This window comes from Ovis canadensis, chromosome 11 (genome assembly GCF_042477335.2).
Source record: "Ovis canadensis isolate MfBH-ARS-UI-01 breed Bighorn chromosome 11, ARS-UI_OviCan_v2, whole genome shotgun sequence".
Taxonomy (NCBI): Eukaryota; Metazoa; Chordata; class Mammalia; order Artiodactyla; family Bovidae; genus Ovis; species Ovis canadensis.
The window spans coordinates 24144152-24215643 of record NC_091255.1 but is presented as its reverse complement, the minus strand read 5'-3'; the positions used below and the strand labels follow the sequence as shown (position 1 = coordinate 24215643).

Here is a 71492-nt window from a genome sequence, read left to right as displayed (position 1 = left end):
TCTGCGTGATTGCAGGACCTTGGAGATTGAAATGGGAAAAGCAATCAATTAAAGACCAGAAAGCTAAAACTGAACACTTGGGAGCTGTAAATTGTAATAACAATTTCTTACCGGAGGTCCCTAGTGTGGGCACGCAGCCTGGGCTGCTGATGTAGGCTAGTGGGCAGGCGCCTGCGCAGAAGGCTCCGACTCCACTGCAGTGCGTTGCTAAGCACCCGTGCTGGCTGATGTCTGGATGCCTTGAGAGAGGTGTTCTACATTTTTCATTCCGTTCCTGTGGTAGAGTAATGTTTATGATACCACCCTAAAGTTTCTACAACTGACTGAAAGTTATACATTCTTATCTTTAAAAATGTAGAAAAAAGTTATTTTTTGACATTAAAAAAAAAAGTGAGCTCCAGAATGTTATGGAGCATAATACATATGATTGAATCAGGTAGACAGCTCTCAATTTTTTAAAGACTTTTAATTTTGTATTGGAGTACAGCCAGTTAACAATGTCATAGTCTCAGGTGGACATCAAGGGGACTCAACCATACATAGACATCTATCTATTCTCCTCCAAACTCCCCTCCCATCCGGGTCAATTTTTTAAAAACACAAATAGAGGGACTTCCATGTTGGTGCAGTGGTTAAGTCTCCCACTGCCAATGCAGAGGACCTGGGTTTGTTCCCTGGTCGGGACCTAAATTTCCACATGCCCTGGGGTTCCGCCAAAAGCTAAAACAAACAAACCAAAAACAAACAAAAAAAACAAACCACAGAGAAATACAAGAGTGGCTGTCTGGTACATGACACAGAACACGCAAAAGCACAGAGTCCTTCGCAGGGCTTACCAGCTATTCACCCAGAGGCTCTTAGCCTTCATAAGCCTAATTGTGCTCTTTATAAATAATAAAATCCAAATATCCCTCGAAGGACCAATTAACACTTGCATTCATTAAGGGCTTTATGATAATTTCCCACTTCACTGAGTTGAAGTGAATAACTTGATATGGCAATCATTAGTGTAGTTCCCTGACATTTAGATAAAAGTCAGTTGGGGAACAGGGGAGCAAAAAAAGTAAAACGTATTTGATTTAGAGTGCTAAATGTGAAACTGCTTAGACTCACCGCTTTGCCTCAAGTTAAAATTTAAAAAAAAAATTTAAAGAGTGGACTGTTTTGAGACTTCCTTGGTAGTCCAGTGGCTAAGTCTCTGAGCTTCCACTGCAGGGGACACAGGTTCAATCCCTGGTTTGGGAAACTAAGATCCTTCATGAAACATGGCTCAGCCAAAATAAACAAATAAAGGATGGACTGTTTTTAATGGGAATTATTAAAAATGGTTAAACCTAGGAATATCACATAGCAGTCATTTCTTTACAACAGCTAATAGTTACTAAACTGATGTGGGTAACAGGAAACGTGATGGACTAGAGATAACCATTCATATTTCTAGTGTTTGAGCTTCTACCAATTGTAGGATTATTCTCCCATTCCATCTTGAAGATAGGCAACCAGTATGACCCCTTTTGTGTCACTCCAGGGAGAAGCCTTTACGAGTTAGTTTAAGAATCTCCATGTCCCGAGGGTGGTCCTAAGATGGCGGAGGAATAGGATAGGGAGACCACTTTCTCCCCAACAAATTCACCAAAAGAACATTTAAACGCTGAGTAAATTCCACAAAACAACTTCTGAATGCTGGCAGAGGACATCAGGCACCCAGAAAAGCAGCCCATTGTCTTCAAAAAGAGGTAGGAAAAAATATAAAAGATGAAAAAAGAGACAAAAGAGATAGGGACGGAGCTCCGTCCCGGGAAGGGAGTCTTAAAAAGAGAGAAGTTTCCAAACACCAGGAAACACTCTCACGGCTGAGTCTGTGGTGAGCCTTGGAAGCACAGAGGGCAACATAACAGGGAGGAAAAAGAAATAAATAATTAAAACCCACAGATTACAAGCCCAACGGTAACTCCCCCAGCAGAGACGCAGCACAGACGCCTGCATCTGCCACTAGCAAGAAGGGGCTGGGCAGGGAGGTGCGCGCTGCATTGCTTTGAGTAAGGATCAGGCAGAATGCCTTGAGGATAATCAGAGCAAACTAACTTGGGCTAGCAAACCAGACTGTGGGATAGCTACCACGTGAAAAGCTCTAACCTAAGACACCACCAGGACCGCACACAGAACAAAGAACGGAACAGAATTAGGTGGCTGCAGACCATCCCCCTCTGGTGACAGGGAGCCAGAGCCAGAAGGGCCAGAAGGGGGCAATCGCAGCCCCAGAGAGACATTATCTACCAGACTTCAAGCAGGCTTCTTTGGTAACTAAGACTTCTTGGGGTTCTGGATAGTCAACATCCGCCTGAGAAGGTGTGCCAGTTGTACACCCAAAAAACTGAGCCGCAGGGACGGGAGAGGCGATAAGTCACAGAGACCATGCTCGCCAAACATCTGAGCTACTCGGACCTGGGAAGGGAACAAAATGCAGGCCCAGCCGAGTCTGCACCTCTGAGGAACCTGAGTGCCTGAACCTGAGCAGCTTAGACCTGGGAGGTGTGGATGGTTCCCAGCAGAGCAACCTAGAGCCTGAGCTGTGTGCACCGAGAGTGGGGGCAGGCCCAGTGTGGCTGAGACACTGCCAGCACACGCCAGTGTTATTTGTTTGCAGCGTCCCTCCCTCCCCCCAGTGCGACTGAACAAGTTAGCCTAAAAAAAAGTGTCCACCGCTGCCCCTCTTGTGTCAGGGCGGAAATCAAACACTGAAGAGACCAGCAAACAGAAGAAGCTAAAACAGAGGGAACCACCTTGGAAGTGACAGGTGCAATAGATTAAAACCCTGTAGTTACTACCAACCACATAGGAAGGGGCCTATAGACCTTGAGAAATATAAGCCGGACCAAGGAACTATCCAAAAATGAACTGACCCCACACTGCCCACCACAGCACCAGAGAAAGTCCTGGATATATCTTTACTATTTTTACAATCATTCTTTTTTTTTCTTCTTTTTTTTAAACTTTTTTTATGTTTAAGTCCTCTATTACTCCTTAATTTTCATTTTTATAACCTACTATTACTTAAAAAAAGACCCTATTTTAAAAGCAAACTTCATATATATATTTTTTTAATAATTTTTGTGACTTTGTTTTTTTCTTCTTCTTCTATTCTTTAATATTATATTTTTGAAAATCCAACCTCTACTCTAGATTTTTAATCTTTGCTTTTTCATATTTGTTATCAATTTTGTGCCTTTAAAAACCCAATCTTCAGTACCCATTTTTACTTGGGAGCGAGATTACTGGCTTGACTGCTCTCTCCTCCTTTGGACTCTCCTTTTTCTCCACCAGGTCGCCTCTGTCTCCTCCTTCCCCCTTCTCTTCTCAACCCAGCTCTCTGAATCCCTGTGTGTTCCAGATGGTGGACAACACTTAGGGAACTGATTACTGGCTGGATCTGTCTCTCTCCTTTTCATTCCCCGCTTTTATCCTCCTGGCCACCTCTGTCTCCTTCCTCCCTCTTCTCTTCTCTGTATAACTCCATGAACATCTCTGAGTGGTCCAGACTGTGGAGCGCACATAAGGAAGTGATTATTGGCTAGCTTGCTCTCTCCTCTTGATTCCACCTCATCTCATTTGGGTCACCCCTAACTCCCTCCTCCCTCTTCTCTTCTCCATGTAACTCTGTGAACCTCACTGGGTGTCCCTCACTGTGGAGAAACTTTTCATCTTTAACCTATATATTTTGTCAACGGTGCTGTATAGAGGAGAAGTCTTGACACTACTGTAAAAATAAGACTGAAAACCAGAAGCAGGAGGCTTAAGTCCAAATCCTGAGAACATCAGAGAACTCCTGACTCCAGGGAACATTAATCGATAGGTGCACATCAAACGCCTCCATATCTACACTGAAACCAAGCACCACCCAAAGGCCAACAAGTTCCAGAGCAAGACATACCACGCAAACTCTCCAGCAATTTGCATTCTCCTGTGTTGCTAGGAACACAGCCCTGAACTTCCATATATGGGCTGCCCAAAGATACTCCAAAACCATTGACATCTCATAACTCATTACTGGACACTTCATTGCACTCCAGAGAGAAGAAATCCAGCTCCAGCCACCAGAATTCCGACACAAGCTTCCCTAACCAAGAAAACTTGATAAGCCTCTGATACAACCCCACCCACAGTGAGGAAATTCCACAATAAAGAGAACTCCACAAACTGCCAGAATACAGAAAGGCCACCCCAAATGTGACAATATAACCAAGATGAAGGGACAGAGGAATACACAGCAGGTAAAGGAATGGGATAAATGCCCACAAAACCAAACAAAAGAGGAAGAGATAGGGAATCTACCTGATAAAGAATTCTGAATAATGATAGTGAAAATGATCCAAAATCTTGAAATCAAAATGGAATCACAGATAAATAGCCTGGAGACAAGGATTGAGAAGATACAAGAAAGGTTTAACAAGGACCTAGAAGAAATAAAAAAGAGTCAATATATAATGAATAATGCAATAAATGAGATCAAAAACACTCTGGAGGCAATAAATAGTAGCATAACGGAGGCAGAAGATAGGATTAGTGAAGTAGAAGTTAGAATGGTAGAAATAAATGAATCAGAGAGGAAAAAAGAAAAATGAATGAAAAGATATGAGGACAATCTCAGAGACCTCCAGGACAATATTAAATGCTCCAACATTTGAATCGTAGGAGTCCCAGAAGAAGAAGACAAAAAGAAAGACCATGAGAAAATACTTGAGGAGATAATAGTTGAAAACTTCCCTAAAATGGGGAAGGAAAGAATCACCCAAGTCCAAGAAACCCAGAGGGTCCCAAACAGATAACCCCAAGGCAAAACACCCCAAGACACATATTAATCAAGTTAACAAAGATCAAACACAAAGAACAAATATTAAAAGTGGCAAGGGAAAAACAACAAATAACACACAAGGGGACTCCCATAAGGATAACAGCTGATCTTTCAATAGAAACTCTTCAAGCCAGGAGGGAATGGCAAGACATACTTAAAGTGATGAAAGAAAATAACCTACAGCCCAGATTACTGTACCCAGCAAGGATCTCATTCAAATATGAAGGAGAAATCAAAAGCTTTACAGACAAGCAAAAGCTGAGAGAATTCAGCACCACCAAACCAGCTCTCCAACAAATGCTAAAGGATATTCTCTAGACAGGAAACACAAAAAGGGTGTATAAACCCAAACCCAAAACAATAAAGAAAATGGCAGTGGGATCATACTTATCAATAATTACCTTAAACGTAAATGGGTAGAATGCCCCAACCAAAAGACAAAGACTGGCTGAATGGATACAAAAACAAGACCCTTATATATGTTGTCTACAAGAGACCCACCTCAAAACAAGGGACATATACAGACTGAAAGTGAAGGGCTGGAAAAAGATACTCCATGCAAATAGAGACCAAAAGAAAGCAGGAGTAGCAATACTCATATCAGATAAAATAGACTTTAAAACAAAGGCTGTGAAAAGAGACAAAGGAGGACACTACATAATGATCAAAGGATCAATGCAAGAGGAAGATATAACAATTATAAATATATATGCACCCAATATAGGAGCACCGAAATATGTAAGACAAATGCTAACAAGCATGAAAGGGGAAATTAACAATATCACAATAATAGTGGGAGACTTTAATACCCCACTCACACCTATGGACAGATCAACTAAACAGAAAATTAACAAGGAAACACAAACTTTAAATGATACAATAGACCAGTTAGACCTAATTGATATCTATAGGACATTTCACCCCAAAACAATGAATTTCACCTTTTTTCTCAAGTGCACATGGAACCTTCTCCAGGATAGACCACATCCTCGGCCATAAATCTAGCCTTGGTAAATTCAGAAAAATTGAAATCATTCCAAGCATCTTTTCTCACCATAATGCAGTAAGATTAGATCTCAATTATAGGAGAAAAACTATTAAAAATCCCAACATATGGAGGCTGAACAACACACTGCTGAATAACCAACAAATCACAGAAGAAATCAAAAAAGAAATCAAAATATGCATAGAAATGAATGAAAATGAAAACACAACAACCCAAAACCTGTGGGACACTGTAAAAGCAGTGCTAAGGGGAAAGTTCATAGCAATACAGGCATACCTCAAGAAACAAGAAAAAAGTCAAATAAATAACCTAACTCTACACCTAAAGCAACTAGAAAAGAAAGAAATGGAGAACCCCAGGGTTAGTAGAAGGAAAGAAATCTTAAAAATTAGGGCAGAAATAAATGCAAAAGAAACAAAAGACCATAGCAAAAATCAACAAAGCCAAAAGCTGGTTCTTTGAAAGGATAAATAAAATTGACAAACCATTAGCCAGACTCATCAAGAAACAAAGGGAGAGAAATCAAATCAATAAAATTAGAAAAGAAAATGGAGAGATCACAACAGACAACACAGAAATACAAAGGATCATAAGAGACTACTATCAGCAATTATATGCCAATAAAATGGACAACTTGGAAGAAATGGACAAATTCTTAGAAAAGAACAACTTCCCAAAACTGAACCAGGAAGAAATAGAAAATCTTAACAGACTCATCACAAGCATGGAAAATGAAACTGTAATCAGAAATCTTCCAGCAAACAAAAGCCCAGGTCCAGATGGCTTCACAGCTGAATTCTACCAAAAATTTAGAGAAGAGCTAATACTTATCCTACTCAAACTCTTCCAGAAAATTGCAGAGCAAGGTAAACTTCCAAACTCATTCTATGAGGCCACCATCACCCTAATAGCAAAACCTGACAAAGATGTCACAAAGAAAGAAAACTACAGGCCAATATCACTGATGAACATAGATGCAAAAATCCTCAACAAAATTCTAGCAATCAGAATCCAACAACACATTAAAAAGATCATACACCATGACCAAGTGGGCTTTTTCCCAGGGATGCAAGGATTCTTCAATATCCGCAAATCAATCAGTGTAATTCACCACATAAACAAATTGAAAAATAAAAGGCATATGATTATCTCAATAGATGCAGAGAAAGCCTCTGACAAAATTCAACATCCATTTATGATAAACACTCTCCAGAAAGCAGAATAGAAGGAACATACCTCAACATAATAAAAGCTATATATGACAAACCCACAGCAAACATTATCCTCAATGGTGAAAAACTGAAAGCATTTCCCCTAAAGTCAGGAACAAGACAAGGGCGCCCACTTTCACCGCTACTATTCAACATAGTTTTGGAAGTTTTGGCCATAGCAATCAGAGCAGAAAAATAAATAAATAAATAAAAGGAATCCAAATTGGAAAAGAAGAAGTGAAACTCTTACTGTTTGCAGATGACATGATCCTCTACATAGAAAACCCTAAAGACTCTACCAGAAAATTACTAGAGCTAATCAATGAATATAGTAAAGTTGCAGGATGTAAAATCAACACACAGAAATCCCTTGCATTCCTATACACTAATAATGAGAAAATAGAAAGAGAAATTAAGGAAACAATTCCATTCACCATTGCAACAAAAATAATAAAATACTTAGGAATATATCTACCTAAAGAAACTAAAGACCTATATATAGAAAACTATAAAACACTGATTAAAGAAATCAAAGAGGACACTAATAGATGGAGAAATATACCATGTTCATGGATTGGAAGAATCAACATAGTGAAAATGAGTATACTACCCAAAGCAATTTATAAATTCAATGCAATCCCTATCAAGCTATCAACGGTATTTTTCACAGAACTAGAACAAATAATTTCACAATTTATATGGAAATATTAAAAAACCTCAAATAGCCAAAGCAATCTTGAGAAAGAAGAACGGAACTGGAGGAATCAACCTGCCTGACTTCAGGCTCTACTACAAAGCCACAGTCATCAAGACAATATGGTACTTGCACAAAGACAGAAATATAGATCAATGGAACAAAATAGAAAGCCCAGAGATAAATCCACACACATATGAACACCTCGTCTTTGGCAATGGAGGCAAGAATATGCAATGGAGGAAAGACAATCTCTTTAACAAGTGGTGCTGGGAAAACTGGTCAACCACTTGTAAAAGAATAAAACTAGAATACTTTCTAACACCATACACAAAAATAAACTCAAAATGGATTAAAGATCTAAACGTAAGATCAGAAAGAGGAGAACATAGGCAAAACACTGTCCGACATAAATCACAGCAGGATCCTCTATGATCCACCTCCCAGAATAGTGGAAACAAAAGCAAAAATAAACAAATGGGATCTAATTAAAATTAAAAGCTTCTGCACAACAAAGGAAACTATAAGCAAGGTGAAAAGACAGCCTTCAGAATGGGAGAAAATAACAGCAAACAAAGCAACTGACAAACAACGAATCTCAAAAATATACAAGCAACGCCTGCAGCTCAATTCCAGAAAAATAACTGACCCAATCAAAAAATGGGCCAAAGAACTAAATAGACATTTCTCCAAAGAAGACATACAGATAGCTAACAAACACATGAAAAGATGCTCAACATCACTCATTATCAGAGAAATGCAAATCAAAACACAATGAGGTACCATTTCACACCAGTCAGAATGGCTGCTATCCAAAAGTCTACAAGCAATAAATGCTGGAGAGGGTGTGGAGAAAAGGGAACCCTCTTACACTGTTGGTGGGAATGCAAACTAGTACAGCCACTGTGGAGAACAGTGTGGCGATTCCTTAAAAAACTGGAAATTGAACTGCCTTATGACCCAGCAATCTCACTGCTGGGCATACACACCGAGGAAACCTGAATTGAAAGAGACAAGTGTACCCCAATATTCATCACAGCACTGTTTATAATAGCCAGGACATGGAAGCAACCTAGATGTCCATCAGCAGACAAATGGATAAGAAAGCCATGGTACATATACACAATGAAGTGTTACTAGGCCATTAAAAGAATATGTTTGAATCCATTCTAATGAGGTGGCTGAAACTGGAGCCTATTATACAGAGTGAAGTAAGCCAGAAAGAAAAACATCAATACAGTATACTAACGCACATATATGGAATTTAGAAAGATGGTAATGATAACCCTGTATGCGAGACAGCAAAAGAGACACAGATGTATGGAACAGTCTTTTGGACTCTGTGGGAGAGGGAGAGGGTAGGATGATTTGGGAGAATGGCATTGAAACTTGTATAATATCATATATGAAACGAATCGCCAGTCCAGGTTCAATGCATGATAGTGGATGCTTGGGGCTGGTGCACTGAGATAACCCAGAGGGATGGTATGGGGAGGGAGGCGGGAGAGGGGTTCAGGATGGGGAACACGTGTATACCTGTGGTGGATTCATGTTGCTGTATGGCAAAACCAATACAATATTGTAAAGTAATTAACCTCCAATTAAAATAAATAAATTCATATAAAAAAAAAAAGAATCTCCATGTCCCTTTGATTTGCCGTGGTGACCAGGGATGTTTCTGATTGATAAAGATCCCAACATGCCACGTGAAGAAAGACTACCACAGAAACAGCACCCTCCACTCAGTTATTAGTGAGGAAAGTATTCAAAGCAGGATGAGAGGCCACCTATCAAGTAACCCTCTTTGAAATCATTTACATTCCAACCGGGCCCGCAATTGCTGTGCCATGCTGTATCTCACTGTTCCATGCATTACACTTGAAATCAGGGCCCTGGGAAGAGGCTGACCTATATAGCCTGAGACCTGGGTGCTTTATTTTGTACACATAGGACATATATCTGCTTTGCCCTGTGCCTTGGCTGCTCCATCAATAAAGCTGAAATAATGTGTGCACTTCAAAAATACAGGAATCCAACAAAGTCCATTTCACCTCTCATTCTTAAAGTTGTGTCTTTCAGACCACAGACCACATTGCCTTGGCCACCAGAGGGGACAGACTAGGATAAGGCAGTACCTAGAATCCATACTGTACTACCAAACCAGCCAGGAGCTTAGGGTCGGGGTAACTTCTATCCCCATCCCAGTGGTAGCCCCAGAGCGCCAGGAGCAACTGAACAGCTTGTTGCCATCAAAATTCCAATAGATTCCATGGAGTTATTATAAAGGACAAGAACATACATTGTAGATAGCCTCAAAAGGTCTTTGTTATTATCACTTCTTAAGCATTGAGTGGGGAATGGTGATATAAGGGCTTGGGGAGTTAAACTACATATTCCCAAGTTGAAATAGAAGCTATTCATGTTCCTCTTGTTAAGACCTATAAGGTAATCCTCTCTGAGATCGTTTACACTCCAACTGGGCCCACACATGCTTATCTTTGTACATGAATTTACAGACACAGGACATTGGGGTTTCTGTTAGAACAAAGAACTTGCCTGTACCAGGGACTAAAGAAGCAGGCCCAGTGTGTAACTGGGCATAGCAATGGCATCTCTGAGTTTCGGTTTTGGATTTTGCTAAATTGTCAGAGTGACTCTGAGTAAATCAGCTTACCATTCTGTGCCTCAGTGTATATATCTGTAAATGAAGCATTTACACCAGGTTCAGTTCAGTTCAGTTCAGTCACTCAGTTGTATCCGATTCTTTGTGACCCCATGAACAGCAGCTCGCGAGGCCTCCCTGTCCATCACCAACTACCAGAGTTCACTCAGACTCTCATCCATTGAGTCAGTGATGCCATCCAACCATCTCATCTTCTGTCATCCCCTTCTCCTGCCCTCAATCTTTCCCAGCACAAGGGTCTTTTCAAATAAGTCAACTCTTCGCATCAGATGGCCAAAGTATTGGAGTTTGAGCTTCAACATCAGTCCTTCCAATGAACATTCAGGACTGATCTCCTTTAGGATGGACTGGTTGGATCTCCTTGCAGTCCAAGTGACTCTCAAGAGTCTTCTCCAACACGATAGACAAAAGTATCAATTCTTCTGCACTTAGATTTCTTTATAGTCCAACTCTCCCATCCATACATGACCACTGGAAAAACCATAACCTTGACTAGATGGAACTTTGTTGACAAAGTAATGTCTCTGCTTTTTAATATGCTATTTAGGTTGGTCATAACTTTCCTTCCAAGGAATAAGTGTCTTTTAATTTCATAGCTGCACTCACCATCTGCAGTGATTTTGGAGCCCCCAAAAATAAAGTCAGCCACTGTTTCCCCACCCATTTGCCATGAAGTGATGGGACCAGATGCCATGATCTTTGTTTTCTGAATGTTGAGCTTTAAGCAAACCTTTTCACTCTCCTCTTTCACTTTCATCAAGAGGCTCTTTAGTTCCTCTTCACTTTCTGCCATGAGGGTAGTGTTATCTGCATATCTGAGGTTATTGATATTTCTCCCGGCAATCTTGATTCCAGCTTGTGTTTCTCATGATGTACTCTGCATAGAAGTTAAATAAGCAGGGTGACAATATACAGCCTTGATGTACTCCTTAACCTATTTGGAACCAGTCTGTTGTTCCATGTCCAGTTCTAACTGTTGCTTCCTGACCTGCATACAGATTTCTCAAGAGGCAGATCAGGTGGTCTGGTATTCCCAACTCTCTCAGAATTTTCCACAGTGTATTGTGATCCACACAGCCAAAGGCTTTGGTATAGTCAATAAAGCTGAAATAGATGTTTTCCTGGAACTCTCTTGCTTTTTGATGATCCAGTAGATGTTGGCAATTTGATCTCTGGTTCCTCTGCCTTTTCTAAATCCAGTTTGAACATCTGGAAGTTCATGGTTCATGTATTGCTGAAACCTGGCTTGGAGAATTTTGAGCATTACTTTACTCGCATGTGAGATGAGTGCAATTGTGCGGTAGTTTGGGCATTCTTTGACATTGTCTTTCTTTGGGATTGGAATGAAAACTGACCTTTTTCAGTCCTGTGGCCACTGCTGAGTTTTCCAAATTTGCTGGCATACTGAGTGCAGCACTTTCACAGCATCATCTTTTAGGATTTGAAAGAGCTCCACTGAAATTCCATCACCTCCACTAGCTTTGTTCTTAGTGATGCTTTCTAAGGCCCACTTGACTTTGTCTGGCCCCAAGTGAGTGATCACATCACTGTGATTATCTGGGTCATGAAGATCTTTTTTGTACAGTTCTTCTGTATATTCTTGCCACCTCTTCTTAATATCGTCTGCTTCTGTTAGATCCATACCATTTCTGCCCTTTCTTGTGCCCATGAATATTTGCATGAAATGTTCCCTTGGTATCTCTAATTTTCTTGAAGAGATTTCTAGCCTTTTCCATTCTATTGTTTTCCTCTATTTCTTTGTATTGATCACTGAGGAAGGCCTTCTTATCTCTCCTTGCTATCCTTTGGAACTCTGCATTCAGATGGGCATATCTTTCCTTTTCTCCCTTGCTTTTTGAATCTCTTCTTTTCACAGCTATTTGTAAGGCCTCCCCAGACAGCCACTTTGCTTTTTTGCATTTCTTTTTCTTGGGAATGATCTTGATCCTCGATGGCTCCCAAACTGGTCATGGTTAAAAGCCACCTGGAACACTTCAAAGAGAATTTGAGGCATTATCTCCAAAGATTCTGAGTGAGTATGTTAGAGTGGGTTAAGGCAGCCTTTCCATATTATAAGTCACTGCCCAGGGCATTCTGATGTGATAGGCAGATCTGGGGACCAGTGCACTGGATGGTCTTTGGGGTTCCTGGGCACCTCTCTGTATTTTCCTGCCTGGTTCTTGTCTTCTAACTCAAAATTGCATAATGGTTTTCATTCTGACATGCTCATTTACCAGCTCTGGCTTGTCACAGGGCAGTTGTACAACTTTATGACAAATCATTTCACCTTTATAATTCATCCTCTCAAAGGAAAAGGACTGAATAAATTAAATGCACTTTTTTCTAACTCATTCTATAATTTTGTGACCATCGAAGACACTTGGGACAGAGCTGGAAAATGAAAGCAGAAACTTTTTTTCCTGAGATCCTCTCCCATTTAGTCACATTCCTTAAAAACCATGTTTCCACATATTACAAACAATACAATCCTGTGATCCAACTTCTGGGCACATATTCAGAGAAAATCACTATTTGAAATGATACATGCACCTTAATGTTCATTGCAGAACTATTTACAATGGCCAGGACAGGGAAGCAACCTAAATGTCCATCAATAGAGGAATCGATAAAAAAAGATGTGGTCCATATGTACAGGGCTTCGCTGGTGGCTCAGATGGTAAAGAATCTGCCTACAATGCAGAACATCCAGCTTTGATCCCTGGGTCTGGAAAATCCTCCTGAGAAGGGAAGGGCAACCCTCTCCAGTATTCTTGTCCAGAGAAGTCCATGGATGGGGGAGCCTGTCAGGCTACAGGCCATGGGGCCACAAAAGAGTTCACACACATATATATGATGGAATGTTACTCAGCCATGAAAAAGAATGAAATAATATCATTTGTAACCACATGGATAGACCTAGAGATTGTTATACTGAGTGAAGTAAGTCAAACAGAGAAAGACAAATATAATATGAGAGTGCTAATATGCGGAATCTAAAAAAAGTACTACAAATGAACTCATTGCAAAACAGAAATAGAATCACAGCTGTCGAAAACAGACTGTTACCAGAGGAGGAAGCAATGGGGGAGGGATAAATTGGGAGCTTAAGGTCGACATATACAAACTACTACATATAACTAATAACGATCTACTGTATAGCACAGAGAACTCTTCAATACTTGATAACTATCTATATGGGAAAAGAATCTTAAAAAGAGTGGGTATATATATATATATATATATTTATATATATATATATGTATGTATAACTTATTCACTTTGCTGGATAGCAGAAACTAATACTACATTGTGAATCATCTATACGCTAATAAAAGTTCTTTAAAAATGAGGAAAGCAGTAAAAAACAAATAAAACAAAGCAAAATAATTACCACAAAAATAAAACAAAATATGTAAGAACCCTGCTATTTCCACAGCAGGGCACCCATTTCTGGCCCTGTATTAACAGGGGTTGTTTCTGATCCCCAGTGCCCCTTCACAGCCACTGAGCCCTAAGTGAGCTGTCAAAACTGCTTAAGGAAGATGCTCATTGGGAGGATGCTGAGGAGAAAAGAGAGAAGGCAGGATGACCGCTTCCTTAAACAACAGCATAATCACGCTACTGGAAAGAACAGCTGCTGAACTTGCATGGCCTAAAGTTTCGTTTTAACTTTTTATGTTGGGCTTTCTTGAATTCAGTTTGAGGACAAAACAATAGAGGGAAATTGCATAATCAAAGTGATTTACCACTTGAGGTCTCTGAGCTCCTTGAAGAATTAAGACCTCGGTGCTTCTTGGTGCATCAGCCCTGGAGTCTGAACTTCATCCCCACTGTGGGTCCCACAACATTCCATGCATCTGATTCATGTCAGGATCCCAGGACCACACTTCCCCTTCTCTGGCAGTCTCTCTTTTTTCCCCTTCATTTACAATCCAGACATTCCTGGTGGTCTATTTCTACCACATATCTTAGTTGGAAGCAATTTTAGGGAGAACTAATGCAAGAGACCAGGGGCCACACTGTGGGTCCCTTTCTAGCATGCTTTAGACACCATACCTTTTTTACTTGACTATTAAAAACAGCTAACTTATTGATCATTCATCATATGTTACTGAGGGCTTCTCCATTGGCTCAGCAGTGAAAAATCCGCCTGCAGTACTGGAGACGTGAGTTTGATCCTTGGATCAGGGAGATCCCCTGGGAGAGGAAATGGCAAACCACTCCAGTATTCTTGCTAGGAAAAATCCCATGGACAGAGGAATCTGGCAGGCTACAGTCCGTGGCAACGCAAAGAGTTGAACATGACTGAGCCGCTGAGAATGCATGCATGCATATGTTACTCACTCTGCAAAGCAAGTTTTGGATATCAGATCACTTAATATTGGGCTTCCCTGGTGGCTCAGATGGTAAAGTGTCTGCCTGAAACACCGAAGACCTGGGTTCAATCCCTGAATCAGGAAGACCCCCTGGAAAAGGAAATGGCAACCCACTCCAGTATCCTTGCCTGGAGAATCCTATGGACAGAGGAGCCTGGTGGGCCACAGTCCATGAGGTCACAAAGAGTTGGACATGACTGAGCAACTTCACTTTACTTTTCTTTTATTTTTCACTTAATATTGGCAATAAACCCCATTTCCACATAAGTAAAGAATAGGCGAGTAAAGACTATCTGACACAGATATTAACTAGTATTCCTTGTATCCAGATCCAGACTTTTAACCACCATGCTATTCGTCTTCTCCTAGGGCTGACAGCTAAGCACATTTCTCTGCCAGTTCTCTTGGCATGCTAGCTTCTTAGTCTCTTAGTGGATACTTCCCAAACATAGATGAATTAAGTTACAGAAGAGCTTAAATATGATTTAATCCAGGAACAACATCTGTGTTACCCAGGTCATACCACTTTCTATTCCTGCATCCTTGGCAGACATCACTAATCAATCACAGCAGTGCATTCAATAACCCAAAGTAAGGCCCCACTGGAGCTTTTGTTTGGTTCTTTTTTTTCCAACAAACCTTTCTGTTTATCTGCCATCAATCTATTAAGTTAACAAATTATTGAAAACTATTTGTCATCCCTGAACTTGTCAAACCCTTCTCTTCTATAGATAAGAACAATGAGTTTAAGAATCAAGATTTTTCCATGGCCACACTGGGCAGGTCATTGGCTCATTATTGGCGCCATCAGGATTAGAATTGAGTTACTTGACCCTTAATTCCCTTCATTTGACTAATGCTTGTTGATTCTCAACAATATCATTTTTGCTACCATTTGTGTCATCTGCTTACGGATGAACTTTCCATATGATGGCAGCTCAGAGGAGAAATTAACAGGGCCTTGAAAGTATTCTGTGAGACAGTGACTTTATTTCTGAACCAAAAAAATGTATGCAAATGACCTCTTAGACACCACACTCCCACAGAGATCAGGGCTACAAGGTACATCTGGCAAGTGAACTGTCTGGAAGAACTCAAGTTACCTTCTGGTCAGAAGAAATTCTGATGATAGTGATTTATCCCATGTTCTGCAAATTCTCTCCTCTTACAAGTTCACACAGTATAATAAAAGGAAAATGCATGAGATGAATGTTCTAAAGTCTCTTCAGAATCAGTAAGAACAATAAAAGGCCATATGTTATAGAAATACGAATGAGTTAATCACAAGAAAAAAATCATGAACACTCTCGCTAAAAACAACAAATACATTAGAATTAAGCAAAATAGCGCTGTGCATTTTATTTACTTTATGTGGAAGTTTAACTTATGTACAATAAAGTGCAGACATTCTAAGTGTATAATTTCATGAATTTTAAATAGACAACTGCTTAAGCACCCCTCTGAGTAAGATAAAGAACATGTCTGCCTCTAAAAAGGCTCTAGCATGATGTCAACACCGCAAAGGAAACCACGATTCCATTGCTTAGTTTTACCCTTTAACAAGATAAATATCTTTTTCTTAGCAATTGTCAAATATTTTTAAGAGCAATAAACTCACATTTTAATGAAGATGGAACTCTTCCAACAATGTAATAATGCTGTAATTTGATTAAGAGCCTTAATAATAGCCATATAACTTGATTTATTAATCCTCTAGCTATAGAATTGGAAACAATAATGATTATGTTACATCAGTTTTCTCATAATTGTTGTTTATGATTGTGAAAAAGTGGAAATGGTATAATTTCCAACTGTAGAGAAAGGCTTCACTTAATTATGGTGACTTTATATATGGACCCTTATGGAATATTTAACATTCAAGATTATTGGGGAATATTGAATGATCCGTGAAAAGTCTAGAAATGCTCATTGAAAAGGCAATATGCAAACTTGGATTTGATGAAGAGATTTTAGCTAGAATACCATCTATGAAAGAAAAAGTTGATAAATTGAACTTTATTAAAATTTAAAACTTTTGCTCTGTGAAAACTGTTGTTAAGAAAATAAGCTACAGCCTGTGGAGAAAATATTTGCAATGCACATAGCTGGTAAAGGATTTGAATGCAAAATGTAAAAAGAGCTTTTCAAAGTCAATTGTAAGGCAACAAACAACCTAATTTTTTAAGTGGGCAAAACACTGGACACCAAAAGTAAAAGGCATTTTTCAAACAGACCTGTTCTATCTGAATCTGCATGAAAGACTGGACTTCTTTGTGTCATTTCACTTGGAAAGAAACTTTAGTGTCTGATAAAATATTTGGAAATCACCACTCGGCAAGACTGTAGGCTTCCCTGGTGGCTCAGTGGTAAAGAATCTCCAATGCAGGAGATGCAGGCTCGATTTCTGGGTCTGGAAGATCCCTTGGAGAAGGGAATGTCAGCCCACTCCAGTATTCTTGCCTGGGAAATTCTCTGCTAAGAGTCAGACGGGACTTAGCAACTAAAACAACTGCAACCCTATAAGATCAGTATGTGTTGTCCAGTTCTTAGGCTTCACAACAGAATGTTCCAGAGCCTGAAGACTTGAAGATGCCTGGATTTACCATTCTGCCAAGATTCTATCAAGCTATCTGTGTGAGATTCTAAAAGAGCGTAGCTGGTTTAGGGTGGCAGAGACCAGAGACAGACAAAGAGCCCAGGCAAAGATTTAGGGCCCTTTCCCCGACCTCCTGGACCCTGAGGAGGCCCCAGGCCATTGATTCTTTCCACCCTACTAGGCACTCAGCTTCCACTCTTCCTTTCCAACAGATCATGTTCCGTTTCAAAGAAATCAGAGCTCTTAATAGTCTGATGACATCACTTTGTACATTTTGCTGGCATGGCCGCACATCCTTCCACCTCTGCTCCACAGCCCAAACAGATGATGGAAAGTGCACAACTTCCTTTTCTCGGTGCTCGGAAATCACCACCAGGATCTGGTGTTTACTCAGCACATTCGCTGGCTTCTTCGGTCCTTCCTTAAACATGACCCTACCCATGCACTCTGCTCCCTATAAAAGGCAGGCAGATCAGCCAGAGGAGCCAGATTTCCAGAGACTGAGAGCAGCTCAGCAACCGCCAGCTCTGAAGCTGAAGCTGAAGCCGCTGAGCTCACCCTCCAACATGAAGGTCTCCACTGGGATTCTGTGCCTGCTGCTCGTGGCAGCCACCTTCGGCACCCAGGTGCTTGCTCAGCCAGGTAAGGCTCCTCTCTTCTTAAGCCTTAACGTTTTCACTACCCCAGCTACTAACCCCGGGCATAAGTCACCCCATGCTTGCTGCGTAGCCTCCATTGCAAAGATGGAGAAGGTGAAAGCAAGAGAGGACTTAGGAAGAGCTGGCACCTCACATCTGGTCAGAGGCAGGACCAGAGCTAGAAGCTCAGGCCCCTGGGGCCAGGCTCCACTATCTTGCCCGATACCACCCTCAGGACACTAAATGCACTCTCAACAATCCTCGTCTTGTGTTTGGATGGGGCACGGAAGGAAGGACCATTTCTCATTGTGGATGGAAAAGACATTTCAGGCAATAGTAGAGAGGAGGAAATTCTTGCTGGAGGCTTCCACTGTTGGATTATGGTCCAGCGTAACTTCCAGAATGGTGTCTGTGAAGGATAAAGACCCATAGGCATCTATCTCAGCATGTGACATAGATTGGCTCTAAGCCGCTGGGGACAGAGCTGGGAAGCAAGTTCTTAGAACATATCTTCCCAGGTTCAGAGGTTTGGGATCAATAGACTCTCTGAATCATACTACAAGGATTAATCTTGTTACTCAAGATTTCCCCATTTGCAGTCAACAATGAGACCCCACAGTTCAGTAGAAGAAACTGACTCACAGGTACCATTTTACCTGCGGGATCTGGACTAAGGCTCTGTGGGAGTGGTGGGTCCTAGCTAGAATTCCAGCACTAGCTTTATCTCCTATCTTCTTCATTTTCTCTGACACGTGCGTACTTACAATTCATCATAACACTCTGGTTCTTTGCAAAATGTTTTTCAGATTCAGTTTCTATCCCAATCACCTGCTGCTTTAGTGTGACCAATGGGAAGATCCCCTTCAAGAAGCTGGACAGCTACACAAGAATCACCAACAGCCAGTGTCCCCAGGAAGCTGTGATGTAAGTGGACCATGCCCTGGCACCCACAGCCAAAAGTTCTATCTGACTTCTATGTGTCCAAATGAGTCAGATAAATGAAACACCTAAGCCAAAGGACCCTTTACTCCATAGACAAACAGCCCACAAGAAGGAAAATATACACATTCCGGGCTCCTCTTCTAGGAGCTTGGTCAGATCATCCGAGTTCCTTTAGCCAAGGATCTGGAGGGCTTCCCCTGTGGCAGTAACAGCGTAACCTCTTTTCTGGAAAAGAACTTTCTTCCTCCTATTTCCCCTTCTTCCTGTCCCCATTCAGACTCCTCAACCAGGGAGCAAGGGCTAATCAACTTTAGGGGCCAGTGGATCAAACTCCGGGGAAAAATCCTCAAGACACTCCATTTAACTCTGCCCTCTTTCCCCCACAGCTTCAAGACCAAAGCGGACAAGGAGGTCTGTGCTGACCCCAAGCAGAAGTGGGTCCAGAATTCCATAAAGCTCCTGGACCAAAAGTCCCGAAAACCAAAGCCTTGAACCTTCATCCCTGAACCAAGAGACAGAGTCTTGGAAAATCTTATTTATTTATTTCCAACCTTCCCCAGGTGTATTATTGTATTACAATGGCCAAAAAGAGTTTATTTGTTTTTTAATAATTTAAACACAGTTTCTTAAACAATATTTAATTATGTTTAAGTTATTGTAGTTTTAACTTTATCTGCCATAAATCCTAATGAATATAAGATACAACATCTGGTGATGAGTTTCCTGTGAGCTTGGTTAAGTTCATAGCAAGATGGTGCTGTTCCCCAACCTACTGCCTGTAGGATGGTGAGGTCCTTCCACTGATTATCAGAGTGAAACACCTCTGGAATCTTAGGAAATGAGTGCTCCTGTAAGTGGATGTGTGCTATGTAGTATTGTGATGGAAAGTAATGTTATTACATGACTATGGAATTTTCAAAGAAAAAAATACATATAATTTCAAGCTAGTTGGTCTTATTTTTCATGGGATAACATTTGGTGGGGAGGGAGAAAATGGTAGCAAGAAATGAAAATTTGGAGTGTAAAAGTCATCCTCTAAGACATCTTTTGGACTCAATTTAGGATTAGGGAGAACCGAGAATGATCAAGCTGTTCCAGTCTTCTGGCCCCAGTCTCTAAGTCACTCGCCCGTAATAGCATCTAGATTCCCATTTCTTTTGTCTCTGCACTGACCTTTGCCTGGTCTCTCTCCTGATCTCTTGCACCAGTCTTTACCCGTTTTCCCACAACCCCAGGTTTTCATTTGTTCTCAAACCTAGAATAACATCCCAGGAATGAAATTGAATCCAAGAGGAAACTAGATGCCTATAGCCCAGAGATCCAGTTAAGACTATTCCTTGGATATGAGTCTTCAACCAGACAGTTCATGAGAGATTTGAATGTGATGGAAAAGGAAAGGATTCTTCAAAGCTGAGAGAGGAAGGAGATGAGGGGAGTGGGCCAGAAGAAGGAATCCCACCTGGCTGGGCTCTAGGAAAACAGAGGGATTGAGGTTTTAGAAATACAGTCTGGAGCCAGATTGTAGTGGCTCTTGAATTTCAGATTGGAACTTCAGCAGATAATAGAGAGGCACTGAGAGTTCTGAAATAGGAGAGAAGGAAAATCTCACATGCAGAGGTGAGCATCAGGAAGAATGACTTCGTGTCTGCATACAAGATGGAGCAGGAGAGGGAAGGTCTGAGAGCAGACTGCTGCCAAGGAGCAGAGAAAGGATGGGACTATGAATGGTGCACGGAGGGAGTGGGATGAGGTGGGGAAGAATGGGCCAGATAGAGTGATATGTTAAATGCTACAGAAGAAAAGAGTAATTGACCAAGACATAGACCCTTCTTTAATGATCTTGCAAATCAACTATCTACAGGGTTGTTACCCTTGAGACACAGAATGAATTCATCTCCATCACTATAGCCTCAATCCCAGTCCCAAGAACTTGCAAAATCCTTTTGAAGGCATGGAATCTCCTTTCCTTAATAGCCTCTTAAGGTCAAGACTCTCTTGTACTTCATGAGCATGAGTGAGTGAGTGAAAGTCACTCAGTCATGTGCAACTCTTTGCGACGCCATGGACTGTAGCCTGCCAGGCTCCTCTCTGTCCATGGAATTCTCTAGGCAAGGATACCATAGTGGTTAGCTGTTCCCTTCTCCAGGGAATCTTCCCAACCCAGGGATCAAACCCAGGTCTCCCGCACTGCAGGTGGATTTTTTTTACCATCTGAGCCACCATAGTTGGCTCCTTTTTCAGGCATGAGGCCCACTGTACTGAGGCACAAAGACCAAGACCCCTCCTGAAGGAAGACAGCTATTGTCCTGCTTACCCAGGTCCGTGGAGCCTGTCACAGGTTGGAGAGATGCCCTGATTCAAGTACAAATATGGAAGCATGGCAACGTAAGAGACCCGGGTTCTGATCCCAGAACTGGTTCTGACTCTCTGAGTCACTTACAGGAAGTCAGTTTCTCTCTCTGGCACTAAGAAGCCCCGTATAAAAGTCAAAGTAGTTCTGTATCACAGGCAGGAAGTAAGAGCATCTAGGAGATGACCTCACAAGCTCCTTCCTACCCTAGGAGCCGTGTCTCTTGGGAAGCTGGTCATGCCTGTTGGCTAGGGAAGGGTCAGGAAGAGTGCCAAGAATTAAAACCACCGAGCCAACCAGGAGCCCAGCCTAGTAGCAAATACTCCCAAGTCAGATATCTCACCTGTCTGAAAATAAGCTTTCCACCGAAGCCCAGGGTAGCAGACCGAAACCCCAGGTGTCTAAAATAAGGCCTATAAATGTCAGCTGGGTAAAAAGAGTGCTTTCCAACCAGAAAGGCTCCATCTAATTCTTAACTGCTCTTTCACAGCCTCAAGGTCAAGCTGACTCCAAAGATCTGGGCCCAGGGTTTCATGAACTCTCTGGACACAAGTCCTAAATTCCAAAGGCATAAGCCTCATCTTAAACTCTCACCAGCCTACAGCAGAAGACACAGTCCATTTGTCTTCCCCAAGTGTCACCCAGAGGCACTCTGGGATTATGTCATTGTATTTCAAATCACAATGAACTTTGTTAATGACATGAAACATAAATGGGGTAAGTGATACATCACCTTATTTAAGTTATTGGTGCTTTATATGCCTCAACTGGAATAGTTGTGCTTTGAAAATTCACATCCTTCTACTAATGGGTTCATTTCTGTGAACACAGTCCATTCCTTTGTCAGTTAGGGGCAAAGAACTGGTGAGGTCACATGAAGCTGACGAGCATCCTGTTGGGCTCAGTACTGATTTGATGCCTGCCTCGGGCAGGCAGCTTGCTGCAGGCTTGGATTCACCTCACTCTCTCAACATCTGCTCCGTGTCTCCTCGCTTCTTGCTTTTTGTCCACAGGCTTCTCCTCGGATGCCATCTCAGGTCAGGAGCTGACTCAGCCTACACATTTGTGTGATGCTCACAGTTCAGGGAAGCAAACACTGTGGGTGACAACTTTCCACCAGTGAAGACTGGAGTGGATTTTTAAAAATTAACTAATTTGTCTATTTTGGGTTGTGCTGGGTCTTCTTTGCTGCATGTGGGCTTTCTCTGGTTGTGGTGAACTGGGCCAGCTCTTCATTTCAGTGCACGGACTTCTCGTTGCAGTGACTCCTCTCGTTGCGGAGCACAGGCTCTAGGTGAGAGGCCTTCAGTAGCTGCAGCACATGGGCTCAGTAGTTGTGGCTCCTGGGCTCTAGAGCTTGGGCTCAGTAGTTGTGGCACATGGGCTGAGCTGCCCTGTGGCATGTGGGATCTTCCTGGATCAGGGATTGAACCTGTGTCCCCTGCATGGGCAGGTGGATTCTTATTGTCTGTACCACCAGGGAAGTACAGAGTAGATGTTTAAAAGCTTCTGCCACTCTTCCTTCCAGCAGTTGATTCTGGGAGCCATTCTGTACGCTCATTTCCAGGAGAAGCTGTCCCCATCGCCCACTTATTCTGAGCTTAATTATGCATGCTTCTGTTGCTTTCTCCTTTTCCATGTCACCGGGCTGCCTCTCAGTCCTCATCCCTGGGGTCACTTCTCAAAGCAGCTATCTGCACAGACGTCCCCATCTCAGGCTCTATCTATCTTATTGATTCATTGTTTTCTACCTTCCATATTTGTTCTCCTTCCTCCAGGCGATGCCTGGATTTCTCCAGGCAAGTTCACTGGCTGAGGGCCAGGGATTTAGCTGGGCATTCAGTTGGTGTGTTTACCGAGGCTGGGGCTGGGACCAGGATCAGGGATCCCAGTAAGTTCTTCGGGACCAGGGCTGAGCCAAGACTGTGGAGAACTCAGCCAGCATGTTTGGTAGGACTGGGTTCAGGAGAGCAGTCCACAAGTTAGGATCGATAGCACCAGGACTGAGTTAGCCATGTACTTAAGAGAGAGGTGACCTGGAGAAGGATTTAGCAAGTAAGTAAATGTATTGCAGATAATGGAAGCCAACTCCTTTACTATTGGAGAAGCTTCTACAGAGAGATATAGAATGTTGGAGGCTAGAAAGACTCTGTGGGGTTCGACTGCAATTAAAAGTTATCAGTGTGAACTTAAGGTTTTGCAGGTAGATGGCAGATAGATAGATAGACAGAAATAAATATGGATATATAGATAAGAAAGAGAGAAAGAGAAGAGAAAGAAAGACATACATGGTTAACAGGATATGCATATATTAAGCATATACTCAGCCATCAGACACTTTTCCAGATACGGCTTAAATATTTTCCAAATCTGTTTCTCCAATTTACATTCACTCCCACCCGCAATATATGAGAGTTTGAGTCAGTTCATATCTGATATTGCAACACTTGGTACTGTCATTTTTCTTAGTCAACCATTCTGATTATGTGTATAATTCCATATAATCGTGGTTTAAGTTTGTGTTTTACTCATGGCAGATAAGCTTGAGCATCTTGCTGAATGTTTATTGGATATCTTTTTTATGAAGGTCCAGTTCGTCATATCCTATACTCATTTTTGATTGTTTAGACTTGGTGGATCTTGTCTATTTTTGGATTGCCTGTCTTTTTATTATGAAATTGTGGAAGCATTTTCTATACTCTGACAAACATGCGAACTGAAACATCTTCTCAGAATCTGTGATTTTTCTTTTTCACTACCTTTTGATGGTACGGCTTCCTGATTTTAAAATAGTCCATTTATCAACATGTTCCTTTATGGTGAGTGCTTTTGTTTCCTATTAAAGCAAACTTTTTCAAAACAGATGTCACAAAGATATTCTCTTATTTTGCCTTCAAAAAGCATTACTTTTGTCTTTCACATTTAGAGCTACAATCTACCTGAACATGATTTTATATATATATAGAGAGAGATATACACACACACATATATATATACACACATATATTTCAGTGTGCTGAAAGTTAGGGATCAAGATTTTATTCTTCCTTATAAATATCAAATTGATTCAGCACACTGAATAATGGATTGATCAGTTATTCAAAAGGGTATTTTTTCCTTAGCTACTCCAGAGGGCAAACTCTGATATATATATTCAGCATCAGTATATATATGGTTCTATTTCTGCACTCTAATCTGTTCCCTTGGTACATTCATCCATTCTTGGAGCAATGGCACTATGTCATAATGACTAATGCTTTCTAAAAACTGTTAATATCTGGGAGTGTAAGCCCAACAACTTTGTTCTTCTTCAAAGTTGTCTTGACTATTTTTTTTTTAACTTGTCCTCTAAAAGTTGAGAATTAGCTTGTCAGTCTCCACAAAATTCTTGTTTTGATTGTATTAATAATTGGGATTACATTGAACTGGGAGGAGAATTTGAGAATTTGTTACTGAACCAAACTTGGGTCCACCAGCCTATGGACAGAAAAATTTCCCTTTCATTGGTCACAGCATGAAAGTGTGCCAATATGAAGTCTTTCCTGCCTAAGCTTTTTATTTAGTCATGGGAAGGGACGGCATCAAGTGTTTATCCTGGGAGTTCTCCCAAAAAGAAGGCAGCAAAAACTAAACAATATAAGCACCTCAATTAGCAAAGCAACAATGGGTTAAAGCTAACAGCCCAGTGGGTAGGGAGAGTCCACACCTCAGCTTGCCTATGACAATCCTGCTTTACCCCTGTCTGGCTAGGAAGATCAATTACACGATGATCTTCCCACTATGTCTTTTTAGGCTCCCTGGATCCTTGGTAAGATTTCATTTTGACGATATGCTGGTCAAGAACATGACAAGAAATCTGTTTTCTAGAGTAGAAGGAGGAGAGTTTGACCCTGGAAGGTCATCAGCCATCCATCTCAGAGCAAGATTTGATCTCCTATGAAATCTGTGAAGCCAGATACAGCATAAGCCAGACCTCAAATAATTTCTATATGGGTCAGACAGAAATACGAATGTTGGGAGCTTACCTGGTGGCTCAGCGGTAAAGAATCCACCTGCTAATTCAAGAGACACGAGTTCGATCCTTGGTCCGGGAAGATTCCACATGCCCCGAAGCAGCTAAGCCTGAGCCCCACAGCTACTGAGCCAATTGCTCTAGAGCCTGTGCTCTGCAACAAGAGAAGCCACTGCAATGAGAAGCGTGCACCACAACTCGAGGGCAGCCCCCACTCACTACAGCTAGAGACAAGCTCGTGCGGCAACGAAGGCCCAGCACAGCCAAAGATAAATAAAAGCGTTGCTCATTAAAAAAAAAAAAAAGAAGAAGAAGAAGAAAGATGAAAGTTGTAGGTGGATGGGATATTATAAGCCAAGACAGAAATAGGAGAGAAGGTGGTGTGAAGAAAGAAGGGAGGCAAGTCGACTTGCATCGTGTTCAGGGGTGGTGAATGGCTTCCTTCTTCCCTGTCACAATGTCAGTGTTCCTTTCCTCTGTAATCTTGCCTTTCTCTGAAGATACCCAGTCTGAGGGGCAGAGAATGCCAATTAGTGTCCTCCAAAGAGGACATCCAAATGACCAAATAGGCACAAGAAAAGATGCTCATCATCACTAATCATTCAGTTCAGTTCAGTCGCTCAGTCGTGTCCAATTCTTTGCGACCCCATGAATCGCAGCACTCCAGGCCTCCCTGTTCATCACCAACTCCCAGAGTTCACTCAAACTCATGTCCATGGAGTCAGTGATGCCATCCAGCCATCTCATCCTCGGTCATCCCCTTCTCCTCCTGCCCCCAATCCCTCCCAGCATCAGGGTCTTTTCCAATGAATCAACTCCTCATGTGAGGTGGCCAAAGTATTGGAATTTCAGCTTTAGCATCAGTCCTTCCAAAGAACACCCAGGACTGATCTCCTTTAGAATGGATTGGTTGGCTCTCCTTGCAGTCCAAGGGACTCTCAAGAGGCTTCTCCAACATCACAGTTCAAAAGCATCAGTTCTTTGGCGCTCAGCTTTCTTCACAGTCCAACTCTCACATCCATACATGACTACTGGAAAAACCATAGCCTTGACTAGACAGACCTTTGTTAGCAAAGTAGTGTCTCTGCTTTTGAATATGCTATCTAGGTTGGTGTAACTTTCCTTCCAAGGAGTAAGCGTCTTTTAACTTCATGGCTGCAATCACTATCTGCAGTGATTTTGGAGCCCCCTAAAATAAAGTCTGACACTGTTTCCACTGTTTCCCCATCTATTTCCCATGAACTGATGGGACCAGATGCCATGATTAGTTTACTGAATGTTGAGCTTTAGGTAAACTTTTTCACTCTCCTCTTTCACTTTCATCAAGAGGCTCTTTAGTTCCTCTTCACTTTCTGCCATAAGGGTGGTGTCATCTGCATATCTGAGGTTATTGATATTTCTCCTGGCAATCAATTGATTCCAGCTTGTGCTTCTTCCAGCCTGGCATTTCTCATGATGTACTCTGCATATAAGTTAAATAAGCAGGGTGACAATATACAGCCTTGACGTACTTCTTTTTCTATTTGGAACCAGTCTATTGTTCCATGTCCAGTTCTAACTGCTGCTTCCTGACCTCCATACAGATTTCTCAAGAGGCAGATCAGGTGGTCTGGTATTCCCATCTCTCTCAGAATTTTCCACAGTGTATTGTGATCCACACAGTCAAAGGCTTTGGCATAGTCAATAAAGCAGAAATAGATGTTTTTCTGGAACTCTCTTGCTATTTCAATGATCCAGTGGATGTTGGCAATTTGATCTCTGGTTCCTCTGCCTTTTCTAAATCCAGTTTGAACATCTGGAAGTTCATGGTTCATGTACTGCTGAAGCCTGGCTTGGAGAATTTTGAGCATTACTTTATTAGCGTGTGAGATGAGTGCAATTGTGCGGTAGTTTGAGCATTCTTTGGCATTGCCTTTCTTTGGGATTGGAATGAAAACTGACCTTTTCCAGTCCTGTGACCACTGCTGAGTTTTCCAAATTTGCTGGCATATTGAGTGCAGCACTTTCACAGCATCATCCTTCAGGATTTGAAATAGCTTAACTGGAATCCCATCACCTCCACTAACTTTGTTTGTAGTGATGCTTTCTAAGGCCCACTTGGCTTCACATTCCAGGATGTCTGGCTCTAGGTGAGTGATCACACCATTGTGATTATCTGGGTCATGAAGATCTTTTTTGTACAGTTCTTCTGTGTATTCTTGCCATCTCTTCTTAATATCTTCTGCTTCTGTTAGATCCATACCATTTATGCCCTTTATCGAGCCCATCTTTGCATGCAATTTTCCCTTGGTATCTCTAATTTTCTTGAAGAGATCTCTAGTCTTTCCCATTCTGTTCTTTTCCTCTATTTCTTTGCATTGATCAATGAGGAAGGCTTTCTTATCTCTCCTTGCTATTCTTTGGAACTCTGCATTCAGATGCTTCTATCTTTCCTTTTCTCCTTTGCTTTTCGCTTCTTTTCTTTTCACAGCTATTTGTAAGGCCTTCTCAGACAGCCATTTTGCATTTTTTTTTCCTTGGGGATGGTCTTGATCCCTGTCTCCTGTACAATGTCATGAACCTCTGTCCATAGTTCATCAGGCACTCTATCTATCAGATCTAGGCCCTTAAATCTAGTCTACTTCTCACTTCCACTGTATAATCATAAGGGATTTGATTTAGGTCATACTTGAATGGTTTTCCCTACTTTCTTCAATTTAAGTCTAAATTTGGCAATAAGGGGTTCATGATCTGAGCCACAGTCAGCTCCCAGTCTTGTTTTTGCTGACTGTATAGAGCTTCTCCATCTTTGACCCCATGCCTGAGGTCAGAGGCGGCTGCGAGAGGAGCTACCACATGCCCGAGGTCAGGGGCAGCAGCCGAGGGGAGCAACCCCAGGTCCAAGGAGTGGCAGCTGTGCGGGCACAGGAGGGCCGAGAGGAGCTACTCCATATTCAAGGTCAGGAGGGGCGGCCCTGAGGAGATCCCCCTTGTCCAAGGTAAGGAGCAGCAGCTGCGCTTTGCTGGAGCAGCCATGAAGAGATACCCCATGACCAAGGTAAGAGAAACCCAAGTAAGACAAGTAGGTGTTGCGAGAGGACATCAGAGGGCAGACACACTGAAACCATACTCACAGAAAACTAGCCTGATCACATGGACCACAGCCTTGTCTAACTCAGTGAAACTAAGCCATGCCCTGTGGGGCCACCCAAGACAGACGGGTCATGGTGGAGAGGTCTGACAGAATGTGGTCCACTGGAGAAGGGAATGGCAAACCACTTCAGTATTCTTGCCTAGAGAACCCCATGAACAGTATGAAAAGGCAAAATGATAGGATACTGAAAGAGGAACTCCCCAGGTCAGTAGGTTCCCAATATGCTACTAGAGATCAGTGGAGAAATAACTCCAGAAAGAATGAAGGGATGGAGCCAAAGCAAAAGCAATACCCAGTTGTGGATGTGACTGGTGATAGAAGCAAGGTCCAATGCTGTAAAGAGCAATATTGCATAGGAACCTGGAATGTTAGGTCCATGAATCAAGGCAAATTGGAAGTGGTCAAACAGGAGATGGCAAGAGTGAATGTCGACATTCTAGGGATCAGTGAACTAAAATGGACTGGAATGGGTGAATTTAACTCAGATGACCATTATATCTACTACTGCGGGCAGGAATCCCTCAGAAGAAATGGAGTAGCCATCGTGGTCAACAAAAGAGTCCGAAATGCAGTACTTGGATGCAATCTCAAAAATGACAGAATGATCTCTGTTTGTTTCCAAGGCAAACCATTCAATATCACAGTTATCCAAGTCTATGCCCCAACCAGTAACACTGAAGAAGCTGAAGTTGAACGGTTCTATGAAGACCTACAAGACCTTTTAGAACTAACACCCCCAAAAGATGTCCTTTTCATTATAGGGGACTGGAATGCAAAAGTATGAAGTGAAGAAACATGCGGAGTAACAGGCAAATTTGGCCTTGGAATATGGAATGAAACAGGGCAAAGGGTAATAGAGTTTTGCCAAGAGAACGCACTGGTCATAGCAAACATCCTCTTCCAACAACACAAGAGAAGACTCTACACATGGACATCACCAGATGGTCAACACCGAAATCACTGATCATTAGAGAAAGCAAATCAAAGCTATAATGAGGTATCAACTCACACTGGTCAGAATGGCCATCATTTAAAAGTCCACAAGTAACAAATACTGAAGAGGGTATGGAGAAAAGGGAGCCCTTCTTACACTCTTGGGGGATATGTAAATTATGTGGCCACAATGGTGAACACTATGGAGGTTCCTTAAAGAAATAAAAATAGAGTTGCCATATGATCCAGCAATCCCACTCCTGGTCATGTACCTGGAATAAACCCCAATTTGAAAAGATACATGCACCCCAATGTTCATAGCAGTGCTATTTTCAGCACCAAGACATGGAAGCAACTAAATGGCCATCGACAGATGAATGGATAAAGATGTGGTAAGTATACACACACACACACACACACACATATATATATATATACAATGGAATATCACTCAGCCATAAAAAAGAATAAAACAATGCCATTTGCAGCAACACGGATGTGCCTAGAGATTGTCATACTAAATGCAATGATTCAGAAAGAGAAAAACAAGTGCCATATGCTATCACATACATGGAATCAAAAATATGGTGCAGATGAATTTAATTATGGAATAGAAACAGACTCAGTGACACAGAAAACAAGCTTACTGTTACAAAAAGGGAAAAGAGATGGGGGGAGATGAGTGTGAAATTAGTAGATAAGAATTACTAGTAAATTAGTAGTGGAATTAGTAGTACTATATATAAAATAAATAAACACAAGCTCCTACTATATAGTACAAGGAACTATATTCCACATCCTGAAATAAACCATAATAGGAAAAAATACAAAAATAATTACATATTCTTTTTCATATTATATGAATTATATATCTGTATAACTGAATTACTTTGCTGTGTACCAGAAAGTATATAACATTATAAATCAACTATACTTTAATGGAAATTTAAAATTTTTTTAAATAAAAATTATCGATGCTGGACTTAGCACATGCATTTGTTATTTGTTAGATTCTTGAACCAGCACAATGACGTAATAATTAGCAACCAGTTCCTCTTAGAGGCTCAGAGAGGTAAACAATTTGCTACAAACCACATAACAGGTAAATAGTGAATACAGGATTTAAGTCCCTGTCTGGCTGACTCCAGACCCCAGGTCCCTAAACGTATTCTCTTATAAGATAATAGTTCCTGAAACAGAGGGAAGGACAGACAGGAGTCCCTGCTGGGAGGGTATGAAAGTCCCCCAACTCACTCAATTTGGAGGAAAGTTTGGGGGGGCATGTGGAGCACTGAATTGTAAGAGGACATTAACATATAAGACTCAGTTTGTCAAATTCATTGGTATGAATGTGCTTGTCCAGAATTCACAATTCAGTGCATGAGCGCAAGTAGTTGGGAGTGATGACTATTTAGCTAGATTGGCTGACTGGAATCTAGACTTCAAAAGAAGCCTGTAATTGATGAAGTTGAAATGCCAGAACTCCCTGGGACATTAGGAAGGTGTCCAAAGGCTCAGGGAAGTGGAGCTATCGAAAAGTATCTATTACGTGCAAGCTACCCAGCCATCCCTGACTGCACTCCATGAGAAGGCCAGAGGACAATTCCTCTGCTGTTCAGTCGCTCAGTCATGTCTGCCTCTTTGCAACCCTATGGATTGCAGCACACCAGGCTTCCCTGTCCTTCACCATCTTCCAGAGTTGGCTCAATTTCATGTCCATTGAGTCAGTGATGCCATCCAACCATCTCATCCTCTGCTGCCCCCTTCTCTTGCCTTCACTCTTTCCCAGCATCAGGGTCTTTTCCAGTGAGTCGGCTCTTCACATCAGGTGGCCAAAGGATGGGAGCTTCAGCTTCAGCGTCAGTCCTTCCCATCGATATTCAGGGTTGATTTCCTTTAGGAGTGACTGGTTTGTTCTTGTTGCGGCCCACAGGACTCTCAGGAGTCTTCTCCAGCACCACAGTTCGAAAGCATCAATCCTTCGGCACTCAGTCTTCTTTATGGTCCACCTCTCACATCCTTACGTGACCGCTGGAAAAACCAGAGCTTTGACTACACGGATTAAGAGATGCCTTGATGGGGCCATGAGAGGAGGGCAGTGTCCTTAAGAGCCCTCTAGTATCTATTTGCTGTAGATCAGGGATGGCCATGGGATATGCTGTAATCGCCTGGTTCTCGAATTTTAGTGCCCATTAAGCATCACCTGGAGGGCTTGATACAACACAATCTGCCATCCTACTATTGGTGAAAATTTAAGTAATCATGATGCCAGCAGATACCATTATTATACTCCTAAAATATATGAGCAACCCAGTTCCAGAATCCTATTTGGATGGTCTGTTGCCAGGAGCCACTCCTGGTACCCAAAACTATGCCAGTCAGGAAAAAGTGGACGACACTGATGTTGAAATGATTTGAAGAGAGTTTAATAATAAAAATGCAATTGAATGTTTGGCTGAGGGTGGTGAAACCATAAGGCTGCTTGGTTCTTTGAGGCTAGTAACAGCACGGTGACCACCGCTGGAGGCTAAGGCACAAGGACAATGTAGTTCCCCCAAACATGGATGAAGAGAGTGGAGAGGGTCACCTGGAGAGAAAGTGAAAACCATTGATTGAGGGCTGCATGCAGGGAGGGGTACAGGAAGGCAGAGAAATCAGTTCTTCACCCTAACGACTCCCTCTCGCCAACACCCTGAAGGGCTCCCGTGTCCAAACCCAATCTGAAGCCAGGAGACCTGCAGTCTCATTGATGTGATCCACACAGGTTGACTTTCTGGGCCAGAGAAGAGGATGGAATCATAGAACGGAATGTGTGTCTGCCGGGACAAGCTTGCAATCTTTTCTCATGTAATTCCTGACAAGTTTTTATGTCAGAGACTCACAGAATGAGTTGAAGGGCGCACACGTTTGATATTCTCTGGAAGCAATTGTGTAAGACTGGAATTAGTAACTCTTGGACTGCTTGGAGAAAGAGTTGTTAAAGCTTTCCGAAACTGGAGGATGTTTTGTGGAAAATTTTTCATTACTCAACTTTTTAAATAGTTTGAGAATTAAAAATTTTTTTCTTGTAATTTGGTAAGTCAGATTTTAAGAAATCCATCCGCTTCATCTAAATTAAAGTTATTGGCAGAAGGTTCTTATTTTCTTCCTGGGATCTGTGGACTCTGGAGGGACCGCCCCTACTGGAGCCTTTGTTTTTTCCTTTTCTCCTGATCAGCCTCAGGAGAGTTTCAACTTCGTCATAGGCTTGTCAAAGAACCACCTTCATCTGCTAATCTTAGATCTTTGTTTCATTATTTCCTTTGCCCTCACTGGGCTTGTTTTGCTAGAGTAGAAAGACTTGCAAGAACAGAGGTTGGACGGGAGACTATTCCAAGCATGTACAAAAAGTAAGCAAAATCTGGGAGTCAGGAGTGAGCATGGGGATAGAAATATTCAGGCCAAGAGACTTGCTAGGGTTTCCATCAGAGTCCAAGCTCTTCCCTCCTTGCCACCGTGCCTTTTGGTACTCCCCACCCACTCACCCACCTCCCAAATTCCTAGCTCAGACTCCTTGCAGGAGGGAGCTAGGTTCAGGAGAAAGGAGCCAACATCTTTGCTCTGTTCCCCATCCTCTCCCATCAACAAACCTTCCTGAAAGCAAGGGACCTAGACAAATCAGTGGTTTTCAAACCATATCCCTTTAGGTCTGAGCAGGAGAAGGGAGCACCTATATGTTATGAGAGGAGCCCAGTCACCAGGAGCTGGCTTTAATTTTTCTCCAGTATGAGACTTTCTCCTCCAGGGGATCTTCCCAACCCAGGGATCAAATCTACATCTCCTGCTGGCAACCCACTCTAGTACTCTTGCCTGGAAAATCCCACTGACAGGATCCTGGCAGGCTATAGTCCACGGGGTCACAAAAAGTCAGATATGACTGAGCAACTGAGCACGCACAAGAGACTTCTACTTAGCACTTAGCTTGGAAAAAGACATCAGCAACATGAAACTCTTGGTGATTATATGTAAACTTATAGCTGTTTCTCCCAGCCTCACCCCTTACTCCCCATGACACTTTGGGCAAGTTATTTAAGCTCTCTGCTCCTTAGTGTCCCCATCTATAAATGGTGCTTACCTTGTCAGGACTAAATACGTAATAGAGGAAAGTCCCTAGCACCAGAGGTATTTTCTATGGTTTTCCGTTTCATTTGGAGACAGCAGCTCCTAGGGTCACTTCCTAGGGCGACTGCCAGCACTTTGGTGGTCCATTTTCCTTTCTGCGGTCTGAGCAGCTAAGGGGGAAACAGCTGCATCTTTCACAACTTCCATCTTGCATTTCCTGGAAAACAATTTGGCAGCTCAGTCTCCAGCTTAGCAGTCTCAACACCCTTTCCATCTTGACTTGACCATAACCCTGGCCAGGCAAACATCCCTCTGCAATCCCTGCTACCCTATCCTCTCTGCTACCTACATAGGCAGGCAGGGCAGCCAGAGCTACCGTGGGGCTGAGACATAATCAGACAGAATCAGAAACCAATAGCTTTCCAGGTGAAGTTGGCATCCGCCCCTTCCCATAGGAAGGTCTCCGCAGCATCTCTGGGTCTGTGGCTCACAGAAGATGCCTCCATCAGCCAGGTGCTGACTCAGCTGGGTAAGCTCAATCTCTTCCCCCTTCCCTTCCTCTCTCACTTCTCAGTTTCTCATCTTCTAGGAAAGCCTAAGACAAAGCCCTTCACCTCTGACCCCATCAGAGCACCAGGGACCCTCAAGGTTTCAACTTCTAATTCTGGAGACAGAAGTGAGAGCCCATGCTGGGGACAGCAGGCATCCTACCTGCCCCCTCCCACCTCCAGGCCACAGCAGAGCCAGAATAAAGCCTACACTGCCCACTCCAAATCCAAGGCCTGTTCTTTGATGCCAGCTAATCTTCCCAAGGGCTTCCCTGGTGGCTCAGACGGTAAAGAATCCACCTGTGAATGTAGGAATGCGGGTAGGATCCATGGGCTGGGAAGAATCCCTGGAGAAGGAAATGGCAACCCACTCAAGTATTCTTGCATGGGAAATCCCATGGACAGAGAAGCTGGGTGAGTTATAGTCCATGGGGTGGCAAAAGAGTCAGACATGACTTGGCGTCTAAATACAATGAATCTTTCCAAACCCTGTAGGTTGGGGTCCATATCCGAGTCCCATCACACCGACCTTCCTCAATCAGCAATGATGCATCCCCTCCAGGCGGAATCAACCTCAAAAATCTTGAGGCACGTGTTCCTGGCCTTATCCTGCCTTCAGGGCAGTTGGCAGGAGCACTGGACCCGGGGTGGATGAGACCCACTTCTACCTCTGTGCTCGCCTTCCCCTGCTGCATTCAAGCTGAGAAAAACCTGGCATCTCCTCCAACGCTTTTTATTTGTGACTTTATTTCTAGACACACTCCACGTCCTGGTCACCTGCTGTTTCCCATTTAACCGTAAGAAACAGCAGGTTCCTTGTGATTAAAGAAACCTAAGAAGGTTCCCTTGCAGAAGCTGAAGAGCAATCACATCACCAGCAGCTGGGGTCCCTGGGAAGCTGTCATGTAAGTAGAAAAATCCTGCTCCCCTACACTCCCACCATATCTTACCCCTCCCCCACACCACATCCTCTTCTCCATCCCCTCAGTCTAAGTTTTGCCTCACCAGACAGACATCAGACAAATTTGAGGCATTATACTCAGGGGATAAGATCCAACCAGACTATGTAATCCAAAGCTTCCTCTTAGTATACCAGGGACAGGCCCAGGGAGGGCTGGTAACATCCCACATCCTGCTCCCTGAATAGATGTCAGCTCACACTTCTGTGGTTACTTTGGCAGATGCCTGGCCAGCTTCTCCTGGGGGGAGGGCAGTTGGCAAGTAGAGTGACCACCTCCAGAGGGTCTCTCCCTACTACTCCCCTCTGATTTCCTGTCCCAGAGAGGACCCCTCCCCTGTAGCAGGTGGGCCTGACAGGTTTTAGCATCTAAGGAGTCATCCCTGAGATAAAACCCTCCAGCATGTCACCTGACACTGCCAAGGATATGGGTGCCAACACAAAGGAGAATTATGTGAAAAACCTGGATCAAAAACTCATACCCGGGACTTCCCTTGTGGTCCAGTGGTTAAGAATCTACTTTGCGATGCAGGGGACATGGGTTCAATCCCTGGTCCTGGAACTAAGATCCCACACCCACCGGCCACAGAGCAACTAACCCCACAGGCTGCAATTACTGAGCCTGTGCAATACAATTAGACAGTCTGTGCACCACGATGAAATATCCCTCATGGGGAAACAAAGATCCGATACAGCCAAATAAATAAATATTTTAAATATTCAAATATTAATTATTTTAAAAAAATCACACCCTGAAGACTTGAACTCTTCTGGCCACACTAAGACCAAACCAGAGGACGAGAACTGTTCCCCCCACAGGGCCTCCTGTCCCTACCCTGGACTAATTTGACCTTAATTTTCCAATGGAGTGCTTTTGGTTTCCTGACGCAAAATGTACCATGTCTTAAAATAATATTTAGTATTATTCAGATTGTGGCTGGTTGGGGATTTATTTTGAATATTGGTGATCTCTTGAGCCACTTGATTCCTATCAGGAGCCCCAACTCCTGCTCCTGTAAGCTAGGGGCAGTGGGTCTCCCTCCTGCCTACCTCCCCAGTGGGTAGTGAGCATGCCTAGAGAGCCATGGGTTTGAAGGGCCATTGCAATCTAAGAAGGACAGTGCCTGGTGAGTGTGAGGGTATTGCTTAATATATTATTATGGAAAAGCAAGGAAGTGTTAGTCACTCAGTCATGTCCAACTCTTTGCCTCCCCATGAACTGTAGGCTCCTCTGCCCATGAAATTCTCCAGGCAAGAATACTGGAATGGGTAAGCCATTCCCTTCTCCAGGAGATCTTCCCAATCCAGGAATCAAATCCAGGTCTCCTGCATTAGCAGGCAGATTCTTTACTGCCTGAGCCAACAGGGGAAGTTATTATGGAAAGATGTATACAGTTTTAGGACCACTAACTTATTTTGCAGAAAATACACTTTGTTTAAAACCTCAAATGCAGGGGGTTTGCTGGTGGTCCAGTGGCTAAGACTCCGTACTCCCAACACAGGGGTCCTGGTTTCGATCACTGCTCAGGGAACTAGATCCAAGATTCCACAGTTAAGCGTTTCACATGCTGCAACTAAAGAGTGTACACGCCACACCTAAGACCCAGTGCAGCCGGATAAGTAAATAAAATCTCCAATACAGCAGTAGTGTTTTCTTCAGGGATAACTCCCAACCAGCAGGGGGCGCTTTGAGGCGCCCTAAATACAGATACATCTGAGCCAACAGGGGCTCAGATGTATGTAGGAAGATGTATGTAGGAAGAAATGCCAGATGGAAAAGAGGGGAGAGGGCTTGCGGCAAACATCCCCAAATAATTGGCGTGTGGGATTCAGAACTGAAAAGCCGCAGACCTTTGGAAAGGAAGGTTGAGGCGTGCTTACAGAGGAATTGGAATGTTAAGATGGGAGTTTGGACTCAGCTCTGAAGGCCTTGGAACAGTGGGGAGGGCCGAGGGTGGGAGATGCTAGGAGGAGAAGTCTGGGGCAGGGCCCAAGGGCAGGACAGGGTTGGCAAGAAAGGTGTTAGGGAAAGCACGCTGACTGAAACCGCCCACCCTGGCCAGGCACCACAGTGACCGTCTACAGTAAGGAACTCAAAACTAATAAGCCACCACCAACTGGGAGAGTTCAGGAAAGGTCAAAAAGTGACACCACGTGTCCGACCACCTCCCAGAATCCTTCTCGCTGGCATCCCTCTTGGCTGAACCAGGAAGGACTCTGGGTTAGAATAATTGGCTAAAGACAACCCGGAAACTAATCCCATCACCATAAAACCCGAGACTGCGAGCCAGGTGGCAGAGCAGTTCTCCTGGGTTCCCTTCCCCTCCTGCTCTCCACCCAGGCGCCCCTTCCCAATATCTAGCTTCCTGAGCACACGTGTCTCCTCGGACAACTCGTTTCTGAGTATTAGACAGGAGCCCACTTTTGTGCCGTGGAACAGGTCCCCCTTCCTGCAACAAGCTGACTGAGAGCCGCCTACTGCAATGGTCTGGTGAAGGGGAGCCCAGGAAGCAGGGTAGTCTTGGGGGCAGAAGGAGGAGGTGCTTAAGATGAGCCTGAAGCACTGTGTGCTGAATGCTGGAGAAAGTGGGAGAAGCCCTGAGACTCAGGACACAAGACTTTCTCTCCTAAAGGCACCATATCCGAGACTCAGAATTCACTCTTTTCTTTGCTGCTACTGCTGCGGCTGCTGTCGCTTCAGTCGTGTCCGACTCTGTGCGACAGCAGCCCACCAGGCTCCCCCGTCCCTGGGATTCTCCAGGCAAGAACACTGGAATGGGTTGCCGTTTCCTTCTCCAGTGCATGAAAGTGAAAAGTGAAAGTGAAGTCGCTCAGTTGTGTCCGACTCTTAGCCACCCCATGGAGTGCAGCCCACCAGGCTCCTCCATCCATGGGATTTTCCAGGCAAGAGTACTAGAGTAGTGTTGGCTAAGAAAAGATGTGTAACTTGAGAGCTATGAGTTAAATTTTATTTGGGCCAAAATGAGGACTGCACCCTGTGAGACAGCATCTCAGATAGCTTTGAGAGACTGCTCCAAAGCAGCAGTGGGGGGAAGACAATATGCAAGGTTTTGGTGAAGGGGGAGCTCATTGCCATGAAGCACTCATTTTACGAAAGGTTTTTGTTTGTCCTGAGGATCTTACGTCACCATGAAGGGATTCAGTGCTTCTCTAGATATGAGAAGTTGGAAGAATTGAGATCATAAAATCTGTTCCTAAAAACATCCAACTATCTAAAAACCTGTCCCACCAGATTCCCTGGAGCAGAGAGTGCCTCACTCCACCCTGGACTCCCTCAGGGACTGTTGCAGGTCATCAGCTAGAGCAGCATGGGGTTCAGTCTCTGTAGAGGCAGATGGCAAATGCCTTTGTTGTTCAATCCTCGGCAGTGCTCTTGGTAAGTGCCAATTTGTAGTTGACACTAGTCTCCCTAGAGTTGCAGGTAAGTTGGAGCATGTGACTGCCCCTTTTAAAGGGACAGGGCCTCCTCTTCCTCTCTGTCCTCTGGGGGTTCACCTGTTTCTTCTCGAGACTGCCTCCCTCCTCTGGATGACCTCTGTTGGCATCTCCATCAGACATAGACCCACCTGCCTGGACCCTCCCCAGGAAAAGATCCTGCTAATTAACTCTCCAGGCCCTGCCCAGTGGACACAGGGTCCCTCTGCCATGCTGTGCCAGGCAGTCACTTGGCACATGGGGACTTGGAAAAGATTTCTACCCTGGAAGGCAGTGTAAGCAACTTTTGGCAGAAAAGAGCTCTCTTCAGGAGGCCACTTTTGTCTAAAGGGATTTTCTTTTGTTTTTCGATCAGTGTGATCTGTCATGATTGCCACTGATAACTGGAATTCCAGCCAGAGGGGTGTTCTATCATCTCCAGCCTTAGCACACCTTTCAAATCTTTTGATCATACAATAGGTTACCTAACTTGTCGCTTTTTCCATAGATCAGAGAAGCAGAAATAAAGAATAAGTAACAGATAACCAGATCTTTTCCCCAGTTCTTCTCATTCCTTCAGGAATCTAGAGAACACACTATGTCAAAAGATAGCATCTAAAAAAAGATCATGAGCAGTCGACAAGCATTGCACACAATGGGGGACGCTGAGGACTCTGACTTCCATCCCCTCCCAATGATTAACTGAGATGGCTTTCCTGTTTCCCTTTAGAAGCTTTCATGGCTGAGCAGAATCTTCCGAGACGGTTTTTGGGGGGATCCTGAGTCCACCATCTCCCCAGATTGCTGGCATGCTGATTAAAGGCAATTTTCCTTTCTGTCAACACTTGAGAGTTTGGTTTTGTAGGCAGCCAAGCAGTAGGACATGACTTGACCGCAGCAGGAACCCTGAGATTTAAGGCCAGATCCAATCCTGACTTGCTATGTGTCCTCAGGCCTGTAGGTGTCGATCTCTCCAGCCCTTAGCCACCTCCTCTCTACAGCAGGGCTAGCTACGTTTTACAGGCAGATGGCAACCACCCCCCCAGCACCCCCTCCTCCCCAGCTAGGGCAGCTGTGACTTTTGGATAACAATAGCCTCCAAACCCTCTGAACAGGGCAGGGCAGGGGCAGAGAGCATGCAAGTGGGGACCCAGCCCCATCTACATCACAACCCAAATCAACGTTTATTCCCCCAGGACAAAGGCAGTCAGCTGAGTTGTGCTGAGTCATTTATTGGCTCCTATTGACAAGAAGTCAGTTCCACAGTATCAAGAATTCACCTTGCTGTGCAGTAGAAACTACCACAACATTGTAAAGCATCTATACTCCAATAAAAATTAAATAATAATAAAAGAAGTCAGTTCCCCTTGACACCAATTCCAACCTGTTTCCCTCCTCTCCGCCCCCTGGCCCCAGCCCGCTCAATGTCAATCAACTTTGCACCTTGAAATCCCTGTGGGGTCCAAGAGGCACGGGGTGGCAGGTGGGGGGTGGCAGGTGGGGGGGGGGGGTGGCGGACAGAACTTAAAGATTCTAGAATTTAAATATATAAAGTGCAACAACAGAGCTTATTAGAACCCAGCAGCCCCTTTGGAGTGACCCGGTGAAGATGGGGCAGAAGGACCGATGTGAAGTGAGACAAGTGAAGCCACGTGGTGTCCTGAGTCCAGGATGGGAAGGGATCAGCTCACATTTCCTTTCCCAGGCAGGGGTTTATCCTCTTTAAATAAGCCTGAACCCACGAGTCTTTCTGGAAGACACAAGCCTCTAGGCCTCCAGTCAGCTTCAATCTGTGGGCAGAGAATAGAAGAGGGACTGAGTCACCTGTGTCACCCCTGGGTGCCCCTGAGCTCCCTGGGTGCCACGCACACGTCACTCCTGGGTGCCCCTGAGCTGTGCACCTGTAAAATGAAGTGTTACGTCAGATCTGTGATGTGTACTCCAGGAGGAACACCCAAGCTTCACCGGGGGTGGGGGTGGGGTGGTAGTTCTTTAAATTGCATTTCCTGGACCCTTTGGTGGATTCAGTGCATCAGGGAAGAGCCAAGGCTGTAGACAGCTTGCTAGCATGGAAACAAATCCTCTCCTAGAATCTCTCTGAGAGTTCACCTGCTCCGTCTTTTCATGTGTCTGTATCCATTTGGACCCCCTAAACATTGCTTTGGGGGTATGTGTTTGTGCGCGCGTCTGTTTCTTCTCTGATCTGTCCACCTCCCAAACTTGGCTGTTGTCCAAAAACCATAGATCAGTTCTGCCTTTAATTATCTGCACGACCTTAGGCAAATTTCTTCAATTCCCTGAACCTCAGTTTTCATGATGATGAAAATGCGTGCCCCAGGAGAGTTAGCTGATTGAGAAAATACACATGAAAGTGTCTCATGTCTCACAGACACTGCGTGTCAAGTGTAAGATACCTCCTTGGAACTTTGTAAGGACCCTGTGATGCAGCTGTTGTGGTTATGCCACTTCACAGCTCAGGAGTGCCGAGAGCTACTCAGATAATCAGGTTCAGAAAAGTTACCTGCCCAGAGTCACCCAAGGTTATAGGATGGCAAATCTAGAGACAGGAACTAATTGAGACCCCCCTCACTCGTACCATCACACAGTAGTGCCGGGAGCTTTTAAGCTCTGGGCGTAAAATATTAAGATACAATACTTGGCGCCTTGGAGCTTCAAGAAACCCATGTCTCTGCGGGAGCAAAGGTGCTCTCCCTAGCGTCCACTCTTGGCTCTGCACCCAAGGTTTTGGCAGGCTCGATGGCTTGGTTAAAAAAAAAACACCTTAATCTAGTGGAACATCGCCATCTAGCGTCTGCCACTCTAATCCCAGGTGGGCCCGTTTCTGTTCTCTGGAGAAGTTGTTAGGGACGGAAGAGGATACATTTCTTACATTAGATGGTTTTCGTGGGAGCAGGTGGAGCTGATGTGCTTGTAACATCGGATTTTCTTCGGAGAAATCTTTCTCTTCACTGTCCTGTAACAGCAATTGGAGGATGGCACGTGCACTGGAAGAGAAGCCCAAGAATGGCTCGCATTTATTCCTCAACCCATATTGAGTTCCTCTCACTCAGGATGCAGGGCGGAAAAACGCTTCCGGGACAGGCTCAGGCTTTGGGGCCGCATCCAAAGGACCTAGCGTCTCATCAGCCACCTCGCTCTGCGTTCAGGCAGAGTCAGAACACTGGGGTTCAGGTCCCAGGCCCCGACCAAACAGCTGTGCGGCTTTGGTCAAGATGAGCCTTTCCTCTGAACTCCGGACCTCCCAGCTGTAAAGCAAGACTTTTAAAAACTGATTTCTAAAGGCTCTTCTAGCTATGACATCCCACTGCTAGAGCATGGTTCAGGGGCCCTGGGGCCCTGGTGAGTCTGATTCAATTGCAGTCTGCTATTTGGGGCGGGATTAGAGACTGTGCTAGGAACTTAAACTCGAAGAAGTGATCAGGAAAGAGCTTCCTGGGAACCACCAAGCTTTCCCCCACCCCCAACCACTCCAGAAGGTCCTCTACCCTGCTCACAGCTCGGATCCCCAAGTTCCACTCTGCCGGTTTGCAACCCCACCCCTCAGCCTGCCCTCAAAAGACTTGCATTTCAGACCTTCTAGTTTGACTGCTTGCAAAGCCCATTTCATATGTCTGTTGTAAGGTCAGTATTCTCTCACCAGCTTTAGAGGGTTCAGTTCAGTTCAGTCGCTCAGTCGTGTCCGACTCTTTGAGACCCCATGAATCGCAGCACGCCAGGCCTCCGTGTCCATCACTAACTCCTGGAGTTCACTCAGACTCACGTCCATTAAGTCCGTGATGCCATCCAGCCATCTCATCCTCTGTCATCCCCTTCTCCTCCTGCCCCCAATCCCTCCCAGCATCAGAGTCTTTTCCAATGAGTCAACTCTTCGCATGAGGTGGCCAAAGTACTGGAGGGGCTTTAGAGGGTAGGCATTATCAAATCCCAATTTACTGATGGCAAAATCAGAGTTTGGGAGGTCAAGTGACTTGCCCAAGGTTAGCCAATCTGTCCTGACCTCAGATTCTGCGTGGTGGAGGCAAGACCCCTATCGGTCCCTCCTCTGGACCTCAGGCCTCCAGCTGGCGTAAATGACCTCACCACTTCCATCCATCAGTCTGCAGAGTCTAGACGAAGCAGACCTCCTTTGACTGAAGCGAGCTGCTCAGTGGTCAGTGTGGACTCCAGAGTCACGTTTCTTTTGCTGGCCCCCTGCCCCCATCCAAGACCTCCCTTCCTCCTCTTTGAGGAGAATTCTTCCCGAAGGAGTGGAGATGGAGGCAGGGAGCTCAAGGTGAACCTGTTCCCCCACCCTGCAACCCCAGAGTGCCCGCCTGAGTCTCCGCCCTCCCCAAAGAGAAGCAAAGTGACTCCAGCCAAACTCACTGCTCTTGGTGTCCACATCCTGTAACCACATCCCTGCCAGCAGCAGGCACACCAGTGCGGGGATGATGAGCTTCATCTCGGGTTGTCCGGCTCAGACCTCGCTGCAAGGGTCTCAGTGAGTCTGGTGATGCAAAGAGTTCTCCTCTAGTCTATCCTGCAGGGCCCAGGGCTTTTATCAGAAGACCTGGGTGGGGTTTTCCAAGCCCCGGTGCAGAGGTGGGGAAGCCACAGTTACTCACGTCCAGTGACCACGTGGAAAATTCCTTTCTCCAACTCTCCTGGGAGGTGTGAGAGGTATAGGAAAAGTTCCCCAAGCGCAGGTGCAGATAAGGATCTTGAGAGGCCTAGTAGAAGCTGTCCCAGCTGAGTAGGGCATAGAGAAAATTGAATGAGAGGAAGTGGCCTGTGTCTCCTCTGACCTCATGTCTTTTCATCCAGCAATGGAGCCCCTGTCCCAGGAACATGATGGAGCAGAAGAGCTCTGCAGCAGCACGGAGCAGACACACCTGGGTTTAAATCTCACATCTGCAAATCAGCAGATGCATAAACTCACCATAGTCACATCTCTCATGCAAAATGGGAAGAGTAACTCAAGTCTCACGGGTGTGCGTGAGCATTCAATAAGATCTACTGGGACTTCCCTGGTAGTCCAGTAGCTAACACTCTGTGCTCCCAATTCCAGAGGCATGCGTTTGATCCCCGATCAAGAAATCTGACCCCATATGCCACAGCTAAGAGTTTGGATGCCTCAGTGAAGATTAAAGATCCCCCATGCCGCAACTAAGACCCAACAAAGCCAAATAAGTACTAATAAGTAATTTCTTAAAAATAAGTAAATTAAAAAAATAAGATCTGCTATGTTTTATGTCAAGGGCCTGGCCCAGATAGCTGCAAATTCTATTTTCCCGATCACAATACTTTTCAACAGCCCGCCCTGTTCTCAGTCCTTGGTTAGCCTCAGGGAAGACAGCTAACAAGAAAATAAAAGTCATTGCCCTTTGACTCGCAGATAAATAAGGAAAAGCCAGTTGGTGCAAGGACAGTAGGGGACGTGCCATGTGGAGGGCACAGGGGAGGCCTGGGAATTGCCCACAGGGGAGAGGCCTCCCAGAGGAATGTTGTTCAAGCAAAGTCTCCAGCAGGAAGGCTGTTAAGTGGAAAGGGGCCTGTCCACAGAGGAAAGAGCTTGTGTAAAGACAGCGAGGCATGAAGGACAGTGAGGAAATGGCCAGAGAGACACGTGACCGCCAGGTCCTGAAGACTTGGTGTGCAGTGCAGATGCATGGGATAAGCAGCACATACTAGGTGCTCAAGAAAGGTAGCTGGCCCGTATCTGTGCATTAAAATCACAAGGTTGATAAGAAGGAACACATTTGAATCAGTCCTAACAAGGTGGATGAACCTAGAGCCTATTATACAGAGTGAAGTAAGTCAGAAAGAGAAAAACAAATATTGTATCCTGATGTATGTATATGGAATCTAGAAAGATGGTGCTGATGAACCTATTTGCAGAGCCGCAGTGGAAACACAGGCTTAGAGAATAGACTTATGGACACGGGGGTGGGGGTGGGGAAGGAAGGAGAGGGTGGAATGTACAGAGAGTAACCTGAAACATACATCACCATACGTAAAATAGATAGGGAATTTGCTGCGTGACTCAGGGAACTCAAACCAGGGCTCTGTAACAACCTAGAGGGGTGGGATGGGGAGGGAGGTGGGGAGGAGGTTCAAGTGGGAGGGGACATGGGTAAACCTATGGCTGGTTCACGTTGATGTTTGGTAGAAACCAATACAATACTGTAAAGCAATTATCCTTCAATTAAAAATAAATAAAAGTTTTAAAAGTCACAAGGCTGGAACTTCCCTGGTGATCCAGGGGTTAAGAAGATCAGGATTCAATCCTTGACCAGAGAACTAAGATCCCACATGCTGTGGAGCACCTGAACCCATGCACCACAACCAGCTAGAGAGTCCATAGGCCACAATGAAGATCCTGGGTGTTGCAACTAAGACCCGTTACAGTCAGATTAATGAATTAATTAATTATTCAAAAAAACCACGATGCCAACTTGATGGTTTCCCATGGTCAGTGGGCTGAAGTGCAAACTGCTGACCTGGCCATTTGTAACGCAGGTGATGTCTCCATGGATTCCTGTAGTTACAGTATTTGCAACTCTCTGCAGATGTCCCATGCTTTCTTATCTCCAGGGTTTGCTGCCCCTGTAAGCTCCACCCACAGGGCCCTCCTGGTTGTCTCCCTCTGTGAATTTTCTACCCATTGCAGACACCAGTGTCTCCGTAAAGCCCCTTCTGCCATCCCCAGCCGAGAGTCCTTCAGCTCCCTCTGAAGCCCCTCTGTGCCTGGCTCTTCCACATGAAGGTCTTACATCCTCACAACCCCTTCATTCCATGTATTCTTCATCCTAACACCTGGATGGGAGTCCTGGCATGTCAGAGATGAAATTCCCCTTGAAGACCACCTGCAGCAGTGGCTTGAAAAGTGTCCTGGGAGAGGAAAAAAAATGCAAAAATATCTTTGCTCCATTTCAGAAGCAGCATCAAAACAAATGTGCCTCTACATGTCGGGGGGCGGGAATGGGAAGCTCAAGGTAATTCAGGCACCAGCAGATAAGAATTCAGTAGGGTCTCTTCCTATTACTGATGGGAAAAAATGAGTCTCAGAAGGAAGACACTGACTTTGCCAAGGTTATACTGAGACTTCACTGCACAGATGGAATGGCGGACCCTGGGGCGTCTGGCCATCTGACCGCCACCTGCAGCCACCTCTGAGAACACACTTTCATGAAGGACCACAGCTAACTGTTGCCTTGCTCCATCAGTGCTTTTATCGACCAGCTGCTTCCTGCTACCTGAAAAGTACTTAAAGCAGTCGAAATCTCAAAGACACCATAGTCACTCTTATTCCCTTCGCCCTCACAGACTGATCCTTTTTTATTCCGTGACTGTCACTTTGCAGCTGCTGCTAAGTCGCTTCAGTCGTGTCCGACTCTGTGCGACCCCATAGACGGCAGCCCACCAGGCTCCCTGTCCCTGGGATTCACCAGGCAAGAACACTGGTGTGGGTTGCCGTTTCCTTCTCCAATGCATGAAAGTGAAAAGTCAAAGTGAAGTTGCTCAGTCATGTCCGACTCTTCGCGACCCCATGGACTGCAGCCCACCAGGCTCCTCCGCCCATGGGACTTTCCAGGCGAGAGTACTGGAGTGGGGGGCCATTGCCTGCTCCGGCCTGTCACTTTAGTGGGTCTCCAAAAGGAAGGAGATGAAGGGACATCAGTTGGCCAAAGGTAACCACAGATCCTTTAGACTCACTTGGGACACAGTGAGGAGCCAGGTGGCCAGCCAGGAAATTTTTCACTCTCCCCTCCTTCTGGGTTTGCTGCCCAGCCCACTCGAGACAAGGACGGGGCTGCCCCTCCAGCAGTTCGCTTCCCCTCCTCCCCCTCACTGTGGCCACCGCAAACCCAGGACAGGAAAAGAGAAGACAGAAGGTCTTAGTCACGCCTCCCCATTTCCCAGCTCCTGCAGCAGCAAGAGGTATTGGCCGGAGGCGCCTACCACACGGAAATCTAGCATCCCACACGATACCTCCCCCGCCCCAACGCCATCTCTTCTTGCCCAGGCTTGGTACAAATCCACGGCTTTGAATGAGATGGGTCAGAACTGCATAGATGATGGAGGGATAAGAAATGGTCTGCAGCCTCAACACTGAATCAGTTTCTCGTGTTAGAAGTTTTAACTTTTCTTAGTTAGAAGTTTAAAACTAATGTGTGCCTATAGAAAGGTTTTCTTATTAGTCATCTTTGGTGAAGTCATCTTTGGGGACCAATTTACTGAGGATGGGTAGAGGTCAGACAGAGCTCAAACGGTATGAGTTCATCTTAAGATCACCTCCTCTCTCCTCCCCAGGTCCTTGCCTAAACCCTGCTGGCCTGGGGGCACTGGAGCCTGGCCCTGCGTGCCACCCCTCCAGTTACATTTCAGCCTGATTCTTCAGACCCAGACAGAAACCAATGGTGAGAGGTGTCGTTTGCCTGACACCACACAGCTGCGGGAATCCTGGCCTCCCATCGTCCATCTCTGGGGCCAAATTTTCTGAGTTCTCTCACTTAGGGAGGAGGTGTATTTGGCCTCAGAAGCAACTGGGTCATATTTCAGCCCCATTCCTTTTTAGCTGTGTGACTTAGGGTAAGTAATTTAACGCTTCTGAGCCTTAATTCCTTCCTTCAAATCCACTGCCTAATGGGTCTGGTAAAACTCTCCATTGTTTTCAAAATAAACTCCCCAACCATAACGTAACTTCGGGCTGTTTAAAGGATTCAATGAGATGGCTCACCTTATCTTGGAACACAGGAGGAAGAAAGGAAGGGAGAGAGAAAACTAAGAAGGGCAGGAAGGAGGAGAGAGGAAAAGAAAGTTGGATCATCCAGAATCACTGCCGAGGCTTAGAGAATGAACTTATGCTTGCCTGGGGTGAAGGGTGGGGAGAAGGGATAGTTACGGAGTTTGGGGTGGTCCTGTACACATTGATCTATTTGAAATGGATGATCAACAAGGACCTACTGTAGAGCATGTGAAATTCTGCTCAATGTTATGTGGCAGCCTGGATGGGAGGGGAGTTTGGGGGAGAATGGATACATGTACGTGTAGGGACAAGCCCCTTTGCTGTCCACCTGAAACTATCACAACATTGTTAAGTGGCTATATTCCAATACAAAATTAAAAGTTTAAAATTAAAAAAAAATCACTGTGGAATACCTAAAATATGTCAGGTCCTGGGGACACAGCAGACATAAGATGGATACCAGGCCTGCCCCGCAGGGCTTATAGCTCACTTCGTGGTCAGCGCTTGCGAATAGACCTCCTGTCCTGTGAGCTGCAAGTACCAGGAAGTGCTTACCCCGGGGTCTGACACACTGTAGAGGCTCAATAAAACCACACCCCCTCCCTCCTTGTCCCTCAATCCTGGACCATCTGGGGCTTCATTATAGGACCCAGGCAGTGACACCACTTCCCTATCCAGGACCCGCATCCTGGTTTCTTTCTAATCCTGGGTTACCAGGTGCCCAGGCACTCAGTGTCCCCTCCAGGAGCAGTGTCCCCACGTCTGCACCTGGCTACTTCCTGTAAGCACAAGCCCAGCCACAGTGCCCCCAGCACTTAAAGCCCTTGAACTGAAAACGCTTTCTTGTGCTGTCCAGCATCTCTTACCTGGGTTCCCTTGTCCCCCATCGTCTCTCTAATATTCAGCCCCTTTGTGCTTTTAAGGAGGCCTGTGTTACCCAGCTCTCAGTGACAAAACAAACGAGGCATCAAGCATCTCATGTAGTAGCCGCAACCCAGGGATGCCCAAAGAATGTCACAGCAGAGATGATCACTAGATTTTGTGTTTGTTTTTTTTTTTTTAACTTTTTATTCTATATTGGAGTAGCCAGTTAACAATGCTGTGATAGTTCCAGGTGGACAGCAAAAGGACCTGTCCCTTTGGACAGCAACTATACATATACACATATCCATTCTCCCCCAGCCTCCCCTCCATTCTGGTTGCCAGGTAACATTGAGCAGAGTTCCCTGTGCTAGGCAGTAGATCCTTGATGGCTATCCATTTAAAATGTAGCTGTGTGTACATTCCATCGCTAATTGCCTAGTATCTCTTCTCCCCATCCTTTCCTACTGGCAGCCATAAGTTTGTTCTTTGTACCTATGAGTCTGTTTCTGTTTTGTAGAAAAATTCGTTCGTATCATTTCTTTCTAGATTCCTCACATAAGGGATGCCATATAATATTTTTCTTTCTCTGTCTGACTTACTTCACTCAGGATGACAATCTCCAGGTCCATCCATGTACCAGTTTTTCAGTTTGTGTCCACAGCCGTGGAGCTCCTGAGTGAAAGCCACTGAGCCCACTGTTCAGAGGTGAGGTCCAAATGTCTTGGCTCAGCTTACCCCGTCCTGGACGATGTGGTCCCCAGAGCTCTAGCCCCACGTACGCTGGGAACTCACTGCCCTTCTGCCTGAGATGCTTGTTCCGGTTTCATCTGGCAGACCCCATGCAGGCTGCCCCTGACCCCACCCCACCACCGAGCTCCAGCATGAAGCAGGCTCACTCCCCACAGCAGCCACCTTGCACCCGAGGAATTGCCTCGTGGCCCACACCCCTCTTTTGTCTGGAAGCTCCTGAGGGGCAGGAGTGCCTCTGTCATGGTGCCCATTTCAGGCCCCAGCACCCCATCCAGGGTGGGTGCACAGTGACTCTTGTCATCCCTCTGCCGCAGACGAGTAGCAGATGCACCGGAGGTGAAAGGAGTCCTACGGGCAGCAAGTGACAATATTAGGGTGAGCAGCTCTGGCCCAAACCCTTTGCTGGTTTGTACTCCCCTGGACCCTCTAGCACATGTGATCGGACCACTTCCCGACTGTGTTGATGGGCACCATTCCTCACGTGGGAAGCTGGTGACAGATCCCAGTTTCTGATGCGCTGATTCATTCATCTGCTCACTCACTCAGTCACTCAGCAAACATCTTCTGAGGGCCTGCTTGGCACTCAGGCAGCCAGGCGAGAGAGGAGAGCTGACCACATAGCCAGGGTCTCGAAAGGGAAACAGACGTGCCAACCAACAAGTGGGTACCGGCGGTCAGGGCTGCTGTAATATGCAGACCAGGCTCTGCATGTGTCCAGGGTGGGGGAAGGAGGCTCTCACTGGGGTGCAATGTGGCGTCTTGACTGGGTCTGGAAGGATGAAGGTGGAATTTACCGGAGTGGGGGTGGGGGGTGGGGGCTGGATAGCATGCTGTGTGTGGTTATGAGGGTGGACTCTGCCTGGCGCCGGCCCCAGTTCCTCTGTACACCACCTATGTGACTTCTTTTCCTTTCTTAACCTCTCAGCCTCATCTCGAAATAATGCCATTTGCTCACAGTCTTGTTTGAGGATTAAACGTGACGTATCCCTTAAGGAAAATTGAACAATTGTTGGATGGCTTGCTGACAGATGACGTGGAGTGGATGCATCTGGCACGGGGGAAGGAAGTGGGCCTGCAGGGAGAGGCTGGAAATGGAGCCCAGAGGACCTGGGCCATATTCACAAGATCCTGTTTCCTGGGCTCGAGCCTTAGGACCTGGGCCTGTTGTTTGTCAGTGGAGAAAGGGCCTTAAGTCATCTTTTGCTCAGGCCTGGGATGTGGCCAGGTTTGTGGTTTGCACTGAGGGCCTGTGCTGGAGCCTGCAGGACCCAATGAATAGAAGAAAATGGTAGGACCAGGGGGTTTGAAAGAGCCCAGGAGAAGGGAGGGAACGAATTGAAAGAGTAACATTGAAACATATACACTACCTATGTATAGATAGCCATGGGAATCTGCTGTATTTATCAGGGAGCTCAAACCCAGTGCTAAGTGACAACTGAAAGTGGTGGGAGGGGCTTCCCTCGTAGCCCAGTTGGTAAAGAATCCGCCTGCAATGCAGGAGACCTGGGTTCGATCCCTGGGTCAGGAAGATCCCCCGGAGAAGGAAATGGCAACCCACTCCAGTATTCTTGCCTGGAGAATCCCATGGACAGAGGAATCTGGCAGGCTACAGTCCATGGTGTCGCAAGAGTTGGACACGATTTAGTGACTGAACTACCACCAAAGGGGTGGGATGAGATGGGAGCTGAGAGGGATGTGCCAGAGGGAAGGGACCCATGTATGTGCCTGTCGCTGATTCGTGCTGATGCAGAGCAGAAACGGAGACAATACTGTACAGCAGTTATCCTCTAATTAAAAATAACTTTATTTTTAAAAATCTAAAAGAAGAGAAAGAATCCAGGAATTGTGACAGGTAAGGAGGTGTGGTTCTTCTGCAGAAAAAGGGTGAAGAACCGGGAGACAGGGTTTCTGGGCTCTGCTGTCGATTTTCTGTGAAATTTGGGGCAGATCACTTCCCCGCTCTGGGCCTTAGTTCTCCCACCTAAAATGTGGTGTTGTTATACATTCTATGTTATATATACACAACAATGTATATATACATTGTTAAGAGTGTGGTACCAGAGCCCACACTCTTAACACACTAAGCTGGCTCTCTTGATGGACATTGGTAACAGTCATTTTTACTGATCTTTGGTGAGCTTTTTCTTTCCATTCCTATGCTGTTTCTACTTAATTTTTATCTTCTTTCAAAACTACTGGTCTTGTCTTTTTAATTTTGATATAATGGTGAATTGAAATAAGTTATTTATAATTGTGGATTAATTGTATTCTTAGTAAGAAAATTTATAAGATAATGTTTGATCAAACCAATTTTATAACTTTTTTTTTCCATTGGAGAAGTAACCTATTCACTATATTAAAGGGGAAAACACTGCTAAAATATAAGTTAAATGTGGGGTTGTTGTTTAGTCACTAAGTCGTGTCCAGCTCTCTGCAACTCACTGGAATATAGCCACCAGGCTCCTCTGTCCATGGGATTTCCCAGGCAAGAATACTGGAGTGGGTTGCCATTCCTTTCTCCAGGGGATCTTCCCAACTCAGAGATTGAACCATGTCTTCTGCTTAGCAGGTGGATTCTTTACCACTGGGCCACTTGGGGAGGCTGGCCTAAATCAGTGACTCTTTCCCTGGAAATACGATTAGTATTAGGATGACTCAGGAAGCTTTTATCAAAAGACACTTGCTTGAACCTCACTATGGACTGTTGTATTCTGAGTTCAAGGTCATTGGAGTATCAAGAGAGGGCTCTCTAGATAATCCAGCCCTACTGCTAGCCTCACTGGATGGCTACTGAGACCCTCTCTGGTTTGGCATTAAATGATGTTCTGGGTCTCCAAGTGCAAACAGAGCCCCAACCACAAGCTACATCCTAAACAGCCCCCTCTTCCATCCGACATGGAACGGTTGCCTTTTGGTCAGGCCTTAACAGGCCATAACTGCTGAGGGAACTGCTGGGGCTGTCCCCCTGCCCTTTCTGATGACGATCAAGGGAAACAGAGCTTAGCAGGGCTCATCGCAGCCTCTAAGGATTTGGATCCCACCCACCCTAGGAGCTACTTCCCCTGTGGCTCAGTGGTAAAGAATTCACCTGCCAATGCAGGAGACCAGGTTTGATTCCTGGGTTGGAAAGATCCCCTGGAGGAGGAAATGGTACCCAGCTCCAGTATTCTTGCCAGAAGAATCCCATGAACAGAGGAGCCTGGTGGGCTACAGTCCGTGGATTCAAGCACCCACCACTCACCCTAGGAGCCAAGCCCATCTAAAATTTAGAAAGCTCACACAAAACCAGAAGCTCAGAGGTGTGGTAGGCAAGACCTGGACTTGGCTTTTGAATGTTTCGTCACCTCAGTTTTGTGGTTGTTGAGCTGTCATGCCCTGAACCCAAAATACACACTTTGTAAAGTCCCTGTGAGTATTCAGGGGCAAGTGTGAGCCGAATCAGCCCGGCCCTCAGAGGACTATCAGGACAAGTGGGGTGAACCATCGCATCTCACTGGGTTCCTTGGTAACTCAGATGGTAAAAGAATCTGCCTACAATGCGGGAGGCTTGGGTTCAATATCTGGGTTGGGAAGATCCCCTGGGGGAGAACATAGCAACCCACTCCAGTATTCTTGCCTGGAGAATTCCAAGGACAGAGGAGCCATGTCCCTGGGGTAGCAAAGAGTTGGACACGGCTGAGCTACTAGCACACACACATGCACACACATCTCATCTCACATCACAGATGAGGAGCCAGAAGCAGAGGACAAGGGAGCTGCCACACCGGGACCCCTGAAGAGAGCCCCACCTTTACTCCCAGACGGGGTTCTTCCTCTGTGATTTCCGGCTTCATGCTCAGGACCACAAGAGCTGGGCTGTGCTCAGAGAGAGAAGCGGGGCCCGATGGGGGCCCCTAAAATAGCAGAAAGTGCTGCAGGATTCCTGTGGCACACCTGGAGGCCAGGGCATGGTGCCCCCTCTGCAGGGACTGGTAGGAAAAAGCCCCAGCCTTTGCACCCCACAGAGCAAGGATGCAGGGGCAGGAAGTGGCAACAGTCTGACCCCAAAATATGTCCCCCCAAACCACCAACGCCTCCTGTCCACAGGCTGCTAGGAAAGTCCCCCGAGGAGCCCTCTCCCCCGGGGCAGTGGGTGGACGGCCCGGGCCCCTCCTCGGCCACTGCCCATTTCCCACTGCGTCTTGGGACCACAGCCCCGGAAGCCCAGGGGAGCCCAGGCAGGGACGCTTTTCCATCAGCGCCCCTGAGGCCTGGCTCCCAGGCTCAGCTGAGAGCTGGCCACCCAAAGAGACACCCCGGTTGCCTGGTCTGGCCTCCTGGTGTCTGGAGTGAACTGATCTGGTCACAGACATTGTACTCAGCTCAGAGGTGGAGCTGGGCCTGGGGTGTTCTGGCCTGAAGAGTCTGAACATCTGGGTTCCCTGGCCTTCCCCTCTGTCCTCTAGCGTAGTGGGGAAAGCACTGGACTTGGGTCCAGACACCTGCATTTTAATCCAGGCCACCACTTACTAGTGTAACTGAGCAGGATCCTGTGGGGCCTTCCCCCTTGTCCTGCTTTAGCGCCTTTCTGATGTACTTTGATTATAGTATTTGATGCGAATTTCCTGAGTTGTTTTGCAGATGTGAACTCTCCCCGACCCCTTCACCTAATGAAAGATGTTAACTACGTGCTGAGCAGGAGCACAGAGGCCCAGGCCTCCTGGAACCTAAGGACTGACAAAGTTAACCCCGTGACTCCGCCCTGTTTCCTCATCATCAGCCAATCCGAGACCTGTGCACAAGCTGTGCACAAGCTGTAAGCTGCGCCCCTCCCCCACCTCACCTGCTTTTTATTTTTTTTTAAACATTATTCACACTTAGGCGTAATAATCACTTTATTCATTTAAAAGGTGGAATGTGGAAGAAGTAAATTAGGGGATTTTTCTTTAAAATGTGTACAACATTTTGAATCTGACACAGAAATTCTACCTCACACTCCAGAGTATCTTGAGAAGCTGAGCTAATAAAAGGAACAATCAGAAAGACCACAGCTTAAGGAGAGTTCAGCGATTTAACAAGCAATGTAGATGGCATTTTGTTAAGTGAAGAAAATACACTTTCTAAAACAAGTATCCTCACCTGCTTTTAAAAGTGCTTTGTCAAAACCTTTCAGGGAGCTCCAGGCTTTTTTTTTTTTTAATATATTTATTTTTAATTGAAGGATAATTGCTTAACAACACTGTTAGATTCTGCCATACATCAACATGAATCAGCCATAAGTATACATACATCCCCTCCCTCTGAACCTCCCTCCCACCACCTACCTGGCTTTTGAGGGTACAAGCCACCTTGTCTCCTAGCAACGCCTTGCAATAAACCTTTTTCTACTCAAAACTCCAAAGTTTCAGTTTATTTGGCCTCACTACGCGTTGGTCACGGAGCAGGCAATGGCACCCCACTCCAGTACTCTTGCCTGGAAAATCCCATGGATGGAAGAGCTGGGTGCGCTGCAGTCCATGGGGTCACTGAGAGTTGGACACGACTCAGTGACTTCATTTTCACTTTTCACTCTCATGCATTGGAAAAGGAAATGGCAACCCACTCCAGTGTTCTTGCCTGGAGAATCCCAGGGACTGGGGAGCCTGGTGGGCTGCCGTCTATGGGGTCGCACAGAGTCAGACACGACTGAAGTGACTTAGCAGCAGCAACGCGTCGGTCACATGAACTTGTGTTAACACTGGAACAGTTGGTTCTGATCATCTTCCTGAACCTCTGGGTTATTATCCTTAAAACTGGGTTCCCAATGCCTCTGTGCTAGGATCTTTTTAATATGGAAATGCTTGAGAAAGCTTGCAGCACAGAGCCCCATTCATTGTCCATGGTTTCTGAGAGGATTCTGTGTTTCCTCCCTCCCTGCTTGGTTTGTCTAATACATGTTACAGCTGCCCTTTGCAATGCTCTGATTGCAAATTGGCCAGGTCCTCTCTCTGGCTGGCTCAACTTTCTCAGGGGTGGGTGAGTTTCAAGAGCCAAGTTCACATGGGGAGCATCTGAAGTCAGGGCTTGCCTGCTAGCCCTAGAAAAAGTCTGCAGTCCACGTGTTCCACCAAGCCTGCATCCCTGACCAGGATGTTCACATAATCTGCAGGTTCTGGTGCAAAATAAAATGAGGGAATCCCTTGTTTAAAAACTAAACATTTCAAGTATGCAGCAGCAGAGACTGCACAAGTTATAGGCCTTGAAGGCTGCCCTGCCCCTCTCAGCCCTCCTGCCATATTTTGGCCTCATATTGGATGGCCATCCATTGGTTTATTCCCTGGAATCTCCCACTGCCCTCTTTGGGTCTCCTCTGCCCTGGTTTGGAACATGATTTTCCAAAATCCCAGGGTTATGGTTTCCTCATTCCAAAGTCTTTGACTTAAAGGTATTACCCAAACAAATCAGAAGGATGCATTTTCTTCCCACGATCTTTGCTGTTCTAAGTGACTCATCAGGCTCCTGCTGCTGCTGCTAAGTTGCTTCAGTCGTGTCCAACTCTGTGCAACCCCAATAGAAGGCAGCCCACCAGGCTCCGCCGTTCCTGGGATTCTCCAGGCAAGAACACTGGAGCGGGTTGCCATTTCCTTCTCCAATGCATTAAAGTGAAAAGTGAAAGTGAAGTCGCTCAGTCATGTCCGACTCTTTACGACCCCATGACTGCAGCCTACCAGGCTCCTCCGTCCATGGGATTTTCCAGGCAAGAGTACTGGAGTGGGGTGCCATTGCGTTCTCCGACTTAGTAGTCTAACTACTACTAAGTAAGTAAGTGAAAGTCGTTCAGTTCTGTCTGACTCTTTTCGACCCCATGGCCCATAGAATTCTCTAGTTCAGAACACTGGAGTGGGTAGACTTTCCCTTCCCCAGGGGAACTTCCCAACCCAGGGATCGAACCCAGGTCTCCAACACTGCAGGTGTATTCTTTAACCAACTGAGCCACAAGGGGAGCCCCCAAATACTACTACTATATAAAAGAAAAAAAAAAAGAAAATATTTCCATTTTTGGAGACTGTCTTCCTTTTTGGTTTATTAGCCTCAAACACTGTCTTTTATGTCTTCCACATCACCAAAGCCTAGTGCTAACAATATAATACATTATTTTCTGACTAAACTATGTTTTCATTGACCTTGGCTCTCTATTCAATCTCATGAAAGCAAAAATACAATTGTCAAAATCTTGGTAAAAAAAATAAGCTATACGCTTTACACTTTAACAATAAATTTCATTGGTTGTGGTACTAACTTGCATAAATAAATAAAACATGTCATGGACTAATCAAAAGCTTTTTAAAAAGCTTTCATTATAAAACACTCTTGGAATATTGTAATAAGCTTGTAAAATTTTCCTAGATGTCTTAGCGAAAATGTTACTGCTTATACCATTCTCAAAGTTAGCACCTAAAATATTTATCAGAAAAAAAAATAATTTAATAGACCCGAGGAGTTTAATGTGCCTTTCCTGGAATAAAGTCAATAGGAGCATTTAAAGAAAAGAGCAGAATGAAAAATCAAAGATCACTAGCATGTCTGCACAACTATATAGAATTGTATTACAAAGGAAAGTCTTGACTAAATGATTTATAACTCCCTACCACACTTGTCACACTGTTCTGAGTAGTGTCGATACTTTTGAAAATAAATTATGAAAACTAAATAAAACATGGACTTATTCTTCATGCTAATGAGAAGAACACAGTTGGTTGCACTATAAACAAATTTCTCTGACCTATGTCAACAGGAAAAAAATTATAGTATGATGAAAGATATTAAAGGAAAACGGTTCCCAATTAAGCACGTAAGCATGATCTAGCCCTCATTATTCACTGTCATAACGTTCTGAAAATAAGATCTTCACCCTACCAAAAGAGCCAACTGACTTGGGCCTCAGTCCTCAAACAGCTGGTTAAAAAGAGAATCCTGTTATGGTAAGTAGAGGGCATCTCTTTCACCAAAGGGCCCCACTCAGCCTCAACTCCCCAGCCGCAGAGTCAAAGAAAACCCAGATTTATCTAAAATGGCCAAGAATTGATTGTGGAGAAGGGGCAGGTGTGGAGAATAGACACTGTTCCCTCTGCTGATCTGGGATCCATCCTGCCCTCACTGTTTCCAGCTGGAACCGATCTCAACCACAGATTTCTCCCACCACCCCCAACACGAGGTGATTCAGTAGGATGCGACGCGTTTAACCAGCCTGTGTTAGTTTAAAGGAGTCTGTCACCAATCTCTTCTGCCTCCTTCCACCTTCAACAGATGGATCCTTTAGATCCAGATGTGATGAAGCAGGTAGATGGTGCTGAGCATCCTGCCTCCTCTTGCCCAGTCCTCCCTTGCCCGCAGTCATATCATGAAAAGAGAGGAAATGGGTAACCCGGACTTTCTTCCAGCTCTGTCACTCTTAAAAAAATTTTTTTTTAATGTTATTTATTTATTTATTGAGGTTGTTTTACCCTAGGCTGTGCTGGGTCTTCATTGCTGCTCACAGGCGTCTTCTCTAATTTCTGTGAGTAGGGGCTACTCTCTAGTTACCGTGTGATGAAGGGGCTTATCATTGCAGGGGCTCCTCTTGCTGTGGAGCATGGGCTCTAGGGCACACGGGCTTCAGTAGTTGCAGCCCTTGGGCTTAGTTGCCTCGCAGCGTGCAGGATCTTCCCAACCAGGGACTGAACCCATGTCCCCTGCATTGGCAGACAGATTCCTAACCACTGGACCACCAGGGAAGTCCGAGCTCTGCCCCCTCTTGATCTCTGTCTACCGGAAGTATCCTCATCTATGACTTACTGATTCTGATCTTTCTCCTGGCTAACCGACCAGAGGCTGTGAGCCACACAGGAGACAATGGTGGGATGTAATGGGTATTTGGCAAAGCACATGTGACCGAATTTACTGTCTTCTACCTCTGCTGTCTCTCACCTGTGCCCCTTCTCAGGCAAACAACGGGAAGTGCTGGCCCCACTCCCCCTACTTCTCCCCTGCCCATGCTTTCAATACACTGCAAACTGGCTTCTGTCTCTACCATGCCACCCAAACTGCAATGGCTAAAGTCACCAGTGACCTCATCGCTGCTAAATCCATGGCCACCTTGACTTTCATCTTGCCTGGCGTCTTAGCACCCTTGATCCTGTGGACCCTTCCTTCTGGAAACATCCCCTTGCCGTGCCTTCTACGACAGGTGGCCCTCACAGTTTTCCTCCAACGTCTATGTTGTTACTTCTGAGACTTGGTTCAAGGCTCCTGGTGGTCCCTTAATCTTGCCCGTCCATAGGAAAACAGCAGCTGTGAGCTAACATCACTCTGTATACTTCACGTGTGCTACGCTACTCTAAGCGCTTCATGTGTTTTAAGCTGTCTTTTCTTCCTCGTGGCCCTGGAAGTAGTTATTGCTGTTATCACCCGTTGCACAGATGAGGAGACCAAGGTGCAGAGAAGTTGTTGAAGATTACTCAGCTAGTCACTAGGAAAGTGGGATTCAGAAGCAGACAGTCTGGCTCCAGTTCTGAACCAGCACTCTGCACCGCCCCTCGACAGACTCACTCCCAGGTGCTGCCTGAGTGTCTTAGCTTACCCTGCAATCTGCCTCCTAATGTGGCCACAACCTATACCACTTGTAACCCCATATCTACACTCAGTGCCCCACGCCCTCCTGCCAGATACACTCTGGTCTTTGCTCATGCTCGTTTCTTTAAGGAGAACTGTTTTTTTCATGTGGTGAGTTCCACTCTTGTTCCAAATCACCTCCTCAGTGAAGCCTTCTTTCCTTTCTCCCAGCCCTCCTTGTTTCCTATGGATTCCAGACACCATGATTTCCCTTCTGGGCTTGCACAGACTGCCTTCTGATGTAATTTGCCTATTCCTGAGCCTGCTTTCCTGTCTAGACTCTGAGCTCCTGGCTTAACACAGGCATGTGATCCTGCTGATGACTGTTTAGGTGAACTAAAGATCTGGCCCATGCCTCAGTGGAACCTGATGTTGCCAAACCAAACTTGGGGCCATTCGCCCAAGCTCAGTAAGGCCGGTCTACTGACATGGTGGTGGTGAAACAAAGTGGAGCATTTATTGAAAGGCAAGCAAGGGGTATGAGGGGAGCTAATGTTCCAAAGGCCTGAGATCTCATTTGGGGAAAGTGTTTTTAAAGATCCCTTATCCTTAAGGAAGAGGCTTGTGAGGTTTGATGAGTTTGTGGACATTCTTCTGATTGGTCAGTGGTGGTTAATCAGGAGTCAATATCATGAACTTTCCAATTCCAACCAATCTTGGGGCTCTGTGTTCATTGTTATCATGCAGTTAGCTCCTTCCATCTAGTAGGGGTTTTAATATCTGTAAGACATCTCAGGAATATGAGTCAGACACTGTTATCTAAGTCCATCAGGGAGGAAATAAAGATTACGTGACTCTACTATATAGTTGATCTGTTGTGTAAATTATTACCTGTTCTCTTGGCCCAATTACTGTCTTTTGTTACAATACGTTCATATTCTTCCAGTCAGTAATTCCTGAACCAGCCTCTTGGTACTCAGTGGAGGCCTGGGAGACTAAAGCTTTTCTATAAATAAGAGACAAGTGAGGACGTGCTTCACAGACAGAACTGTTTCCAAATAGGAATCAGTGGCTTCCGATTACAACAATAGGGTCTGTATGTGTTCACAGCTATTTATAGCTTCCTTGGTCCTTTACACTCTGTGTTAATTTGAGCCTCAAAATAAGGTATGAAGTGGTTGCTATAAATCAATTTTACAAATGAGGAAATAAAAACATAGAGATTATTACTAATACCAAACACACACATTGGTCTGCACCCAAATGCCCCCAGCAAAAGGTTTGGCCCTATGAATCCAAATGAGTGCTTGCCTTGTGTTCATGCCAGGCGAGCATGAGATGGGCCAAGGCCACAGAAGAATTGAGTTTTCTCCAAAGGGCTGCACATGGAGTTTCTTTCTGGCCTCCACATCTCTATCCCCTAGGGCAAGCCCCTGCCAAGGTCTCCCCTGCATAAATAAGCAAGCGGGTAAACGTAGTCTACTTTCACTTATTCAGGTACCTCAGTGGGAAGGCAAGTTGAGTTTAAGACCGTTACTAAATAAATATGGTTCTCTTACTGCCAACCATATATAATTCCATCTAACAGTATTATTGTGTTGAACGTACTTAGAAGATAGACTTTAATGGAGAGTTTATCGGGATTCGTAATTAGCACAGCAACTGCAAACACTTTAGAGTAGTTGGAAGCAGATTAAACCCGCTAAAGAGAATCAACCACTCAAACACAATAGCGGTATCCATTTACACGCCAACCATTTGCTTGCCAATTAGAAATGCACAAGCTCAAACAGCTACTGTAAATCTTACCCTTGATGCTGTATTTGACATCCCTTCTGGCAAAAACTACTCGTTAACTAAGTCAACAAATATTTCAAGGGTGCCTACTATGTGCCAGACCCTCCCCCTGTGCTGGGAACCAAGATACTCAAGACATTTGCCTTGTAGAGCTAATCCCCTGGGAGAGACATAATTTTTCAGCTCATTATATAAACAAGATAATTTCAAATAGGATAAGTCAGTGAGGACACATAACACAGAGATATGACAAGAGGGGGAATTAAAGAGTTGGCATTTGAGCTGAGACTTGGAGGGGTAGAATATTCGAGGCAGACAGAATGGGGAGTGCAAAGATCTAATGTGGTATCTTAACGTGGCCCTTGAATAGGACCTAAGACAAAGATTTGAAGAAAGTAATTTATTTGGGAAGTGCAGGAAAGATGAGCAAGGGAACCAGGGAGCAAAACGAGGACTTAATAAAGAGCATGTTATCAGGCCAGCTACTTTGTGAGTGGCGGGGCTGACTCCCCAGGGCGCTTTGAGATGCAGTGTAGAGCACACAGCTGAATTATCTCCCCTAAGAGCAGGGGAGTTGGGATATTTATCGTCAGTTGCTGTCTGTCACCTGTGAGGCCTGCTCCCTGCCACTGCTGTCCTTGGCTGCTCAGGGACAGAGCTGTCTTCCATGGCTGAAGTCAGCTTGTGTGCACTAAGATGGAAAAGCCTAGCTGAAGGATGTGAGCTGGATACTGGCAGCACCTGTGACCTGCAGAGACCAGTCTAGAATGTTCCAGAAGGAAAGTCAGTGAGAGTGGTACATAAAACTTGGGTGGGGGTGGAATGACAGGAGGGGAAGCCTGAGAGGAAGGCAGAGACCAGTTCAGGTGAAGCTGGGAAGCTGCGATGAATTTGAATTTTATTCTAGGTGCTTTGGGGACACAGTTGAGAAAGTCAGTCAGAGATAAGAACTGACTTTTTTTTTTTTTTTTTACAAAAGAAGATCCTTCTCTCAGTTGCACGGGAAATAGGTTATTTGGAGAGCAAGAGAGAATGTAGGAAGACCAGTCAGGAGGCACTAGCAGAAGTCTAGGGGGAGAGATAATGGCTTTGGGTGGCAGGAGGTGCTGTGCAAGGTGGATGGACCCAGGAGTGTCATAGCAGAGCAGAACAGAACGATGGCTGGGTTAGACGTGGGGGAGAGTGAGAAAAGAAGAAGCCTTGGCTTGACTGTATGAGCCCTGGAGGAGGAGGATTACAAAAGGAGCAGGCTGGGTTGCGCTGCGCAAGAATTGAGTAACTTTGATCAGTCACTCCTCCGATCTGGTTTCCTCATTTGGGAAACATAGAACTCTTTCTATCTAAGGGTGCTTTTAACTCTAATAGCCTATGATTTTAGAGCAAACGATCATATATATACACATATATACGTATATATTTATAACCAAATCACTTTTCTGTACACTTGAAACTAACACAACATTGTAAATCAACTGCACGTCAATTAAAAACAAAACAGGGGCTTCCCCCGTGGCCCAGTGGTAGAGAATCCACCTGCCAATGCAGGAGACGTGGGTTTGATCCCTGATCAGGGAAGACCCCACATGGCACAGAGAAACTAAGCACGTGCACACAACTACTGAGGCCTGTGCTCTAGAGCCCGGGAGCCGCCGCTACTGAGGCCCCCATGCTAGGCCCTGTGCCCTGCAACAACAGAGGCCACGGCAGTGAGAAGCCTGAACGCTGGCTCTAGACGGGAGCCTCCATTCTCCGCAGTGAGAGCAAAGCCTGCCCAGCAGCAAAGAGCCATCCCAGCTAAACATAAAAAGCGAATAAACTATTATAAAGAATGCCAAGAAATAAAACGTTTTTGAAAAGTATTCAAAACAGTCTCTTTTTTTAAGTTGCAGTTCTTTCTGATAAAGCAATGAAGTGAAGTGAAGTGAAGTCGCTCAGTCGTGTCCGACTCTTTGTGACCGCATGGACTGCAGCCCGCCAGGCTCCTCCATCCATGGGATTTTCCAGGCAAGAGTACTGGAGTGGGGTGCCATTGCCTTCTCCATATGAATCCCTACTCAGAACAAAAGCTAGCACCTTGACAATAACCTGCTTCTAACTGAGAGGGTAACAGGCAGGAAGGCCAGGGGGTCTCCAAAGGGAGGGAATAGCCTGCAAGTGTCAGACATTTTTATCTCTCTTAAGTGGCAGGAAACAAACCAGCTATATTTTTTCCTTCTCTATACAAATTTAAAAGGAGATCTCTCTTAAAATACTGTGTTGCCCTAATGACACCTGGTTTCACCTGAAGTTAACCAATGCCTTTTTCTTATGGAAATATCTATCTTAAGCTATGCTAATGTACGATGTATTTACCCCAAACTCTGTCTTCAAGTTGGTTCCGCCTCTTGGCTCAGAACCGACTTCACAAACCAGTATGTTATTCTCAGATATTGTTCCCCCACCTCATGAGAAGAGTTGACTCATTGAAAAGACTCTGATGCTGGGAGGGATTGGGGGCAGGAGGAGAAGGGGACGACAGAGGATGAGATGGCTGGATGGCATCACCACCTCAATGGACGTGAGTCTGAGTGAACTCTGGGAATTGGTGATGGACAGGGAGGCCTGGTGTGCTGCGATTCATGGGGTCGCAAAGAGTCGGACACGACTGAGTGACTGAACTGAACTGAATCTATGTAAATGAAACTATTTGTATGGTGATCTGCCCTTCTTTAAGATTCAAGTTAATCCTTTAATGGCCCAGGATGAACCATTTGGTGCCAAGATTATCCCAAAATGCATCTTATGGGTGAGGGGCGTGGTGCCATTCTGAGTTTTAAGACATTCCTTGCTTTCATTAACAGACTGCTAGCGACTTCGTGACTTCACTTTCACTTTTCACTTTCATGCATTGGAGAAGGACATGGCAACCCACTCCAGTGTTCTTGCCTGGAGAATCCCAGGGATGGGGGAGCCTGGCGGGCTGCCGTCTATGGGGTCGCACAGAGTCGGACACGACTGAAGCGACTTAGCAGCAGCAGCAGCAGGGACTGTATAACATCCAGCTGAAGACTAGCAGGGGGGTACTCTTTCTGCCCCCTTCTGATGCCTATGTCAGAAGCTTTCTCTGTCTCCTTTATACTTTAACAAAACTTTATTACACAAAAGCTCTGAATGATCAAGCCTCGTCTCTGACCCTGGATTGAATTCTTCTCCTCCGGGGGCCAAGAATCCCGGCATCTTTGCGTGATTCAACAACAACTTTTCATAACCACATTTTCCTATGTGTATATGTACAGTCCAAGGTAACCAACATCCTAAACTCTCTTGCTTATTTTTCGTCGATATGTGTGTCTAAATGTGTATATTCTTGCTTCACACACGAAAAAAGTGTACATACTATTTATAATTGTAGGGACTTACTTTTTGGCCAAGAATGTTTCGATAATATACATCCATTTTATGGAGTGTGCACTGCAGTTCATTTCAACTGCTGGTAAAATGGTTGGTTTAATGTTAAATACATTGTTAAATGTATTGGTTAAACACATAATTTATTCATTCACTCTCTCTTAAGGGCATTTGAGGGTTTTCCCAGATCTTTGCCATTGTAAACAGTGCAGCTATGAACATCTTTGTATAGGCAAGACTTTTTACTACGTATTATAAAAAAGTGGAATTGCTGCTTTAGGATAGTCACTGTTATAAGATAGCTTCAACCATTGTCTAAAGTAGGAGATCAATCTCTAAAGTAAGAGATCATGCAGGTCCGCATTGATGCTAGGTATCAACTGAGTTTCCCATTTGGGCCAGCCAAATTATTTTGGATTGAGGTCTCTTTTTGGTTTGGATTTGCATTGCCCTGACCAGTAATGAAGCTAAACATGTCTTTGTTTGTCCATCAGTCAAAAGTGTTTCCTTTTTTGGTGTGATATCTGTTCCTGTTTGTCACTATTTTTCTTCTGGGTATTTCTTATCAGTGCCATCAGCGTGCTTCCTGCCTGTAAAGGCCAGACGAGTTCAAGACCGTTTTATGTCCTAAAGAGTCAGTCTTATTTAACTCAGACCAATAGCACTTTTGGCGATGGAACAATCAAAAACTTTCTATGAAGTGTATGTAGTCACAATGTGCTTTGAGACACACCTCTCTGTTTTTCTCTAGATATAACTCTTTAAGTATTTGAATGCCATCAGGATTAATGAGATTCAGTCTCTTTTCCAAGAAATGAGGTTGTCCATTTTCTGTGTGTGTGCTCAGTCAGTCAGTTGTGTCTGACTCTTTGGGACCCCATGGACTCTAGCCTACCAGGTTCCTCTGTCCATGCAATTTTCCAGACAAGAATACTGGAGTGGGTTGCCATGCCCTCCTCCAGGGGATCTTTCCGACCCGGGGATCGAACCCACGTCTCTTGCATCTCCTGCAGTGGCAGGTGAACCCTTTACCACTGTGCCACCTTGTCCATTCTCTGGGACTACCTAAATCCTCTCAGAGGTGTTAACAGATGGAATAACAGTCATGCATTTGACTTGGTCTTAACCCCAGGCCATACTTTTGTTTTGAAATTTGCCCCTAAAGCTGGTTTCTATTTTGAGGATATTTTGCAGGCTGCAGAAGTTGAAATGACAGATGTTTGCACCTGTTCATTCTGCAAACTCTAGAATTTCAAGACTTAACTATGTTCTCTTTCAATTCTGCTTACAAATGAGCCAGTCTTATCTGCTGTCACCTCTTGTATCTGATGAAATGTAGTTAGGAACAAGTAACTCACACAAACAACATTCTGTCTCAAAATTTCTTCTCCCAAAGCCATGAATTCAGTAGGTATATTTCCTGCCTTCCAAATGATCACATGTGATCTTTTTCCTAGATGTCTCCCTACTGCATTATGTAGCTTGATAGTTTTCCAGCCCCCTATAATAATTACCTCACTGTCTGCCATTCAGCCCCCAAACCAAAACTACACATTCTGTTTTTTAGTTAGCACAGCATCCCACTTCTAGGTACTAAGTTTTTATATCAATCAGCTTTCGCTACAGTAACAAACAATCCCCCAACTCCCCCAAACAGTGGCTTATAACAAGGAGTATTATCTTTTGTTCTGAAGTCTGCTGGTCAATTGCATCTCTGCTCCAAACTGTGTGTCAGCTCCTTGCTCCACATCTTCCCACTTCTGGGCCCAGGCTAAAGGAATAGCTCCAGTTTAGGATATGTTGGAAGATGCAGGAAAAAGAGACATGCAATGCTTTTAAACCTTCCGCTAAGCTATGACACAGGTCCTAACTACTTACATTCTGTTGACTCAAGGAAGTTATATGGCCAAGACCAAAGCCAATGATGTCAGCCAATATATTCTGAATCCTTCTGAATGAGAATATAATCTCTCACAGATGTGAAAGAACATTTGATACATTCTTATATAATCTTTTGTTAGGGTGCTTACTGCAATATAGTCTCCGATTTGTAGCTTATTTTCAAGCTGTCTAAGAAATAAAACTCAATTTTAATACAGAAAAATATATCACTCTTTTCTCTTAGAGTCAACATCTTTGCATCTTATGTTTAAGAAATCTTTCCCTTCTCCAAAGTTCAAAAGACATTTCTATTAAGGTTTTCTATGAAAATTTTCAAGGACTTATTTTTAACATGTAATCATCTGGAGTTGATTTCTGTATATGGTATAATGTAAGGATCTGATTTAATTTTTTCTTCTTTATCGACTGCCAAAGTTCCAGGCCTAATTCTTCAACTGAGGTGACACGTGAACCTCACATCACATACCATTGCATCAGACCTACAAGGTTCTGTTTCTAGGCTTTCTCTTCATAGCTTATCACTGCATTGACCATAATAAGTCATGGTATTTGGTTAAGTAAAGCTCCCCCTCTCTTTGTGTGTGTGTGTTTCAGCCAGAAGTGTTCTGGCTATGCTCACCCTTTTACTGTTGTTTGTCAAGTTTGGAGCCATTTCATCAGGAAGATCTCTGGTGGGTACCAGGCTGTGCTCTTTAGATGGTCAATGAACCGTCACCATTACCCGATGAAGGTCGTGTTGTTTTCCCCTATACTACAGCTGAGATGCGCAGAGATGGACAGCTGGTCCACAGCTACAAAGCAGCAGCTTCTTCAGCTCCCAGCCCCCAGCTCACCCAGGCAGCGTGGAGGATACGCTGATAAGCCTGAGACCACAAACCCTGGGTCTGCAAAGTCACAGGCAGTGCATGCTATCACTTTGCTGAGGATTCCTGGTCCCAGCAGAAACTGTGCAGCTTCTAAGTCCAAGTTGACCACATAAGTCAACTCATTCTCATCAAATTAAAAAAAAGGAAAACACCCAAAACAGGCAGGACCCTGACACCTGGGGATGGTTCATATTTAAAGAAGAAAGCACTCTGGCAATGACTTTCCATAACAGAGGAGAGATGTGTGTGTGTGTGTGTGTTGGTATTCACATCCCCAGCAAATGACTAATACCTTGATTGTCACAGTCATTCTATATTTTAGTTCTTGAAGCAGGTAATCTTATTATACCAAGAAGGCTGAATGACTTTTCAAATCATCCAACTTTTCTATGCTCTTTGTTTGTGGAAGTAATACTTAAGGTACTTCATTTGCAAGGTTCTTCTGAGCAAAATATGTGTAGAGCAGTGGCCCTCCACACTAGATCAGCAGCCTCAGCATCACTAGGGAACTTGGAAATGCAAATTCTTTGGCCTCACTCCAGTCTTATGAGTCTTTTTCTTAACCCATCATTTATTTATTTATTTATTTTGATGCACTGAGTCTGCTACTGCACACGGGCTTTCTCCAATTGCAGTGAGTGAGAGCTACTGTCTAGTTGTTTGTGTGAGCTTCTCATTGCAGTGACTTCTTTTACTGCAGAGCGTGGACTCTAGAGCATGGACTCAATAGTTGTGGCACACAGGCTTACTTGTCCTGTGGCATGTGGAATACTCCCAGACTGGGGATCTAATCTGTGTCCCCTGCTTTGGCAGGCAGGTTGTTAAGCATTGGGCCACCAGGCAAGTTCCTTACTGAATCTTATCATAGGAGGTGAGGCCCAGTAATCTCTGTATCCACAAGAAACCCCCTCCAGGTGATTCTGGTGCCCCTGAGGTTTGAGAATCACTGATGTAGGCCACCCAACTTGGTCAATTCCCAGTGGACGCTAGCAAGCTTGGTCAAAGGTCACAGAACTAGTTCATGGAAAGGCCTGGCTTTTCCTGGTCTCTGGCCCTCCTGGATAACTTTTTCCACCAACTGAGTTTTATCTCCAAGGATCAAGAGCTTCCAAGCTGGGAAGATGAGTTGCAAAGTCAGATATTGGTATTAAATATATCACCTGGAAATAATCAATCCAGGGCTTAAAGAATAACAGAGTGAAACTTAGGCCTGTGAAACACCATGGACACTCTTAAATGACACTTTGAGGCTGGGAGGATTACCAGCTCCAATGCACACGTGGCATTCTGAGAGATACATATGTCGTGTATACAACCCCCATAGATGAATTGCTAAAGGTCCATTATCTGCAAATAGGTTAAATCTCTACTGCAGGTATCAGGCTGGCTTACCGTAGGTTTATCTTTTACATTTCAGATAGCTTTGGGAACCAAAATCTTTATCATAGCAACTTTAAAGTAAACAAAAATTTAAAAAAAAACAAGTCAATAATAGTTATATCTTCCTCAAAGTACTGTTCATATCTCACTTTTGTTAATTTTTTATAGACAAATCTTCATCCCATCCCAGTCACAGTGACTCCCAATTTTGTGTTCTTTTTTCTTTTTTTTTCCACTGGCTTTATCATAACTATTTTCTGTGATGCCCCCTCATCCTCATAATTGCCATTATGATGGCTAGAAAATATTCCCTGAAACTGATATAAGATTTGATTGAAGGTATTTATCTGGCTACCAGTGTTTCCTAAATAATAATGTTGTGACTACTTTTCTATAAGTCGCATTTTCTTTTTGCTGATGTTTTCCTTTAAAGTAGCTCCCTAGAAGTGGAGTTACAGGAAAAGAGCCTGAATGCATCTGACTACTGGAGCAATAGGAAATATGTTTCTAAAAAGAAGTAGCAATTTCTTTGTTAGTGGTAATGTATAAAGACACTTGTTTTATAAAAGGTAGTCCTCAGCATTGGGTATCATTTTTCCACTTCTCTCCTGCCTTTTTTTTTTTTTTTTTTGCCAATTTATTGAGAATGTAAGTTTACCCTATTATTTTTGCCATTTTCCTTACTTGTAAATCCTACATCCCTTCTTCTTTCCAAAGACGTCTTGTCAAACTGGCTTTCAAAGAGGATTCATTTCAATTGGCACATCCATGCGGGCTTCCCTGTTGGCCCAGTGATGAAAGAATCCATCTGCAATTCAGGAGATGCAGGTTCGATTCCCAGGTCAGGGAGATCCCCTGGAGAAGGAAATAGCAACCCACGCTAATATTCTTGCCTGGGAAATCCCATGGACAGAGGGCTACAGCGGCCACACCCCATAGAGTTGCAGAGTCGGACACGACTGAGCACACACACTGGGTGTCTGTGTACGTGTGTGCATGCCGTGTGGACATGGCTTTGTGTGTCTGGATACATGTATGTGTCTGAGTATCTGACCATCTCTGTGCATCTTCTTCCCTGTTTATGATTCAAAGAACAAGTGTGTTGTGGAGTGTGTATGTCTTGGGGTCTGCGGCAAACATTGAGTTTCTAAGCACATATTCCTTGGAATACGCTCAAGTGTATAAATTGTAGTGTAGGATCATGGATGTGATGTAAGGATCGAAATCAAACATAGACCACTCATGACTTAACACAAATTTTTCATCTATGCCTTCTTGCATACCTTTGCTAACAGAGGGAACAAATTAGAGAATTCCAAATAGTAATAAAATGTTTAAGGAGTTGGGACCATTTGGAAAAAGAGTAGATGGATCCTACAAGGCTCTAATTTTCATACAGAAAACAGATAAAGCTTCAGTGGGCTGGGGCTTTGGAAAATGTTTATCAAATGAGCAATACTGGGCAGACCACATACCACCACCACCAATCCCCACCCATGCCTCTGTTCTCTGAATGTAAAATGGAGATCAGAATAAAGGATGCTTGTGAAAGTTAAATAAGATGATGCTAACAGAAAGTGCTCACAAGACACGGTCCCCTGTAGGAAAAGGAGTGAAGGGGATGGATCCAGGTCCCAGATGCAGGGACCCAGTCTCTTCTCAGACCCTGAAATAGACAGTGAAGGTTCTGAACTGTAAGTTTGCCAAAGGTCTTTCTAAAATTTTGCCTTGACCAGAGATAAAAAAAATCTCACACTGAATCTCACATTGCTGAATACATGCAGTTTGAAGGTAGACCAAACTCTTCAAAGTATGGGGCTTATGATGAAAAGATAACTGAAGTTCTCATGTGGTGGAGGGAGCATGAAATCACTGGGGCAAATCTGCAGATTTCAGACTTCTAGAAAACCAAGAGTACTTCCCCACTGCCACCCGCCAACCCCAGCAATGCACGTACACACACGCACACACACACACACACACACACACACTTTCATCCAAACTATTTTCACAGGGAACCCCAAACTATGAAACAGATCGGGGCAGAGATTGAAGACGGGTGGGTTGCCCACTCCCCATCTCTGACTCTGACAAGGGGCTCCTGAAACATGTCCACACACCCTGGAGCCCCCTGGGTGAAAACCAGGCATCTAGTTGGCCCCAGAGTCTTGCTAGCACTGCCGCACTCTAAGGCACAGTTTCCAAGTAGTCACAAACCAGCTAATGTTTATTGAGAGCTTCCCTTACTCCAGGTTCTCTGCTTAAATCCTGACACATCTTATCTCATTTTGTCCTCACGTGTTCTCCATGGGGAAGACCCTAATAGCACTAGATGGAATCCCCGCTCTACAGATGAGGAATACAAGACTCGATGAAAGGATGTGCTTGTGTGCTTAGAGGCTCAGTCATATCCGACTCCTCGTGGCCCCATGGACTGTAGCCCATCAGACTCCCCTGTCCATAAGATTTTCCAAGTAAGAATACTGGAGTGGGGTGCCATTTCCTACTCCAGGGGATCTTCCCAAACCAGGGGTTGAACCTGAATCACCTGTGTTGGCAGGCGGATACTTTATCACTGAGCCCCCTGGGAAGCACCTGTAAAAGGATATTGGAATGTAGGAAGCATGCTTAATTTCATTCAGCTTGAACATCATGGAGCCAAGAAGCAAACCTAGGTAGTCTGGCTCTAGAATCTGTGTTCTGAACCCACCCTGTAAGCCTCCCAGTTGAGGGTTAAGTGCTATCGTTTGGATTTAACGTTTCTGAATCTCCGTCAGTAGACCTTGCATCGCTCACCTTTCTGGAGGTCGGGGTTTCTTGTTTTGTTTCACTTTGTGTTCAAGAAGAGGTGTGTGAGTGGCCCCAGTCCTCTCTTATCTAAAACCCTCTGATCAGGACAGAAGAACAGAGCCCAGCACTGCTGTCTAACCTGAGGGCCAAGCCACTGACTTTGACAGCAGCCACGGCTGCTGGAAAGACCGTTCCTGCAGGTGTTAGTTTGATGACAGGACAAGGTGGGGATGGAAAGAGGGAGTAGCCTCTGATACCTCTTGGTGCTTTAAAACCCACCTTATTTAACACTCATAACACCCCCGTGAAGTAGATGGGATTAGCCCCATTTCATGATGGCAAAACCGAGGCTCAGAGAAATTTGCTGGAGGTCCCCCAGATCAGAAGTGGTAGAGCCCGGATTTGAACCCAGCATTCTCTCACCCTCCATCACACTACACTAGACCTGGGGGAGTGTGGGTCCCTGCACTTCTCCAGAGCCTTCCTCAAGGCTCTAAGTCCCTTCTCTCCTGTTTTCGTCCCAGGCCTTGTCGCCAGCCCTGCCGATGCTTGCTGCCGTGTTTGTCTCCTGCGATGCCCAGAAGGCCCTGATGGCCAAGTGTGAGTCTGGGCAGGGCCCTCTGTGAAGGGAATGAAGAGCCCAGTCCAGGAAACCCAGACCTCGGAGGAGCTGAGAACTCTCCCCACCCTGCCCCAAACCACTGAGAACTCCAGGCATTGAGAACCCCGCTGGCCCCTGGAGATTCACACCTCCTCCCTCCCACACGAGGTGGCCTCTCTGGTCTTTGGGAAACCCCAGGGCAATTTCTGGCCTCTAAGTGGGTGTCCAGGAGTCAAAGTTTCCCCCCAAGTTGAGTGAGCAAGGAGGCATTCAAATTCTCCCAGGCAGAAGGATTCCTATCTGTCTTTCCCTCTGCTTCGGAACCAAGCATCACACAGGACAGTGTGTTTTGTGTTTTAAAAACTATTTATTTATTGACTTACTTATTT

At 44.8% G+C, this 71492-nt stretch overlaps 2 protein-coding genes across 7 annotated transcripts; one reads left to right on the top strand and one right to left on the bottom strand.

The window, feature by feature from the left end:
• Positions 1-17828: 17828 nt before the first annotated feature.
• LOC138414870 (C-C motif chemokine 8) lies at positions 17829-19945 on the top strand. Its single transcript, XM_069542665.1, has 3 exons — positions 17829-18060; positions 18863-18980; positions 19385-19945. Exons 1-3 carry the CDS (start codon positions 17847-17849, stop codon positions 19488-19490), a joined length of 438 nt encoding a protein of 145 aa, XP_069398766.1. The 5' UTR covers positions 17829-17846; the 3' UTR covers positions 19491-19945.
• Positions 19946-31830: 11885 nt separating this feature from the next.
• On the bottom strand, positions 31831-66308 carry CCL1 (C-C motif chemokine ligand 1). 6 transcript variants are annotated; one of them, XM_069542666.1, is made up of 7 exons: positions 66086-66278; positions 43094-43217; positions 42855-42975; positions 41359-41442; positions 40160-40258; positions 33541-33744; positions 31831-32013 (listed from the first exon to the last, which is right to left on the bottom strand). In XM_069542666.1, the coding sequence occupies exons 1-6, from the start codon at positions 66116-66118 to the stop codon at positions 33636-33638; spliced, it is 570 nt and encodes a 189-aa protein (XP_069398767.1). In that variant the 5' UTR covers positions 66119-66278; the 3' UTR covers positions 31831-32013; positions 33541-33635. The 6 variants fall into 6 exon arrangements, with proteins under 6 accessions (XP_069398767.1, XP_069398768.1, XP_069398771.1 ...); XM_069542667.1 differs by lacking the exon at positions 66086-66278 and having other exon boundaries at positions 41359-41473; positions 42855-43008; positions 43094-43801; XM_069542670.1 differs by lacking the exons at positions 31831-32013; positions 33541-33744 and having other exon boundaries at positions 39685-40258; positions 41359-41473; positions 66086-66308.
• Between the last annotated feature and the right edge of the window lie 5184 nt (positions 66309-71492).

What these genes read in the sequence shown, in the direction of transcription:
- LOC138414870 (XM_069542665.1), top strand. Translation starts at nt 17,847, where the DNA reads ATGACCCTACCCATGCACTCTGCTCCCTATAAAAGGCAGGCAGATCAG. An exon ending in CCAGGTGCTTGCTCAGCCAG is followed by an intron (nt 18,061 to 18,862) that starts GTAAGGCTCCTC and finishes AATGTTTTTCAG; the next exon opens with ATTCAGTTTCTATCCCAATC. An exon ending in TGTCCCCAGGAAGCTGTGAT is followed by an intron (nt 18,981 to 19,384) that starts GTAAGTGGACCA and finishes TTTCCCCCACAG; the next exon opens with CTTCAAGACCAAAGCGGACA.
- CCL1 (XM_069542666.1), bottom strand. Translation starts at nt 66,118, where the DNA reads ATGGCTCCAAACTTGACAAACAACAGTAAAAGG. An exon ending in TTTCCACGTGGTCACTGGAC is followed by an intron (nt 42,976 to 43,093) that starts GTGAGTAACTGT and finishes TTGCATCACCAG; the next exon opens with ACTCACTGAGACCCTTGCAG. An exon ending in TCCCACGAAAACCATCTAAT is followed by an intron (nt 40,259 to 41,358) that starts GTAAGAAATGTA and finishes CTCTGCCCACAG; the next exon opens with ATTGAAGCTGACTGGAGGCC.